This window comes from Bidens hawaiensis, unplaced genomic scaffold, assembly GCF_021521415.1.
Source record: "Bidens hawaiensis isolate Kalapana, Puna unplaced genomic scaffold, B.hawaiensis_p1.1 tig00004539_1, whole genome shotgun sequence".
NCBI classification, from domain to species: domain Eukaryota; kingdom Viridiplantae; phylum Streptophyta; class Magnoliopsida; order Asterales; family Asteraceae; genus Bidens; species Bidens hawaiensis.
In genome coordinates, this window is record NW_027491276.1 from 358,127 (window position 1) to 430,215 (window position 72,089).

General features: G+C 35.6%; 3 protein-coding genes and 2 pseudogenes across 7 annotated transcripts; 3 read left to right on the top strand and 2 right to left on the bottom strand.

The window, feature by feature from the left end:
* The first annotated feature begins 10,045 nt into the window (after positions 1–10,045).
* LOC143626929 (4-alpha-glucanotransferase, chloroplastic/amyloplastic-like) lies at positions 10,046–19,900 on the top strand. The gene is made up of 16 exons (XM_077096856.1): positions 10,046–10,419; positions 11,185–11,247; positions 11,988–12,076; positions 12,166–12,226; positions 12,519–12,597; positions 12,807–12,943; positions 13,017–13,175; positions 16,006–16,082; positions 16,253–16,392; positions 17,131–17,162; positions 17,244–17,318; positions 17,438–17,510; positions 17,605–17,693; positions 17,936–17,980; positions 18,946–19,098; positions 19,463–19,900. Exons 1-16 carry the CDS (start codon positions 10,072–10,074, stop codon positions 19,565–19,567), a joined length of 1,725 nt encoding a protein of 574 aa, XP_076952971.1. The 5' UTR covers positions 10,046–10,071; the 3' UTR covers positions 19,568–19,900.
* A 406-nt stretch (positions 19,901–20,306) lies between these two features.
* LOC143626911 (uncharacterized) lies at positions 20,307–23,943 on the bottom strand. The gene is made up of 10 exons (XM_077096843.1): positions 23,792–23,943; positions 23,601–23,696; positions 23,373–23,447; positions 23,173–23,241; positions 22,136–22,212; positions 21,646–21,734; positions 21,366–21,495; positions 20,897–20,987; positions 20,559–20,624; positions 20,307–20,462 (listed from the first exon to the last, which is right to left on the bottom strand). Exons 1-10 carry the CDS (start codon positions 23,930–23,932, stop codon positions 20,340–20,342), a joined length of 957 nt encoding a protein of 318 aa, XP_076952958.1. The 5' UTR covers positions 23,933–23,943; the 3' UTR covers positions 20,307–20,339.
* A 1,849-nt stretch (positions 23,944–25,792) lies between these two features.
* LOC143626919 (F-box/kelch-repeat protein SKIP6 pseudogene) lies at positions 25,793–29,192 on the top strand (annotated as a pseudogene). The gene is made up of 3 exons (XR_013152509.1): positions 25,793–25,824; positions 26,817–28,027; positions 29,114–29,192. The product of XR_013152509.1 is annotated as an F-box/kelch-repeat protein SKIP6 pseudogene (transcript).
* Positions 29,193–29,703: 511 nt separating this feature from the next.
* On the top strand, positions 29,704–33,182 carry LOC143626920 (developmentally-regulated G-protein 3-like; annotated as a pseudogene). The gene is made up of 10 exons (XR_013152510.1): positions 29,704–29,811; positions 30,466–30,519; positions 30,622–30,808; positions 30,866–30,937; positions 31,038–31,097; positions 31,233–31,342; positions 32,137–32,436; positions 32,506–32,697; positions 32,809–32,860; positions 32,964–33,182. The product of XR_013152510.1 is annotated as a developmentally-regulated G-protein 3-like (transcript).
* Positions 33,183–36,153: 2,971 nt separating this feature from the next.
* LOC143626930 (putative histone-lysine N-methyltransferase ASHH4) lies at positions 36,154–44,422 on the bottom strand. 3 transcript variants are annotated; one of them, XM_077096861.1, is made up of 16 exons: positions 44,386–44,422; positions 44,112–44,217; positions 43,923–44,028; positions 43,549–43,627; positions 43,294–43,465; positions 43,129–43,209; positions 41,940–42,117; positions 41,665–41,791; positions 41,408–41,531; positions 41,209–41,308; positions 40,839–40,917; positions 40,586–40,757; positions 40,424–40,504; positions 37,295–37,790; positions 36,429–36,477; positions 36,154–36,353 (listed from the first exon to the last, which is right to left on the bottom strand). In XM_077096861.1, exons 2-14 carry the CDS (start codon positions 44,198–44,200, stop codon positions 37,538–37,540), a joined length of 1,641 nt encoding a protein of 546 aa, XP_076952976.1. In that variant the 5' UTR covers positions 44,201–44,217; positions 44,386–44,422; the 3' UTR covers positions 36,154–36,353; positions 36,429–36,477; positions 37,295–37,537. The 3 variants fall into 3 exon arrangements, with proteins under 3 accessions (XP_076952976.1, XP_076952972.1, XP_076952973.1); XM_077096857.1 differs by having other exon boundaries at positions 41,940–42,126; XM_077096858.1 differs by having other exon boundaries at positions 40,424–40,501; positions 40,583–40,757; positions 41,940–42,126.
* Between the last annotated feature and the right edge of the window lie 27,667 nt (positions 44,423–72,089).

Here is a 72,089-nt window from a genome sequence, read left to right on the forward strand (position 1 = left end):
TATAATCAAATTAAATACCTATTATATAATTTATAAATAAATAAACGAAAATAAGATAAATTACCAGGTGCAACTTTACGATGTTGTCTCTTTTCAGCTTCTAAACAAAAAACCTTCCTGGTTAATCCACTGAACCAACTCAGCCATAATTAGATCTTGTTTCGCCTTGCTCGGGACAAGCATGCCGATGCAATCATGCAATCCAAGTGACACTTCTCTATCACTTTCAATATGCTCATTGTAGCAGTAAAATTCAGGATTCAAGTAGTAACCAACAACGTGTAAGGGATGGTGAAGCTGAGAGTTCCATCTTTTGTCAATTATTTCGGATACAAAAAAGTACTCATTAGTGACTTCTCCCAAACCTTTAGCAATTGCAGTTTTTGCTCTTTCAATGGCTTCATAAATATAAGCCATAAATGGTTTTTTCTAATTATCGACTATTCGAAGCGCTTTCACAATTGGGCCCATTATTTTGAGAGTCTCATGGACATTATTCCAGAATGTAGGAGTGAAAACGATATCATTTGCTCTTTTTCCCTTTCGACATGACGCAAATTTGTTGTTTGTCCACCATTCACTTATCAACATGTTTCTCAAAGCCGACTTGTGTTTTTCCAATCTTTGCAACGTGAGATATGTAGTTGCAAACCTTGTAATCCCACATCTTGCTAGTTCACCATTTTTTGTGCATTCCCTCAACTTACTTAGCACAACTGTATGATTGTAAATATACCCAACAAGAAAAACGCCCCTATAAATCATTTTGTTTTCACCTTTACAATCTTACCAATATGGCAATATCCTCTAGCATTAAATCCAGACAATGTGCCGCACAAGGCGTCCAAGACAGATTCTTTCTCTTATCCATCAACATTTTTCCTAAAATAATATGATAAAATATCAAGGTTCATTAAAGTTGTTGCCATTAACAGTAAAACTGCTATAAAAATATGGAAAACATATGAATAACTAACATGCTAGCTTGAAGATGTTGCCATTATCAGTAATAACTTACACAACATTCTGTTCACCAATTCTCTCCCCAAAACTATCTAGAAGTTCAAACACTTTTTCTCATGTCTTCATATAATATGAAGCATCAACTGATTCAATAAAAATTGTTCCCTTAGCATCATTGACAAGGAAATTAATCAGTGTTCTTTGTTTTCTATCAGTCCATCCATCAGACATGACAGAACAACCAAACTTTGACCACTCAGATTTATGTCCTTCAACCCACTCATCCACCTTTTGTGCCTCATTCTTTAAGAGAGGAACATGTCACACCCCGAACAAAAGCGGTGGAACATGTCGGGGTGCAACGGATTGCTCAAGAACACTATGACACTATTGAAGTGACAATATTTACTCAACTTGTTTATTCCATTCAATAATCATAAATACAACTTGTCCAAGATAAAATACCAACAATTTTATATAATCATAAATTCATTAAAGTATCCTAAAGGTATGATCTAAGTGACGAGTCTTTAATCTTCACGAGCAACCTAAGAGTAAACCTGTAACATGTGTAAAAATAGATTTGATCAGCACGAATGTTGGTGAGCAATACACTAGTTTTGACGTATGTATATAACGAGGCAAAAATCACAATTCACATGTGTAAATAGAATAATGCAACAACCATTGTAAATGTAAAGTAAATAATCGTGGCTCCTTCCTATTTGGTAACAACCAAGTTACTCGGAGAATGATGCCCTATTCTACTAGCAAAGGCTAAGGTAGTTAGGGGTGCGTATGATCATACTTATTGCATTCCAACAACAATATAAAAATAAACACTCATGCACATAATCAAATTGAGGCATAAACAAAGATCGAGCAAATATTCGTACAACACATAATGTTGAATTGTGGATTTGATAATGAGATCATAAAACAAGTAAGTTTGAATATGTTGCGCATGCCACCCCCAAAAGTATAAAGGCTTAAAAAGGGGGAGTGTGATTACTCACATGAAATAATTAACTTGAAGGATTAGTTTGCGATAAAACGGAAAGGTAAGTTCAACGAGCGAGACTTAGATTGAGAGGGTCTTGAGTTAGAAGATGGTATTAAAAGCTTTAAAGTAAAATAATATGACAAGTAAGATAAGTAATTAAAGTTTGAGGGTTAAAGTGTAAATACATAAGAAATTAAAGTAATGGTATTTGAAAAGTAAGTTTGCTCGAAATCGGGTCTCGGTATTTGATGTGCATTAAATTATACATCTTTTTAGCATCAAATAACCTCTAAAAACTGCAACTTCTATCAAATAATATAGCTCAGAAGGCTACTTATCATATTAAAATGCAATTTCAGGTAAAACCAAGCCTTATACGAAAAAACAAGTGAAAAGACGAAGAAAAACGAAAAAAAAACTCAAGAAAAAACTCAAGCACGGGGCCATGCCTCAAGCACCACGCCTCCATGCTTCTGAACCCAAGAAAAGACAAGATTCTACAAGAAAAGACAATACTGGAGAAAGAAGCACGGGGCCGGGCTTATGTCACCAAGGGGTCGTGGTTACCTTCTAGATAAGATAAAAAGAATGAGCACATGTAACTAAAAAGCACGGGGCCGTCCCTCAGGAAGCATGGGGCCGTGGTGAGTCATCATGTATGCTCTGACAGCATTTAATGCAACTGGACACATGGACATGGGGTCGTGCCTCTCACTCCAGACTGCCTATAAATAGAGGCTCATGTTACATTAAGCAAGTGTGCTTGAAGAAGATCTCTATACGGAGTTCTCTTATAAAAACACTCACATTACACTCATGTTGAAGATCTTGTGAAGAGTTTGAAGGCTTGGAGGTTACCATCATCATCCATCATCATCAACATCATCATAATCCATCGTCATCATTAAGGAGAGAGATTCATCCACATTTGGTTAGATTGTTCTAGTTTAATCATGTGTTTGTTATCATCATCTCTTTTAATGTTCATAACAATGCTCATTATGAGCTAAACTCCATTTACCATCTAAAATCTATGAAGAAGCTTTGTTTTACTTGATGATTATATTAAACATGTGATTTAGTTTAGTAAAGTACATGGTTATTTTGCAATTATCTTTTGATGAGAAATGTTTCATTATCTTAATTCAACAATTCAAAGTTGGTTGACAATCATATTGACAATCATTCATGATCGATTCATGTTCTTGAAAGAAAGAAATACTTTGATAATTTATCGAAACGTGGATCCTTATATTGTACTTAGAAATGATGAGATATAATCTATGATCTATTTCTCTAGTTTTGATAATTCTGAAATAGCATCGTTAACACGATTGCTTAGGTTATCATGCTAGTTAAAGAAATCATATGTTGACGGAATGTGTTATTATAACCTACTTAAATCAACCAAGTGGAGGTTGTGTGACTAAACTATAACCACCCAAAGTTGTTAGAATTGGTATTTGAGAAATCGAAGTCAATCCTAATCTTTCTACTTTACTAAACTACTTGCCAACTTAAATTGACATTCTCGTTGTAGCATGACATTAGGAAAGGGTTGACTTTAAAATGCGCATGCTACTTTCTTTTATGTCACAGGATATGCTCACTTAGAAATGAAGGGCTATTCTATCATATATTATTTCGATAAGTTTATCACATGTTTACTTTATAATCATCAAGGATAAATGGAGTGGATTCTTGATCTTAGATGGTAACCTTCATATAATTGAACTACTCGTTTAGAACTTCTCTTTTTGTCACCAATATATTATATATAAGCATTTATATTTTATAAAAAGTTTGAAAATCAACCCCAAAACATTTGTGTCCACGGGTCGATACTTGGTTCTTACCGATACTATCCTACATATACGATTGGTACACTTGCTTATTTTATGTGTGTTTAGTTTTAGTAGAAATCACTTTTATAAATTTAAAACACGAACTTGTGCAAAGATAAATTTCCAACTCATTAATAGTTTAATGCACCGTACGCAAACATCAGTATTCTATTCATTAGTTGTACTTAACATTTGTTAAGTAAATATATGGGGATTGGTTTAATGCAATAGTGCACGACCCCTTGTTAGATATACCAAACGGGATTTTAACGAGTGTTCGGTTAGTCGGTTCGGGTCTTGATAAATTGTCAAGTCCGAACCCGACATTCCAAAGTGATAAATATCATGAGATAAACTATTTAAAATAAAGACTTAACTAATGTTAGAAGTTCTATTAAGGATAAACTCCAAACGTATAGGGATAGAGTAAAGGTTTGTGGATAGTGTTTCTTTCAAGAGTTTACATGCAAATGGGTTGGTTAATTTGGTCAAACAAGGCATAAAACAACAAAAACGAGCTGGGAAACACTGCAGATAGGCCTAGGAGCTGCGCGACCACCCTGCTCCTTGGTGGCCGCACGGCGCGGCGCTCACTAGGGGTGGGGTTTGGTCTTCAACATTGATTATTTGTCAATTTAGGTCCCTGAAGTTCATTTTAAGTCGTTTTCGATCATAAAAGGGTGTTTAAGGCACCGAAAAGGAGGTTTCGCAATCCAAAAAGTGTGAAACGAATTTGTAACATAAAAACCAATATTTTTATTTATATCAAAGAATCCGAAAGATAAAACGGGCCGGGTTTACCGTACAAGAACAAATACGGTTAAACCGAAAATGACGAATATCACAGAACACGTAGCTCATGGTAACTATGAGGCTTTAGATGTGGCCCATAGTTTCCAACAACATCAATCATTTATTTGAAGTTGTCCATATTGGCTACATTAAACGCAATTCCAGCTCGATAGAAAAGGCAGCAATGGTCTGAAGAGTTCTGCCTCGCATCTCTTTGTCACGCAAATCATTAATGCATTTCTAAACCGGATTTCCTTTTTCTTTTTCTGCAAAGCGAACAATAATATCCAGATTTCCAAAAATTAAAAACTAAAACCTAATCACAAATTTTGAATATCATTTAGTAACTGAAGTCAAAGTTCTATATTATAATCAGATAATTAACATACCTCGTGTCGTATACTGATCCATTGGCCCCTTGAAATTTAGCTTTTTCCTCTTGTTTTGGAGAATGTATCTCCATTACCTCGTCATCATCACCCTCATTTTTAAGGTCACGAGTTCTTCGCCCACCCCGCCGATGTTGAGTGCTTCTTTTTTTAAGCAAGTGATGAAACCTTCGACACTTTCATTGTCCCGGCAGGTGACATTGAGAATATCCATTGGGTCACTAATGTGGCATCGTCGTTGGTTGAAGTGTTGGGTGTAGTTATTGGCTAAGTCATCCCAATCAGTAATTCGCCCTTCCGGTAGGCGTTCTAACCATGCTCGCGCAACGCCTACCAGTGTTAGTGTAAACATGTGACACTAGAATGGCATCATCCATCTCGAAACCATGCCCGCAACGATGTAGGTTTGTAGATGGTTGTCCGAGTCGGATAAACCATCATACATTCCTACTGTCGACAGGATCTTTGGGTTTGCGGGTAGTCCTGCTTCCACCACCTTTTTGACGAACTTCGACTTTCCTGCCAAGGTGGCCGGTCTATATGGCTTGGAAAAGTCAACGTTGGCGTCAGGGTGATACTCAATAAGTTTCTTGGTGGGCGTACCCTGAGGGTCCGCCCTCTCTTGGCTATCTTCGTAGTCGGGATCGTCTTTTAACGAAGAGGCTGTAACATCTTGAAAATTTCGAGTTCAAAACGTCAAGTTTCCAAAGTTAAAGGACCTAAAATGCCAAAATCCAAACCATAGGGTTTAAAATGAAATTTTTGTTTCCCTGACCCATCGCGATACGCGATGGATCAGAAGGGAAACCCATCGCGAACCAGTGGGCACGTGGCATAACCTCCGCCATGTGTCACCACGTGGCAGCACGTCCGCCACGTGTCGCCACATGGCGCAACGCCTGCCACGTGTCGCCACGTGGCAGGTCTAGTTGGTGACTGGCCGAGCCTACATCGTGATATGCGATGGGCTTAGCCAGAGGGCCATCTCGTATCGCGATGGGGCCCTGTTTTTGCCTATAAATAGAAGGCCACGGGTTCTTCACAACTCACACCTCAAATTCAGTTCTCTCTCACTTTAAAACATCTCTCTAAACCTTGGGAAGCGTGCCCTCGATCCACCTCGAAATCCTTGTCCCGATTGTCTTGTTTTTCGTGTCGTTTCCTCGTTGTTCGTACCATCTTCCACCGACGTATCAACCAAGAAGGCGTTTGCTATTCCCAACATCATGAAGGCTGGATTAGTGAAGCGTGCTGACAAGTGGTGAAGTATTGGTGTTTATCATTTGGCATGCTAAGGAAAGAGTGACGATGGGCACGTGTCGTGCCACGTGTCAACACGTAGCATAACCTCCGCCACGTATCACCACGTGTCACCACATGGCGCAACGCCTGCCACGTGTCGCCACGTGGCAGGTCTAGTTGGTGACTGGCCAAGCCTACATCGCGATACGCGATGGGCTTAGATAGAGGGCCATCGCGTATCGCGATGGGGCCCTGTTTTTTCCTATAAATAGAAGGCCACGGGTTCTTCACAACTCACACCTCAAATTCAGTTCTCTCTCACTCTAAAACATCTTTCTAAACCTTGGGAAGCGTGCCCTCGATCCACCTCGAAATCCTTGTCCCGATTGTCTCGTTTTTCGTGTCGTTTCCTCGTTGTTCGTACCATCTTCCACCGACGTATCAACCAAGAAGGCGTTTGCTATTCCCGACATCATGACGGCTGGATTAGTGAAGCGTGCTGACAAGTGGTGAAGTATTGGTGTTTATCATTTGGCCTGCTAAGGAAAGAGTGACGAGAAAAGAAGTTTGATCAAGAAGATAGAGAAGGTGAAACGCTGTTAAGGTGCTGCTCGAATAATTAGGGTTTGTAAGCCGAGAAAAGGTAGGTATAAAGCCCGAACAAAATAATAATAAAATATTATAAAAGGCTTAAACCTAAAACCGAGGTTATACTCGATACCTCGATAAAGTAAAAGAAAATATAACAAGGAAGGAATAAAAGATAGAATTATGAATATTTATAAATATGTATATATGTGTGTAAGTATAGATATATTCTTTGTTATGAAAATATTATTTAAGTAATAATAACTATTATTAAATAATAAAGAAAAGAAAAGAATACGTTTCTTAGAGAAGAAGAAACGTAGGGTTTTATAAATAAACTAAAGGTTTATAATATTACTTTTTAACTAAAGGTTTTAAAGTAAAAGAGATTTTGAACTAAAGGTTCATCGAGGTAAAGTTTATAAAATAAGACTAAAGGTCTTAAGCCGGATTGTATATCCGACTAACAAATGGTTATACTCGTACTATAGGTGCGAGATAGCAACGGGAAAGACCCTCGGACGGTGTTTGAACCCGATCCAAATTGAAAAGGTGAATACGCCCCAACTTTTACAAACATGTTTTCAAACGAGTCAAACGTGTTATATGAAAAACTTTACATGAGACTACGTGTCTCTAAAACATTTATAAACAAGGGTATAAACACTGGCCTCAGGCTATCGTGTACGTTTGTCTGGATCCTTATATATGTGATGGGCACATCACACCTGGTCACAATTACGCTCGCCTGCGGGGAGTATGACCTTGTGTATACCCATAGGCACTCAACTAGTCGAACGTTGCAGTGTTTGCTGGGGGGACCAAGTGTAGAGACTTAAGTTTATAAATTGTATTGTTTTAACTTGATTATTCCTAAGCCACGTTGGGCCGAGACCTACGTAGTCTCGAGGGGTGATTAAGTAAAGAAAATATTTTTAGCGTCAGCATATTCACCGGCATTTGTTGCTGACGTATTTTCTTACATTTTGCAGGTGATCAAGGTTAGCGCTTGGAATGACGAAGTGTATCCGATGGCTCGGATCTTTTGTTTAAACTTAATATAATGTTAATGGTGGTTTTGTAAAGTAAAACAAGTAATCCTTAAACATCAAACGGAAAACTTTTTAATCCCGTCTTTTGTATATGTAAATATTACATTTTAAATCCACAAGTTTTCAAGACTTTCGTTATTAAAACGTAACTCTGATTTAATTACAATCGTGGTACCAACATATGTGTCATACACCTAGGCCGTGTTTTGGGGTGTGACAGAGGCCGTATGGTAGGATGGATGTGGCTGCTGACTGCCTAGCTGGCTTCCGCCTTGACTGTCCCACTGAGTACGAGTAGTACGAGGATCCGTGATACAACACCTTCAAGGAGCCTATTCATGTTCATCTTCTTCCTCATCACGTTCGTATCACTCGTTGCTGCTTGCCGCTCTGCCAAACAGAGTTATGGGTTGGACTCCCTACGATAATTTTTCTTGCCTTTAAGTAATCAACTTTTCTTGTTCCGCTTCCCACTATTCCATGACATTCGGTGGTAGCAGGGTTTGTAATTGCTGACTTGGGCGGAACCTGATGCTAGCTGTTATTGTGAAATTGGGCGGATGGTTGAGCGCGTTAATGACGTCCTTCGGGTTTGTTGTAACGGTGTCTAGCACGAGGTTCACCCTTTGTTGGGCGGCTGACGCTTGTCCGGGCGCGAGGGTAGGTGTTTTTACACTCATTTTAACCGAGAAAATGTACGGAGTTTTAAACAAAGCTAGTTCTAGCAAAATGTACGGATGACACCAATGAAGAAACACTAAATCACCCTTTGGTATAATTACTTAGTCTGTGGGTTAAGATCGAGTATTTCCCATGGGTCTAGATGTAATCCGGCTAGAACGAGCAGAAGCACCTACAAAACAAAACACTGTGAGCTCTGTACGAGAAGGAAATGAGGAGGGGGGGCTTCTTGTAACCACCCTCCGGCGTGAGAATCAGTATGATCGGATGCTAGTAAATATAGAGTTTCGCGGAACACTTAGGAGTATTTTGTCGCGAGAGTTCAGATCCTTTTTACCATTGGAGAGAGAGAGAGAGAGAGAGAGAGAGAGAGAGAGAGAGAGAGAGAGAGTGTGACCATTTGCCATGTCAAGAAATCCACTAACCCGGGAGCTTGCACGTGCATCAGGGAAATTTGTGGGTAAAGTGGTTGGTTTATGGTGATGTTTGTACTCAGTGGCGGACCCAGGATTTTTTGCCAATGGGGTCCCATATTTTCGGTGTTCAAATTTTTCGGGTCGGTCGTTGTTCAGGTCGGGTCGAGGAGAAGAACATAATAAAAAACAATTTCATAATAAAACTTTCTTTTCAATCATCACTACCTGAACGGGTCAAAATGGTCGGGTTGACACATAAACACTTTGTTTTCCCTTTCTTAAACATTTTTGAGATAGAACCTAGATCCACCTTTTCATAAGGATGTGTTGAAAACCATTAACTTAAACTAGTGAAAAATAAAACTGATATTTTAAAGTGTTTGAATGTTTCTAAAGAAAACCATGCATAAAGTTGAAAACAATGATATGTATTTTAGAGGTGTTTGAATGTTTCCAAAGTTATCATTGCAACATTAGCAATCAAATGATTGATTAACACTAAAAATTAACACAAAAAACCAAAAACTGAGCCTTGTAAGACTTGAACCCATGACCTTTCAAAGATAAAACAAGGGACTTTCCACCAGACCACATCAACATTAATAGTATGGGTTCCAAGTATTAAATCTTATGGGGTCCTCAAAAAATTTAATATACCGCTTCTAATAAATTTTTAAAAAACATTGGTGTCCCGAGACCCCGATCCACACTATGTGGGTCCGCCCCTGTTTGTACTAGATAGTATTAATGGTCATGCGATGTCAACTCCTTATTAACCTTTTCAATAAGATAATTCAATTTCATACCATATCTAGGAATATCTTTGACGCCACGTTTTCTGAGGAATCAAGGAACGTTTGACGCTTGGTCGGATGTTAGTCAGCACCTAAAAGACGTGCATTGACACTTAGGCGGGTTTGGTGCCCTACGTCTTAACATCCCTACCCATGTGTGTCGTAATATTTTAAAAATATAGTTAGTCGTCCATCATCGTTACCTTTGCGGTTGATTCAATTTAGGCTGAATCTCACTCACGTGATCTCCACGTACTCCCTATACATATAACCCACTCACTCAAAACCTGCATCTGAAACAGCAACAATGGCGGTTCACTCTCTCTCATTACTGCCTCTACTTCCAACTCATCCGAAACAACTAACCAATTCTGTTACCACCAACTCCTTATCTCCAATTCGTCGTAAATCACTCGCAATTACGCGCATTCGCACTCACGCCGTAACCGCCACTACCGCGTACGCAGTCGGTGAGGATTTGCCGGTGGACTACGCGGACTGGCTTCCGAAAGGTGATCCGCGTGACACGAGAAGAAGAGCCGGAGTGCTGCTTCATCCGACGTCGTTTACCGGACCTTACGGCATTGGAGATCTCGGTGATCAGGCGTTTCGGTTCGTTGATTGGCTTCATCGAGCTGGTTGTTCCGTCTGGCAGGTTAATAGCTTGGTGAATTGAGTTGTGTGTTTTAAATTGGGATTGATTGTTGTTTAGTTTTAGTTTTGGAACCCTAGAATTGGAGATAGTGTAATGTAGGTTAGTTTATGGCATTGATTGTTGCTGAATTTTGATCTAGAGGGAGTGTGTGCACGAGTAGATTAAATTAAAAGCGGAACAGATGGTTTACCGAAGGTACAAAACTATTGCGGCAGTGTAACTGTGTAATATTTCTTGTATGGAATGTTTTATTGTATATATAACCTCAATCAAATATGCAAGACTAGACCTCCATTTATAATGGAGTCTCAAGGAAAAATAGATACAACTAATCTCTAACAAACTCCTATCAATATAGAAACTGGAATTACATAAATGTCCCCCCTGCTGCATATATGTCAAGTTTTGCATTATTGTTTAGAATGTAACACAGAAGTGTTCTATAGAAGTGTTTATTATTATTATTATTATTATTATTATTATTATTAGTATTATTATTATTATTATTATTATTATTATTTTATTATTTTTTTTAAACTGAACGCTTGTCTCAGTTCTTTGAAGTTGATAAATCTTGTACGGTGTTCTACAAGGAAGTTTTTTAGTTCCAGAATTCTATTGGTTTTTTCTTTATTGCACATCTGAAATTGTGTTTGCTCTATGATTTTTGTTCAAGTAGCAGTTTTATTTTCAAACTACTGTGTCGCTCTCATTGAATCTGTTAAGGTGTATGTGATTCTAAACTGTTTCTTTGTGTTTATGCAGGTACTCCCACTTGTTCTACCAGGTAGGAAGGCTAATGAGGAAGGATCTCCATATTCTGGACAGGTATTAATGGATGGAACTTTCATCAAGAAATGAGAGATAACAGCCTAACAAAAATTAGTAATGTGAACTTTTAAGCATATTTAGTGCTGTAAGTGACTGACTGCAGCCGGTGCTTGAAGAGTCGTGCTAACAGAGTTCATCCTTAGAAGTAGTTATCAAAACTTAATAGTATTGGAGTATTATAAGCGTCATATAACTAGATTGTCCCATTTCTTTAAAGGAATATACAGAGGAGCTGAAAGGAAATAGAGGAAAATTTATAAAATCAGACTGATGACATTAAGTTTAACAAAGTACCATTTTCTTTTCTTTGAGTTCCATGATGCCGATCACACTTTTTACCATAATTCTTCATAAAGATTGATCAGATTAAGATTCTATTAGTATTAGGATGCCTTAAATTCTCTGTTAGGAAGAAAGTTGTTAAGTCGTTTTACATTTTTTTTATCATTCTTCAGTATTTACCGTGTTAGTTACTGCTTAATTAGTTACCACAGTTTTGCTCAGCATATCTTTGCTAAGTTTGGCACACCAAGAATGACACGTTATAACAAGTGAAGCTTGCTTTATATAAGTTGAAGTCATTCTTAGGCCTAAATTTGTGTTCAAATAAAATGTTTAGCATCAAAACTGAGGCCTAACTATTTTTCATTGGTTATGTCTGATCTCTGATGTGCACATTGCTCCTAATTTTATGTGCTTCTCTTTTGAAGTAAAATATTCCAAATGTTTATTTGCAGGATGCAAATTGTGGCAACACTCTTTTGATATCCCTAGACGATCTTGTAAAAGATGGATTACTGATGCAAGAAGAGCTTCCTGAACCACAGTAAGAATCATTGATTACTTGAAGTGAACACTATTATTACTTTTTACCATCTTGATGTATATTCCTTTATCAAGGTAGCGTTTGTGCAGGGACACAGGTCGTGTAAATTATGACATTGTTGCTAAAATAAAGGATCCACTGATAGCAAAGGTAAACTATGAAGAAAAGGGTAGTTGTTTCTTACATTTAGTTTGAACTTGCTGAAAGTTCATAGATTTGGGGTAAACTATTAAGCAAAGGGTATTTTTTGCTTAAGATCTTTTTTCAAAAGAACGTGTTTGAAGCGTAATAACTGGTAAGAATCAAGGGTATTATAAACCAAGATTAAAACACACCCAGATGTATGCTATCAAATATGACCAATTTGGGTCTGATCATTGTTCAGAGATGGAGATCTTTTTAGCTGAACTAAATTTTATGTTCAACCTCTGTTTTGACAAAGGCTGCAAAGAGGCTCATTTCAAGTAACGGGGATCTCAAATGTCAACTCGAAGATTTTCGCAAAGATCCTGATGTTGCAAGTAATATATTCTTTCTTTAATCTGTTATGGTAATTGTTGTTGAGCTGAAAATGTATAAATCTGAATTTTATTGTTTCAGAAGTATCAACATTACACACCTTTTGTTTTCCGAAATTAGAGAAGTCCATCATATTTTGTGGCTCACATTACAAAACATTGTTATAGTTTTAGTAAACTTACTTTAGTGTGTTCTTTTCATATTTACATAGGTTGGCTTGACGATGCAGCATATTTTGCTGCTATTGATGACAGTTATGATACATACAACTGGTATGATTGGCCTGAGCCTTTAAAGAATCGACACCTTGCTGCATTACAAGATATTTACCAAAGTAAAAGGGGATTTGTAAGATATATGCCCTTTGACTTGATTTTGCCAGATTACATGTTTTCTGACCATTTTGCCCTTCCATACCCAGATCGACATTTTTGTTGCGCAGCAGTTCTTATTTCAAAGACAGTGGAAAAAACTTCGACATTATGCACAGTCAAAGGGGATAAGCATTATGGGAGACATGCCCATTTATGTTGGTTATCACAGTGCAGATGTTTGGGCAAACAAGAAATACTTTCTACTGGTGAGTAAAAAATATCTATGAGTGAATATTTTGTTAGGAACAAAGCGGCGCGCGGAAGCGAAACAGCACACACATGCACAACGATAAACACGCATAAACGAAAATATAAACGACACAAGAATTTAACGTGGTTCGGTCCCCGCGAGGGGACCTACGTCCACGGGCTGCAACTAGGTTTTCTTATTAGCTCAGAACCAAGATTACAATTACATGATGGGATATATATAATAAACAAGATTAGGGTTAAACATAATTAGGAGCCAAAACCGGGCCTTCTAATAAAACCGGCCCAAAGGCCTTCATAACCCAACAATCTCCCACTTGAAGGCCTTGCGATAAATTCCAGCCTGCCATCCAAGTAAACCTAGTAATCTTCAGTAATAGAAATCAACCAAGCCTCCAGTTCCAAGAACAAGCTAAAACTTCAACAAAAGAAGTTCTCCAAGCCTCCAGTTCTCTAGGAACAAACTAAGATTTCTACCAATCCACACCAGTTGCAGCGCCCCTTCCCATCAGTTACCTGAAAGGCCCATTGAAGCTCCCGAGAGCTCCAATCCGGTCATCACAGACCCAGCCATGACAAAACCCGCCAATGGCTCATCCTCAATCTTAACCGGCCCTCACTTACTCACACTACCGGCTCCAAAGACTTCCAGAGGATAATCACTCTCCAAAAATCAGCAGACTATACCAGGAGAGATTTTCACATTCGGATTTCCCAGTCTTCCAAACTCAACGTCCCTTTGGAAACAAACCTAGAACACACCGCGTGCTCCCACTGTTACCAAAACCCCGAACATGTTCAGACCTCCGAATACGCTCAAGCTAACATCACTGTGGCTCCAGGCTTCATGTCTGCAAACTGAAACCCCTTAGCTCTACCCGATTCAGCGAGCCAAGACCTTATAACTCGGAAGTTGGTTCACTTCTTCCGACGATACAGAGACCGTATCTTCCAAAAGTCTTTAACTAAAAGATTCAACAAATGCTTCATTGAAGTGAGTAACAAGAAATAAAGCAAACTAGAATCTTGAACCCAAGAGTCTTCACCGCCTTCACTGAGTCTCAATGCATCAACCCCAGATACATTCTCAAAAGCAGAATTCCAAACCTTTCGACATCGACTCTTAAAATGTCTCACCTCTACGCAACCTACCAAGTCGACTATGCCCAGCTCCCACTGTTCCTGTTATCCCAACCCATGCCACACCAACACTCCATGAGATGAACCCCACTCGTACTATCCCGGCAAATAACTTTACCCAACACGAGATTATGAACCTCTCAAATGGTGTACCACTGATCACCACCAAACAAGATATAACTTCACAATTCCAAACGAACAAGAAGTAATAATCACAGTTTCGAACCAGCTAACAGGCAAACAGCTATAACAACAGTAGAACTTTCATGAAATCAAGCGGTACCAAGGGTTCTATGACCGTACACACGATCAGTTAACTCAAACCCTAACCGAAAGATCATCCAAACGAGCAATAGTTAACATGACTTGCCACTAACCTCATTTTTTTTTTTCACTTATGCCGTCACCAGCACACCCGCTGGTTCCATTTTCTCCAAGTTTATCCATCACCAGTACTATATCCAAGTTCACATGACAAACCAATCAACCAAAATCCAAACCGTCAAACATTCCGATCATAACCACCTCGTCTTCAGTTATAACAATAACAAACGAGAACAAATCGAAAACAGTGAACAGACACAACAAGGGCACGGGCCTAAACTTGACGATTGTTCAACAGAACACTGCCAAATAAACCGATTTGCTCTTGCAATAACCGATAAATCAACTAACTGTAAATAAACTATATAAAGTTACCTCAGACTAATCTCTTGCAAACAAATCTGAACCCGAACCTAAATGGTCTTCACAAAACCCGGTTCCCTGAAGCCGAGCAACCTCCAAAGAAAAACCCTAAAACCCGAAACACCCGACCCGGTGCTTCACCTGCAACGCCCGAGTGAAACCTGCAACTCCAAGAAGTCCAAAACAGGAATTCTAATTGCAAAATCACCCGGAAAACCGTCCCAAACAGCCCTGAAAAACAGCCCCGAACAGCCCTGTTAACCAGAAAAACGAAGATCTCTGACAATACTGTTCACCGCCGGAATCACTGTTCACGGCCGGAAACACTGTTCATGCCGGATACTGTTCACCGCGGCACTGTAGCGGCGGCACTGTAGCAGCCCTTCTCAAACCAGCCTCTTCTACCTTTTTTTTTTTTTCGATCGATACCCGTGCAAAACCGTGTGTAAACAACGAGCCAAAGCTCTGATACCACTTGTTAGGAACAAAGCGGCGCGCGGAAGCGAAACAGCACACACATGCACAACGATAAACACGCATAAACGAAAATATAAACGACACAAGAATTTAACGTGGTTCGGTCCCCGCGAGGGGACCTACGTCCACGGGCTGCAACTAGGTTTTCTTATTAGCTCAGAACCAAGATTACAATTACATGATGGGATATATATAATAAACAAGATTAGGGTTAAACATAATTAGGAGCCAAAACCGGGCCTTCTAATAAAACCGGCCCAAAGGCCTTCATAACCCAACATATTTTAGACCCATTTACTGATGAACGGGTCGATTTTGGTTGTGTTTTTTCATCTCAAACACATCAGATGGGTCACATTATGCGTTGTAAGATAAAATAGATGCGCGTTGAAAGTTGCCCAATTCTATTTTTAGTGCATATAACCTCCTAAATCCTTTAATTCAAAGATTTAATTATTGTGGTTATGATATTGTTTATTTAATCATAGTTCATACATTAAAGAAACAATATTTGTCTTGTAGAACAGGAAAGGGTTTCCACTTTTGGTTAGTGGTGTTCCCCCTGATGCATTTAGTGAAACTGGTCAACTATGGGACAGGTGAATTACCATAAGTTTCTGTAAATAGTTTTCATTTTGAAGAAAATTGTTTATTTCTGGCTTTTACAGAATACATTAAAAACTTTGTTTGCTGCTGTAAGACATTCAAACTTCCTGATTTATATGGATTTGTATGAGTGGTTAATGATGAAAAATATATTCACATGAAGCCCACTGTATGACTGGAAAGCAATGGAAGAAGATAAATTTTCATGGTGGGTCCGCCGGCTAAGACGTGCACAGGATCTATTTGATGAGTTCAGGATAGATCATTTCAGGGGATTTTCTGGCTTTTGGGCTGTTCCTTCTGGTGAGTTCTAAACAAACCAAACCGAACGAGGCCTTGTCCATGTTCGTTCGTGAAGCCTTTATTGGACAAACGCAAAGTTCACGAACACATACCAAACGGAATTTCTTGTTCGTGTTCGTTCATTAAGAAAATGATTTTGTTCCTGTTCGTTTGTGCCCATTCGTTAATATCATAAATGGATACAGACGAACACAAACCAACATATATTAATTAGATAAATTAAATAAACATTCTTAAACTCAAGTAATAGACATAATCACCCAAAATTAATATAAATTTGCGTACTAGGATTTCTGGTATAAAAATTAAGAGAATAAACTAATAAAATAGAAAAAGTTAAATGCTAGGATACTAAATTAAAAATTAAAAAAATATATATAAAAACCTTTAGTGCCCAAATATAAACGAACGAACATAAGAGGACACATACGGAACGTTCACGAACACACTCGAACGACGTTCATTTAATTAACCGAATGGAATTCTTTGTTCATGTTCGTTCGTGTATTAACGAGCCTAAAAGAATTTCCCGCCGAAGGGTTCACGAACAGTTCATTGAATATTCGGTTTGTTTACAACTCTAAATATTCATATCGACTTGGGTTACGTCACAAATATCATTTTAAGGGACAAATATATATCATCAACTATTTATCTCTAAACCCTAATTATAGACATGCACCTTGCTTAAGTATATCCATGCTATAATAGTATAATACTGAATTTCTTATTTTGCAGAAGCAAAAATTGCAACTTTAGGTAGATGGAAGGTCAGATATGTTCTTTAGATATACTATTATTATACCAAACTTATTATTTCCTATGCTCTCTAAGCTTTTGTTTGATAGTAGGTGGGACCCGGAGTTTCTTTATTTGATGCCATCTTTAGAGCTGTTGGGAACATCAATATCATAGCAGAAGACTTGGTATGATTTACAAATTGATTTAATTTTATGCAGAGCTTATCAATGATAGTGATATAATTTTATACAAATTATATTAACAATATTGTAACTATAAGTTGTGAACTTGTGACGTGTTACAGGGAGTTATAACTGAAGATGTGGTCCAACTTAGGAAATCTATTGGGGCACCTGGAATGGCTGTTCTCCAATTTGGTAACAGACTTATGTTATTATCATTTGAGTATAATCAGGTAGGCTAAAGTTCAATAGTTTCATAAACTGATTCTTTTGATAATTGTATGAACAGGTTTTGGAAGTGATGCAGAAAACCCTCATTTGCCTCATAATCATGAGAAGAATCAAGTTGTGTATACTGGAACTCATGATAATGACACGGTGAGTTATCCCGGTTGATTTATAAGACATAATATATACAGAAGAAAAGATAAACTAATTACTAAACCTGAGTTCAAGGAACTAATACAAAATTGATAATTAATACTTAATAGTCACACCATATTGCAACTGTACTTCAAAACTCACAGGTTTTCCTCTATTTGCATGTTATGCTTATATTGTACATGTGAGTTATCAGAAATCAACGATCATTTAATAGTTTTCGTATTTTTTTGTCGTAGATACGAGGTTGGTGGGATGTGCTTCCAGAAGAAGAAAAACGCAATGTGAGTGTTTTATTTCCACTGCAATATGTTCAAATATATTTGCTAGTGTTATTAACTAGTATTCACTTCCTGCGCGGCTGCGCGTTCCAGCGTGTCAGTTTTGAAAAAAAATTATATCAAAACGTAGGTGGAGATAAGCACGTTGCAACAGTATTTTCAGAATTTGAAAAAACATTACTTATTATGGTAAAAAATTAAAATATATTATAATTTGACCCGGTTCAGTTTTGAATAAAGTTTATACCGAAACGTAGATTAATAAAAGGTGATTCTATTTTAAAAGCTATAACTAAAAACGAATGATGTCCAAAAGTAATTAAAATATGAAAATAATAGTATCTTTGAGAAGTTGTGCTTGGATAGCTTGTACCCGGGTCAGTTTTGAAAAAAAGAAGTATATCGAAACGTAGATAAAAATAAGAGCGTCACAATGGTGCATTTGGAATTTTGTAAAACATTAGAGAAAAAAAAAGTTCCAAATGTAATAATAATATTAAAATCATAGTAGCTTTGAGGAGTTGTGGCTTGTGCTTTTTAAGCTTGTAAGTGAATAGTTGTACCTTATGCTTTCCAAGCTTGTAAATCACTATTCATTAGCATTGCTAATTTTATGTGTCTGTGTGTGTAATTTGCTAGTCCTTTGTATATATTTGAATCTAATTATAGTATTTATGGATAAATATCAGTTGGTAGAGTTAAGTATTGGTAATTACTTTTTATGTGAAAATAAATTTCTAATTATATTTGGTAATTACTTTTTACGAAAATAAATTTCTATAAATAGGGAATATGACTAGTATACTATTATGCTTTTTATAAACATCAAAGAGAACCGAATGAAAAGTAAACTGTTGTATAAAAGAGTTAGGCTTGTCTCTCAAATACAAGCCGTTAACTTGTTTGTGATCATCATTCTTATTTACAAATTAATTTTCTTATAATTGTTATCATCTTGTTTTTCTTAGGTCCTTAACTATCTATCAATTTCTGAGGATGATGATATCTCATGGGCTCTAATTCAAGCCGCCCTTGCTTCAGTAGCCCAAACTTCAATCATACCTATGCAGGATATTCTCGGGTTGGGCAGTTCTGCTAGAATGAATATTCCAGCAACACAAGTAATAATCTTTTAACTCATTTTTGGGTTGGGGTGTTTATGGGTTGTGTCAATCAGAGAATTAGAAGATAGGTTCTAAACTATAGATTATATGTTTGACCCTAAAAACCATTTTATAAGTAGCTAGTGTCAAGTTAAATTTTAAAATATATTATCTAAGCTTTATTATAACTTTTGAATAATATGATTTAGGAGGTGTTATGCGTTACAAATACACTTTTTGCAACTTTTGACATGTTCCTTGCAACTTAGCGTTTCGAATACCGAAAACTTTTTTGATATGCATCCTTTGTTTTTTTTCTAACAAGTTTTGCTGTAATCTTATCAATTTTAATTAATTAATTAATTTTTTTCTGTGAATATAGGCTGGAAATTGGGGTTGGAGGATACCAGATTCTATGAGCTTTTCAAGCATGGATGCCCAAGCAAAGAAGCTAAGAGATATGCTTTCTATGTACGGTCGACTATGATTGCGTTTGTAAGTTTTATATCACTTTCATCCTTGTTGGAGACCTGTGAATGGTCTTATTGAGATTGAAGACTCCATAATATTGTAATGTAAGTTGAGGAAAAATAAAACGGTATTTATTTGCATAAATGTAGAATGAAACATGATTGGTTTATAACCAATTTCATGTCTTGTATTGTGTAATGTTTTACCAACTTGCAATGGGTTTTCTGGGACAATAATGTCTTTTCATCAATATATATTCTGAGTTTTTTGTGTTAATACGTAAAATCCTACTTAACTTTTCGTTTCATATGAAAAATCCCTGGATCCAGTTAGGCATATTAAAGTTTGTAAACTTGTTTAAGATACATGTATACATGAAATAAGTGATAAAAATCGGTTACTTTCTAAAATGGAACAAACATTGTTTGAATGTCTACAATTTTAAATACAAATGTATGTTTTTGTATTATCCATGTTAACATCTTTGCACAATTGCACTTAAAACATTATTTCGTTGTGTTAACTAGTTTCGGTACTTTAGTATACTAAGCTTGGGTTGAGGGACTTTTTTGTTATTATTATCTTTTTAAAGTAGGTTTATGATGTTAACCTTTTTATATTTTATGGTTCTGGCTATTCACATTTCACCTCTTTCAGCCAATGTACAACTAAACAAACCTGTCTCAAAAGTATATATGATATTCAACTTTAACCAAACATATACAACAACATTATTTTCAAATTCAATGAAATACCAATTTATATAATCAGTGCTGCTAGTTGTGGGATCACGCAGCCGCGCTTTCAATTGCTTCAATACATTCTACCACGCTCGCCTTCTTTGACATTGCAGATATTACTGCTTCGTGAAGTTTTTGATTGTTTTTCAACAACGAGCCGGCAAACAAAACCTGCCCATTTTTTTCAAAGATAAACATTTTTCAGCGCGTATAAAGATAAAAATTAATATTAACTTTTGGTATACACTTAATAAATGGATGACTTACTGCCCATCTGGTTAAATTTTGCTGCTCCTGTGACTTAATTGGAGGTTTACTTCTGTTAATAAATCTCTGAGATTATGAAAATAATTAACATGAGATTGTGGATATGGAACGCCTTCTAAACGGGTCAGGTCAAAAAACGCTTCTGAACAAAAATCAGTACAGATGATATCGTTTTATTAACAATCTAATATTTGAATAAAATAATTTAGAAGGTTATATGCATTAAAATACATGTTGAGTGAGCTTTTATGTGTTTGTCCCGCTTCTTTTAAGCTATTTTTTATTTGACCTGTTAGAGGAAAAACATTGGGTGAATCGGCCTGTTCATAAGGAAATACCTGTAGAGTAAATAAGTCAGCGGATTGGCCAATCACTTTATCATATTTTAGACCTTCTGCTGCTAGTCCCGCCATTGCTACAACTGCCAACCTGAGAATTCATGAAGTTTAATAGTTGTTAAGGTTACATAGATATATGAAACATGTTAACATCAACATTCAAGTATATATTCATCAAATTCGTTTTCTAAGAAATACAATAAAAATCAGACAAAATTACAGAAAAAGTCCTTTACGTTTATATAAAATTGCAGGTTACACAATTTATCTTCATGAATCACGCTGAACATCCTTTATAAAATATTCTAAAATTAATTAATTATCCAATTTTTTTTTTTTTGTAAAATATCATTTTCAATATAACGAACTACTCAACTATGACTATAATTTTTGGTATTCTACCTTAAGCGATAATTAGTTAACTAACAATAAGAGCATAGCTGAATTAATTAGCAGAAGTCAAATGTACCTGTCAAGTTCCTTTGAATCCAGTTGTCCACTGTACAAGAGCTTTTCCAGCTTTTCATCGATCAGATTAACATTCTCTTTCCCGATATCCAGAGAATACCCGAGAATCGGGAGGCCTAGTAAGTAGGCAACTGCCATTCAAAGAATAGTGAGTTATTGTCATTTGTTAGATATTTAATACACTGGTATAGCTACAGAGCAATATATTAATAAATGTAATAGTATAACTTTATAAATAAATTTGATTTAAAACATGGTTAGTTGCTCAGAGAAGAAATTACCCAGAAAATGAGCAGCTTCATGTCTGGCAATTCTGTCCTGATAATCAGGGAAGAAGGTTGAGAATCCACCGATTGCAGCCTGAAGAAGCCTAAATCGTATGCAAGCTAATTAAGATAAATTCAAAACCGTTTGATTTAGAGCTGTCAAAACGGGCGAGGCGTGTCATGGGTCAAAATGGCTACAGACCGAAACAAGTTTCTTTGGTACAGATATCCAAAATTCTTAAAGTTGAATATGCTTTCTTAATAAAATGATTTAGGATGTTCTATGCATTCAATTATGCTTTAGTCGACTTTCCACTTGTTTGACATGTTGAACCCATTTCTTTATACCAGTTTGACCCGTTAGAGATGAAAATATAAGTCAAATCGACCCATTCATAAGTACATGGGTTGAAATGCCACCTCTATTGTTCATTAGTGTCACTCTACTGCGCGTATTCACCATGCAAAACTTGATATTAAATATTTACATACATGTTAAACTTACCCAGGTGAAATACTTCCTACAGCCAGAACTACCAAAGAAATGCTCCCAATCAAGTATGGTACAAAGAAGCCCCAATCCTACAAAATTTTAACCACAGTCACATAGTCAACACCTATCATCAATCGTCTTGCAACAAATAACTGCAGCCAAATCACAACCCTAAACTGAGATAACAAGTTCTATTATGGATGACGTGTCTCGGTGAGTCAGTAGTGTATGAGTGTATGCCTAATTTACAAACACAATCCAAAGTATGCAAGCATGACAAAACGGGCAGGGTCAAGTCGCGTTTCAAAAACGTACCAAAATGGTTCATCTCAGAATGGGCTATGTATCATAAGTTTATCACTACGTCGAATACTTTTTTGTAAATATATTGATAAGATTTTGGGTTGAAATGGGTCATTTAAAAATAAACCAAAAATGCTTAAATATGTTACAAGGTCTAACAACTTAATGAAAATATACGAGGTCTAATTCATTACATCCTTGTACTATATTAAAGCATTTTGGAGTTATGTTTTGACCCAACTCTATAATAGTGACACGTTGGCCCATTTATTGAAGAATGGGCCATGATTGCGAGATGCGAAGATGAGATAAATAAGCACAAAAGTAAGGTTTTTGAATTACTAAAAATGTTACACACTTAACTACATATACCCAATATCAAGAATCATTTCTCAGTGCAGTCCTTGAGGAGAAGGTTTTTTTCGAAGTTAAAACCGTTCACTTTATATTTTGGCATTTCTGTATTATAGAAATAGATAAGAAAAACCAGTAACATCAAAAATAATTTCTTATCAAAAATAGATAAGAAATAGATAAGGAGGAACCCCCCCTTCTCAGTGACGAGCTCACGGTGTCTGTTTTGCAGGTCAAGAAGAATAACCATCTTTGCCGGACCTAACCCTCGTGGGAAACATCTACTTAACCCTAAGATTATCCGTAATCTGCCGGGGTCACATAGTGTTTCTTCATGTATTATAGAAATAGATAAGAAAAACCAATAACATCAAAAATAATTTTGCGCTCACCCCAGGAAGCTGACCAGCAAGAACTCCCAAGAACCCTGTAGTTCCCACCACAGTGAAAAGAAAAGCTGCCTGCATCACTGTCATGAAATTAATTTCATGAAACATATAAAAATAACTCTAGGACAAGGAATAAAAAGATCAGTAAAACTGGAACCAATGCAGCAAACAACTATTAGTACGTGCTTATGACATGAACTTACATCATTCCGAACACTAGGTATTGCAAGGTTCTCTGCATTTTTCAGTCCAAGAGTTGTCAACTCGCGAAGAGATGTCTGTTGAAAAACTCAGTTGGTTAGACTTAGAATAAAATAACCCTACCAGTTTTTCTGATATTTTTAATAAGCTAATAGTTGAATGTCCAAAATAAATAAATAAATTGTAAGAATCAACTTATGACTTATGAGGCTGTGTTTAAAAGAACGAACCGTGCGTCGGGAAACATAGGGCTGAGAACTCCAGTTTTTGGCCCAGCCAGATTGAGAGAGCTGATTAAGGGCTTCTTTAACAGCATCACTATCCTTCTGCAGAATGCAACTACAATTATTATTAATTTATTATTCAGAAATTGCATGAAAATGAATTCAAATCGGAAGTTGAAGAATGGAGAAACAAATGCCTTGGCAATGGCGGATTCGAGAGAGGTGAAGTCGACGTTGGGAGGTGCGGCTGAAGAAGAAGAAGATCTGATTCGCCAGGCGGTGTGTGTGGTGGATCGAGCGAAGATCGAAAGAGAAATGGAACAAGAAGAAGAAGACATTGTGTGTGTGTGTGTGTTGGTTGATAGTTAAGTTAGTTAGTTGGTTAATAGATAACATAACAAGATAAGGTTTGGCGGGAGGGGAGGCCTTCAAAGGAACACCGAGCCTAACCTTATTACTCCACTTTTTACTAGCCTCATGGTGTTTGGCTTTTCTGTTATTTTTTACCGACCCCGTGTATTATACGGGATGGGTCAGTCTTTAAATTACAATTTGATAATATGATTCGAATAAAAAACACAATTAAACGTAAACAATAAGTACATAACTATGCGTAAAAATGTACTTACATATATACTACATCTATAAATTTAAAAATAAAATCTCTTCGTATACAACATTTGAAATTTTATCGAAAGTTTTCTCATCTTTATCTAATAATATCAATTTTAAGCCGCATTTGCTCGTTACTCAATATAATGCAACATATAGTTGTTCACTGGAAAAAACTGGACGACCAAACCAACCATATAAAGAGATTGTCACTTGCTCATATTCATCATCATTGCAAAGCATATGACAATTGAAAATTTTCTCAATTGAAATTTAAGAGGAATTTTTTATCAAAAAGAGTCAAAGTAACTATATGTATCAGAAAGAGTTAACCTGTCTCATTTGGAATTTGAAAGTATTTTTTTTATCGGGAAAAGTCAAAGTAACTATATGTATATGTTAAATACAAGTATCTACCTTACTTAAAATAGAGGAAATGGAATCAAGACCATTAAGTCTTGACTTACAAAATAAACCATTATTGTTATCCAACGATATTTCCCCTAAGTAAAGTATAGGATATATATAAACGAAATCTTCTTACATTCTCTCAAGTCATCAGATTGTTTTATTTGTGAATGAAGGTTTCTCATGCATTTGACCCGAATTCACGGGTATGGGCTTCACCAAACCCAAATTATTATTTCAAGTAAAAGTGTATACAGCCATCCTTTCACGAGAACGACAAATTTTAGTAGATTTTATAATATAATTGATGTTAAAGAAAATTGTATAAAAAAGTACAAAATACAAGAAGAATACTTTGATGGAAAGAAGTTCTTTCATGTTTATTAATAGATACATGTTTAAATGAAAACTATAAAAATTGTAAAATTTGATGGAAAAAAGTTCTCTCATGTAAACATATTAATAGATACATGTGTTAATGAAACTATATAAATTGTAAAGTTCGTAAGAATTTTGCCCACCATAGGTAAAAATCAAAATCTTTACTAAAATAACTCAGTATAAAAAATAAAAAACGCCAAAACAATTCACAAAAGTTACACACATAATTTTTACTAATAAATTTTTTGGGTTGTAAAAACAGTTCAGATTGTCAAATCTGTATTAATATATATTAATTTTAATGTTTAGTCAAATCTTAATTCTAATGAATGTAAATTAAAAAAAAAACAAACAAACAAAGCACATAGCACATATATATTAATTATAAATGTTTAAGATGCTTGATCAAAACACATCTTGTATTTACCAATAAAAGTCTACGGCATGTAAATACAGTTATTGTGTATTAACATACACATATATACGTTTTATTATTATTTAAATTTTAGTTATTATCCAGAAAATATGTTTAAAATGAAATATTTTTTCTTGGAAGGAAAGTAAATCAGTTTATATTATAAATATAGAAAGGTTGACCACATAACATGCATATAATTATACTCCATATTAGTTTTCAATAGTAAAAGACAATTATATGACGTGACTTTTTTTGATAACCCAAATAACAAATTGTTTTAACCCATGAATATATATATATATAGAATCAAGGAGATTAAAAGATTAAAGATTAAGAATATTAAAGGAAAAACATGATCAAGAATTAATATGGGACTGACATGCGTCGCCAGGATTTTCTTTTATTAGTAATGTAAGATAGAAATACTAATTGTTTTTGAAACTCTTCACGATATTGTATTCGGTTTCTGTTGTACTGTACAACAATTGGTAATCGCCGTCAAATGTTAGGGTTAAAAAGTAAATGTAATTTAGAGTAAATAAGTTTGAGAGAACAAGACCATGTGTAGAAATATAGAAGTTACATGCTCTACCATATCTGATACCATTACATGCATATATTAATGGCTTCTTTCATCAAGATTCACACCTAAGTTTTCTCACATTATCGCTATTTGCTACATTTGCCTCTTCTTTATGCATCTCAATCAAAACAAACCCAAAGGCTTAAAAACCTAACAAAAATACACGTATTTTCTTTTCAATGTTACACACAATTAGCTACAAAAGCCACCCGATCAACAAAATTCACATATTGTTGTTTTTGAAACTAGAAAAGTTAAACGTTAACTAAATAAAATAAAACACACTTGAAAAAAAGAATAATTTCTTCTCCTTTATTTCAATAATGATATACGTTTTGTGTTAATTTTATTAAGTGTAATTTTACATCGTAAAATTACGCTAGAATAATTGTATTTAATCCATCACTTGTGGTTTAGTGATAGGAGGTTTGGGTTCTCTAGTAAAGATTTAATTTTAATCCTCACTTTTGTCACTTTTCATGGATTATAGTAACGAAGGATTTCCGCTATGGTTGTCAGTTTAAATCCCGAGATCACCCGAGTTTTTGTCCCACGCCAGAGAGTTTTACTCTATTTGCAGCACTATAATTGTCAAGTGACAGCCGACGGTATAATTATTAAGCCAGTCTCTTAACCCAGCGAGTCCCAATTAAAAAAGTCATCAATATCATGATCAGGGGTGTTTGAGATTTTTTATTTTACCTCCTTATAACTTTTTATTAAATTAATAAATTATAAAAATGTAACCGAAACTTTTCAATCACACGATATAATTAATCCCAAATACCTTATTTATAAGTTATTCCCTTCTATTCATCAGATTATTATCACTTATTAGCCACTGTACTCTGTTGTTGAGCTTCAACACCAATGGCGGACCAAACCACCACCACCTCCAACCAGCCACCACCACCACCACCGACCATTCACCGCAAACTGCACTAATCCCAACCTACCAGACGACATCTCAATCCAATGTCTGGCGAGAGTCCCACGCCACCACCACCCCACCTTATCCCTTGTCTCTACTCTCTGGCGCCACACCTTACGCTCCCAACACCTCTTCCACACCAGATCACTCCTCCACTCCACCCAACACTCTCTCTACCTCAACATCCGCCTCAATTCCACCTTCAATTGGTACTTTCACCCCAACCCTAACCCTAATAATAATAACAACAACAACAATAATAATAATAATTATATTAAACTATCCTTATTCCCACACCCACCCGTCCCTATCCAACCCGCTTACGCCGTCCTCGGTTCCAAAATTTACTTAATTGGCGGTTCCGTTAACGATATCGCCTTAAATTCAGTTTGGGTTTTGGACTCTACGCTTAACCGTTGGGAAATGGGACCCAAGATGAAGGTCGGGAGGGAGTTCGCGGCTGCCGCGGTTGTGGATGGAAAGATTTACTTGATGGGCGGGTGTGTGGTGGATAATCGCTTGAAGTCGCTTAACTGGGCGGAGGTTTTTGATCCTGCGGTCGGCGAGTGGGGTCCCGTGGAGAGCGGGTCGGTGGACGGGAACGGGAAGGATAAGTGGATGCACGCGTGTGCGGTTATCGGAGGGAGGATTTACGCGATGGCTGATCGGGGTGGGGTGGTTTACGATGTGGTGGGGAGGGAGTGGGGGCGGGTGCCGAAACAGTTGGATTTGGGGTGGCGTGGGCGGGCGGTGGTGATTGACGGGGTGTTGTATTGTTATGATTATTTGGGGAAGATTAGAGGGTATGATGTGGACAAGGATGCGTGGAAGGAGCTGAGAGGGGTGGAGAAAGGGTTGCCCAAGTTTTTGTGTGGGGCGACGATGGTGGATTTGGATGGCCGATTGTGTGTCGTGTGGGAGCGCAAGGAGGGCGGCGGTGGTGGTGGGAAAGGGATGGATGTTATGTGTGTGGTGATTGAGGTTTGTAAGGATGAAGATGGGGGGTTAAGTGGAAAGGTTTTGTGGGTTGATGTGGTTTTATCGGTTCCTGTTGGTTCTTCGATTCTGCAATGTTTGCCGGTTGCTTTGTGACTCGCAGAGTACGCTTTCTATCCTTGTAGTTGATAGTTTGATATAAAATATAGTTAAGGCACATTGCACAACTTGATGGTTCTAATTTACTGATTTTAGTGTAGTGAATCTCTGTGATCTAAGTTGAAAGATATATGTTTGAAACCATATAAAACGTTTTAAGGATCTAGTCGGAAAAGAATAAGGTTTTTGAGAATGAGTTCTTATGTCTTTCTGTTTAATAGTTGATTAAGCCTATAAAGTCACAGTTTCAAAGACTATTTATATAATCACTATTAATGTGTTTGGTATGAAGTGATGATGCTAGGTTAGGGGTGTGCATAGGTCGGTTATGGGCTCAATTTGAACCAAAAACTGGAAATTTGGTTTTGTGTGTTTGAAACTGTATGGTTTCGGTATTCACAATGGGTTCGACTGAGTTTTACCATTTGTGCCTGAAACTGAAATGTTTTGGCTGAAAAAAATACCCTGAAACTTTGGGTCTGCACTTTTTAGTTATTGATTATTATACATTTGGATCTAATTTTTGAACTACACCATTTATTCGGTTTTGGTTGAAAGCAAAACCGAAACCGAATCGAACTATTGGTTCTATGGAAGACATGAATTAAGCCGTCGCCTTTTTTGATCGGGTTCTGTTTTATCGGTTATTTGCCGGTTATGGTTTGGTTATTCTGGCTTCGTGCACACCGCTATCTTAAGTCAAACAAAGTTGAAATAGAGACATATAGTTGCCTGGTGTTTTTTTGCACAATCATATCAACATATGGACTTCAAATTAGTCAAAACAATTATATACTGATGACTTCATCAAATATCGTAAATTGATTTGTCAGTTGTTTGGAATTTGATGTTTGCGCAACAACTATGTGAGTATAAGTGGTATAACAACATAATTGGCTTGTCACTTTGTCAAAAGTTTGAAATCATAATTTTTTGAAGTTTGAATTTCTTTTATCGTTCATACACAGATTGATATAGAGATGAGGATATTGTGAACAAGATCATGTGTTTGTTTATATATGAGTTTGGAGAAAGCGCTGTTTATATATTTTTTGTATGAAACCAATGATCCTACTTTTTGCTTTTCGCAGGATCTTGAATAATTCTCCTTAAAAACTAAATGATGTGTATGATCCTCGTTCTCAAGCATACAAATCTTATGGGGAATTTAGAGTCTGTTTGTATTGTATCATAGTGGCTTTGTTTGGAAATAAAAAAGCTTTCTGTTGGCATGTTGCAAAAGCTCCTGTGCTGTATTTGGTTTGTATATATTGTCAACTACTTGAAAGGTTAATCAGCCAAGCTCAATTCATTCTTCTGTTGCTTTTATCCATTATTTAGCATTGCCTTGCAGTATTTAAGTTGGTATGGATGATAGTTGTTAATAATGAGCTTTGCAGATTTTGCTATTAATCAAAACTTCTTGAAGAAAAACGTAGTTTATTCTAATCTATAAGCCCTACGAAGTGATCCATGGAGTGATTGGAAATGTAAAAGTGATTTTGGCTTCGAGGCTCTATTTTTATTGGTCTCGAGTTTAATCCCCTGCTCCAATAGTATATGCAGTGCTGGTCTTGACATGAATCTTGACTTTATGCGCCTATTAATATAAGCCACATATTAAGTTTTTGGACTAAAATGTGTGATACTGTGGTAGAATGCCTTTTGTAAATGATTGAATATGGTTTTAAAATCCGAATACAGCGTTACTGCATTCATGTTAAGACAGGTTCAGTATTACAACGTGTGGTATTTAACATGGATCAGCATAAATTATAGGATGGAGGAAGTACATCTTGGCAGTTTATATAAATTGCTTTATTCAACTTCAGAGTTCAGATTCAGAATTATCTATGCAATTAGACTTAACTTCTACTTAAATTGTTTAGAAACTGCACGCAGTTTCAAAATCCTTGTAATTAGTTCAGGACGAGTTAATTTCATACTTTTGGTTTTGCTATTGTAGAATACATGTATTGAGTAGAACTGAATGATATTTATGAACTTATTTATTGCAATTCTGCCAGTAGTTATTGGATCTAATTAGACTGTTAGCCACTTAGCCTCCCAGTGCATTGGTGTGGTAGCTATAAATGATTCAAATCCCTTGTATTTCACTATCTGTGTTGTTTTGTAAAATCAGGTCCAACTATCAAAAAGGATTATAAGAACAATAATTTGTATAAGAGTTGATAGACAACTATTTGGTACTGCTTAGGACATTTGCTTGGGTGATAATATATTGTTAACTTGTTAACATCTATCGTGTTGGCTACTATAAATTGCTCTAAAGTGTTTTTTAATTATTTTCTTTCCCTTTTTTATATGAATCGAAGCTTGACCAAATTTGATATGATTTGGAGCTTTGGACTTTAGATATTAGCCTATTTTATGTATGTTGAATGTGAAAAAAATAATGAATATTATCATTTTGTTGTTTTAGATGGCAAAGACCCAAAAGAATAAAGCAACCGCACATCACTTGGGGTTACTTAAGGTACATTTAACTTACTTCCTTCAAGTAGACTGCTTTTTGTGCACATTTAACTCATTAACCAGAACTGAATATTTCATTGGATATGTAATTTTACTATTTTAGGCTAAACTTGCAAAACTGAGAAGTATCATCAAAGGGTGGTGGAGGTGCCGGTGAAGGTTTTGATGTTACAAAAAGTGGTGATGCAAGGGTTGGTCTTGTGGGTTTCCCTTCTGTTGGGAAATCAACACTTTTAAATAAGTTAACTGGCACATTTTCAGAATTATCAATTTCATTAATATGTTGGAAAGTCAGTCAACACTTCTAAACAAGTTGACTTACTTTAGTGTCTGGTTCTTGCTACCAGGTTGCTTCATACGAGTTTACCACTCTCACCTGCATCCCAGGTGTTATCACATATCGAGGAGCTAAGATTCAGGTACTATTGTATATCTGTTTTACTTTATATTTCAAGTGTATATGTCTGCAAACATCAACCATAGATAACCTTGGCTATATGTTCATATTGTTATGGGCAGCTGCTGGATCTTCCTGGTATTATTGAGGGGGCTAGGGATGGAAAGGGTAGAGGAAGACAGGTAATCTGTGAATCCAATTCTTTCACTTTCTTGCAATTTTTTTTAAAATTAAAACTGTATAGATACCTAAGCATAAACCTTGTTGCTCAGTGATTGTATTATTATTTCTGAAAAAGGATTGTTCTTGATCTTTAGGTTATCAGCACTGCCAGGGCATGCAACTGTATCCTGATTGTGCTGGATGCAATAAAGCCAATAACACACAAACTTTTGATTGAAAAGGAGCTTGAAGGGTTTGGTATCAGGTAAGTTTTGAGAAATGTGTTCGGTTACTCGTTTCTTTTAGGGATGTTCACGGCCCGGTTCGGGCCGGTTTTGATGGGATTTCTTGGTTAACCCGGTAACTACGGATTTTAGAAAAACTAAACCAAACTGGCCAGGTTGCTGTGGTTTGGCCAAAAAGGTTCAGTTTTGACGGTTTGGTTCGTTTAATTCAACATTGAAATTGTACCGTTAGGTATCCGAAAGTTCAGTAAAATGGTAGCTTTAGAAAAGACCAAACATTTTGTTTTATTTGCCTTTATAAAATATTCAAGGGTTTACAAAAAAAAGTGCGAAAAGTGAAACAAAACGTGAATCAGTTAAATTAATAATCTATATGCATTATAATTAAAGATCTTATACATATTATAATTGTTAGATCCACATACGTGGCAATTATTTTTCTATTATAATTATATAATAAAAGTACTTATAGTTGTTAGATTCATATTCGTTTTGTAACTTCCATTATACCTTTTTACATTAATATCTTGGTCAGCTCCAAACCGTAAACCTAATCGTGAAACCTGTTTTTTTCAAAATTCAAACTGTAAACTGAATCATATTACTCCTAATTTGGCCAATTTAGTTCGGTTTTAGCTCAACTTTAGTTATGCGTTGAAACATCCCAATGGTTTTGAACATCCCTAGTTGCTTTCCACTTGGTATCCTAATTTTGAGAAATTAAAAATAGATCAACGTTTGGCATCTTGTATGGTAGAATAATAACCTTTTTTTTCTATCAAGCTTGTTCTGTATTTTGTTTTTATGGTTGCAGGTTAAATAAGGAGCCCCCAAATCTAACATTTAGGAAAAAAGAAAAGGGAGGGATCAATTTCACATCAACAGTTGCTAATACACATCTGGATCTCGAAACAGTGAAGGCCATATGCAGTGAATACAAAATACATAATGCTGATGTCACCCTTAGGTTTGATGCAACCGCTGACGACCTCATCGTTGTCATCGAAGGCAGCAGGATATACACCCCTTGCATATATGCTGTCAACAAAATAGATCAGATAACACTTGAAGAGCTTGAAATATTAGATAAACTTCCTCACTACTGCCCTGTTAGGTACCCTATTATTCTTTTTAAATATTGTTATTATAGTGGCATTGTTGTAATTTCTGTAATGCGTTACAGTGCTCACTTGGAATGGAACCTTGATGGTCTGCTAGAAATGATATGGGAATATTTAAATTTGACCCGTATATACACAAAACCGAAGGGGATGAATCCGGATTATGAAGACCCTGTAATTCTTTCGTCTAAAAAGAAAACCGTTGAGGATTTCTGCTTTAGAATCCATAAGGACATGCTTAAGCAGTTTAAGTAGTAACTGATTTTTCTGAAGTAATATTTGTAAAACTAGAAAAAAATAATTGTTGGTGATAAAAATATGAGATTTTGTTTTTAAGAATTTGTCGCTGGTTCACTTTAATGCAGTGCACTGGTCTGGGGTTCTAGTGCAAAACACAAGCCGCAAAGAGTTGGTAAGGTACACTGTCCTTTTTATATTTTTATCGATAGTTAGCATGTCAACAGGGTCCTTGGGATTATATTACTAATGATTCTTATATATATTTTTTTATAAATGATAGGAACATGAGCTTGAAGATGAAGATGTTGTGCAGTTATCAAGAAAGTTTAGAACTCAAATCCGTCAAATCGTTTACTCATCTTATTATTTGGAAGGGAGTATAGAAAAGCCTATTCATGGCACCGCCCTATCGAGTTGGGTAAGTTGCATGTTAGGCTTATCAAATGCATTGGGTGGTTTCTTGAGCTTGTTTTGTGCACTGCATGATGATGTGTCTTAAACATTATGACAAAGAAATCATAAATTAAGCAGATTAGTGTATTGTGATTGTTCCAGTATAATCATTTAGAATTCCTTAAACTTTTGTTTATGCTTTTTGAACTAAATTTTCAAGTAATGTTTGTGGTATCAAAAATACAAGTGATCATATGCGTATGCTGTTGTCTTAGCTCTTCCTAATTTAGTCAATGAGAAATCAAGTTCTTAAATTGTTGTCGAACGTTTAGTTTTGTGGAGGATGGGTCTCAATTATGTGAGTATCCGATGCCTCTAACTCAACTTGGTTATCTCAGCACAATGTTTACAAAAATTATGATAGTACTTCTGTGTTAGTAAATTTGCTTAACTGTGCCAATTGTACTAGAGAAGTGTTTTAAGCAATATAGAAAAGTGGTGTATTGACTGCATAGTTGCTAAACTTGTATCTTATCATCTAAATTACCCGTAACATGTAGATTGTGTGTTTTACTTCGATCCAGAGGCTCGTCATGGGTGCCTTATTCAGAGAACATATGGTTTAAAGTCATCAGCAATAGCTAAGTGAGAATATACCATTAAACACGTTTTTATACTCGAAACCTTGTTTATAATAGTCAAAAACACCATGACATTCAACGTTGAGGTGTCGTTACCAACTCCGCCTCTATCTAGCGCTAACCCAACGTTGGCTAGGCATTTTACAGCAGCATTACTCAATTTCACATACAACTCGAATCCTCCCAACTATGTTTTGATCCCAACACTACCCAGTTTATGTTCAAATTTCACTTTATACTGATTCATCCCCAAAAGTATATTGTGATTCAACAAGTTTATATACACGTTAAAACTTCTTTTCAAACTCTGGTGAAGTTCCCCAACTTCAAATGCACGCAAATCTTGTCTCGCTTGGAATCAGTGAAATGTGGTCGCTTGATTAGTTGATGTTGGTACTCAATCGTCTAAACAAGTGGTCATTGTATTGAATATACCAAGGATATCTTATAATTGTGATATGATTCTAGTATAACTTCTGTCCATATGTAATTGTATTTGTATTCACCATTTGAATTATAACATGGTATCACGGCCTTTAATTAAACCCTTAAATAACGTTTGGTATGCGTGAATGACATGAGGAATTAGTTTATCTCCTTTTTGTTCAAGCGACACAACCAGCCGCCCCCTCCTCTTCATCGACCATGGTCAATCAAAGAAAACCCGACAACAGTGAAGACTCGGTGGAATCCAAGACCACCGGTCTATTCGGTTTCTTATATCCTAACCAAAATCCGCACCATGTACACTTTGGTGGACTAAACTCTTCAATTTACATGATATGGCTTACAAGGTGCTCGATCACATCGACGCAGAGCACCACCTGCTGAAACAGATATTGGTTACGGTTGATGGAAGCAGATTTGATGCTTTAAAAAAAGAAACACACACTGGCGGATCTTGAATACATAATATAAGTGGGCCGAAGGTTCTTGAACAATAATTTAGATGGGCCGGACTCGATGCATATAATATATATATATATATATATATATATATATATATATATTTGGAAAAATTAGACTACTTAACGAAAAAGTTAGGTGGGCCACGTCCTACCCGATGCATTCTTTGTTCAAGCCCACACAAAGATCAGCACCATGAGTGGAGCACTAGAGCGCTACTACAAGGTGGGCCTGGAAATGACCTAGAAATCCTAACATTATACCATATATATATGAAAAGAAACCTAATGCTACAGTAAACGTATAGAGGTCCTGTTTTTTTTTTAATATTTCGAAATCTGTTTTTGTATTTATTGATTTGATACTAACAATAGTAACAAAAATGGAAGTTGTTGTGACGGTATTGTTGTGTTGTAAGTTGTAGGACACGAGTTCAAATCTCTATTTAGCCGATTTTTAGTGTTTTTTTTAAATAGAAATAGATTTTTGTATGTATGATGATTTCATACCAACTCAAGCAATAGAAAAGTAAGATGGTGTTATGGTAAAGTTATTGTAATGTATTATGTTTTTTTGTGTTTAAACCTTAAAAAAGGTCTAAAATAAAAGACCGAGATGATGGGAAAACAAATTATTAATACAATACTCATGATTCTATCGGATCGACGTAAAAAACAGATAATTTAGGTTCGGGTCAAAGCAAGCCAATTTAGAAAATGTGTTTATCTGGTTCTCTTCTCCCAGGAGCAAAATCAAACTGCAAATAGGTCTCAATCTTTTATTCAGATTCTATTTTGTTTCAAATTTATAAACGTCAAAGATTATAATCACTAATCTACTAAAAAGAAAACGGGTCAAATTGGTCAAGAGCCGGTGTCTTTCTAATGCACAAAGCTCTAGATCAGTTGTTATTAATATTTATATAAAAATTTTGATAACCGTTTTTGACAAATTGATTACTTGTAGAAAATAAAATGATCCAGAGCTTTATGCATTAAAAAGACATCGAATCTCGAGCAAATTGACATTCGACCAAGAAGACCCGTTTTCATTTAAGTTGTTTATAATGATTATAAATTTATACATGAGCTTCTTAAATCTGAAACACAATAGAAACTCAATGAAAGATTTGTACCTTTTTGCAGTTTGAGCTGATTTATGCAAGAAAAGAACCTCACGAATGCATTTTAAACCGCCCGTTCTAACCCAAACCAAAATATGCATTTTTAAAAATGGCCCGTTCTGATTCAAACCAAAGTAGTCATTTTTAAATCGGCTCATTCTTACCTCAACTCATTACAACCCATTACCCAGCCCCACCGGCTTTGCAAGGTATACAAACACCCAGTCATTTTATATGCATAATCAACACATTCAGCGGTTTATAAACGAGCAGATTGAATGGGTAAAACGGATCATGTTGGTTGACCTAAACTTTGTCCACGTTTTTATATATAGTTTATTTTAATACGATAATACTCTATAACTTTTAATAAAGAAATTAACTGAGCGATTTTAGAGTTTCCTCCATTTAACCGGTTCTCATTTTAGCTAAATTTTTCATTTTACACCTTTGATCCTCAACAGGTTCATAAAACATAACCCAAGTCAGCGAGTTCATAAAGCATTACCCAAATCAAATGTCTTACCATCACATGCTAAAAGTTACATAGCTCCCAATCAACTTGTGTCAAATCAAGAAGCTCAACGCCACCACCTTCGAACAGGATCTATGTGAAAACAGAACTTCGTCAATGGTCAAACAATCATAAGCAATATGCAAACCGATACAGAACTATACTTACCAAGTGTTTTCTCGTGCTGATGTCAAATCGCTTGATGATACCAAACAATCTAGATAACACACACATGAACAGAATAGCTTTTTTAACACACATGATATGTGACAGTGTTTCGCAACAAGAGGTGGCAATCTCGACTCGAAACAAAGAACTGACCATTTGATATTATGTTATCGTAAAAAACAAACTTTCAATTCGGTTTCAAACAGAGTTTAAGGATTTTCATTTTCAATTTGAATGTTTTAAGTAATTTATAAGAACTAATAAACAGTGTATCCCAAATACTTTAGACCCAATTTATAATAATCAATTAATCATTATATAATGTATATAATGTATATATACATTATATATGTGTGAACCCTCGGGTGGGCAAAAGTAAAGTTGCCTGGCGGAAGGTTAATCAGGCATCATGTGGTGGCGTTGATAGCCGAAAGACAAGGGTACATGCACCAATCGGCCGGTGTCCTGATGGTTGATGTTATGTGTCTTATGTCCAAGGCTTGACGCAAAACTACTATCGAGCCGGGGGTCTCGCCGGAGGCAGCCTCTCTATTCCTATGGGGTAGAGGTAAGGCTGTCTACATCTTACCCTCCTCAGACCCTACCATAGCTTTGCTATTGGTGGGATATACTGGGTACGATGATGATGATGATGATGATGATGAATTAATCATTATATAACAAAAGATATAGACCCAAGCGCACCCCTACCGAACCAGTTTTGACCCACTACCCGACCCACCTACTTTGCCACCTCTAATCCCAGTTTGTCAACAGGATCAAAACACTTGATGTCGCATTATTAGTTACAAGTTAATGATTAGGGAATTCAGTAATATGTATAGTCAACCATGTTGAAGTGATACCTGTATGACTCGGGCTTACGAATCACTAGAACTTGCCCAACGCAATCATGCGGTATGTTTGTGTGATCAGTGACACTACTTGAACATCCTATGAACAGGAAAATAGGATCTTAACTTGCACTTTAAAAATCTTTTTAACTCATACACATCAATCTTAATATTAAATAAGTAATACCTGCTTGTTGAACGCAATTCTTGTAAGCCTATATAAGAAGCAATACACGGATCAGTCATGATTACATATTACCACCATAATGCATATTGTTCAGTTATTATGAGAAACATCATACATACATCTTTTCTACCAGAAGGAAGTGCCTTTGTTTTTAGGGTTATAGCCGCCTGGCATGCAACCATTTTTTTTGCAACATCTAAAGCAGACAATTTTGATTTTTTAGGCCTCGGGAAATTTGATTTATTAGGTCTCACTCCCAGTTTCGTTCGACAGCCCAAAGAACCACAGTGACAATCTTGGTCTGCACCAAACTGTACAAATCTGCTAATTCTATTAGAGAGCAGTACAGGCGCAAACAAGCCGAGCTAAAGTTCCAAATGCTAAAAGCTCGAACCGAGCCGCCTGAGCTCAAGCCGAAATGTAAACTCGATTTTTTAATGAAACCAGGCTTCATATATGAGCTCACCTAGGCTCGCGAGCCTGTTTAGCTTTATTATTTATTTCAACATAATAATTTTAATAAGTATCTATTACATAAGACAGAATTACAGAAATTGTCCTTTATGTTTATATCAGATTTCACTCATTGTCCTTTATCTTTAAAATTAACGTGTTTTGTACTTTATGTTTCCAAATGTTACAACGTTTGTTCTTTAGCCCTAACCTAGTTAGTTTTTCTCGTTAAGTTTGGATATGTTCCTTGTACATGAGGGCAAATTGGTCTTTTTAACTATTTAACTAAAAATATTTTAATAAACAAAAATGTATTAAAAAACTCAAAACTATATTATATATATAAATATTTAATAAATAATAATAATAATAATTTCCAATATAAATTAATAATTCCAAAATAAAAAAAATATGCTCATAAACACCACCACAGGTCACCCACCCTGCCGGAAGGCCAACCACCACCTGTCACCCACCCAGCCGGTAGACCACAACCAGTTACCACTCTGATAGGGTTCGATAGATTATAGATTGAATTTAGAGAAGATAATAAGGATAAATCGAAGAACGGTTATATTATTGAAAACGTAAAGGTTACAAGTTTCCGGGCCGAGCCCTCTCTCACCGCATACGCAAGAGCCATGGCAATGCCATATTCAACATAAACATACCCTCCTCTCCCTATTGGCTATTAATACGTATTTATAGAAATATAATTACACTTAACCCCCTCCCAAACTAGACAAATGACAATTAAGACTAAAACTAGAATATGATTCCTATCACACTCCATCGGAATGCCATCATCTGCCGCTACATCACCGACGGGAGATCACAAACGTCGGTCGATTTTTGCTTTAAATTGGCTTCGACCATCGGCTAATTATCCACGAGTTGCAGGTTTCCGGTAGTCGATGTCCACGCCAAAAACGGGTATGTATAATACGATCTGCCACTGCCGCCAACAACCCTCACCGTCTTTCGTTTTTCCGGCGATAGATGATGACGAAAATCCAGATCTGACCTCCATGAACACCGACGATGTTGCAGGTTTTCCTTTTTCCCCTCTTTTTGATTTTAAGGTTTAAGTTTAAGTTGCTTGGTGTCGAAGAGGATGGATTTCCGGCGGTGGTTTAGGGTTTCAGGGATTTGAAGATGGGGTGAGCTAGTTGCGCTGGTGAGCTAGCTGTAGTGGTGACTTTCAGTTGCAGTGGTGGTGGCTCACCGGACGGTGGTGGCGGCTCGCCGGAGATGAACGTGTAGTGGCGGCGAAGGAACATGAACAACTGGGAGAGGGAAGGTAAGGTTTGGATAAAGAATATTTATAAATAATTTAATTATATTGTTTTTAATAATTGAAAGAATTAGTTTTTAAATAAATTATGAAATGACTAACTTGCCCTCATGTGCAAGGCATGTGAACTGATTTAACGAGAAAAATTAACTGGGTTAGGGTCAAAGGACAAACGGTGTAACATTTGAAAACATAAAGTACAAAACACGTTAATTTTAAAGATAAAGGACAGTGAGTGAAATTTGATACAAACATAAAGGACAATTTCTGTAATTCTGTCATTACATAATAAATATAATTTTACATAAAGTTAGATTAAAAATAAGAACACATATCATAAGAAACCAACATACTTACTATTTATTCTCTCTCCCAAAAGGCCACGGTTTTTTGCACATTAAAGTCCCACTACAGATTAATTTGAACTAAATTGTGAAAAACGTTTTTTCCAAAACAACTTGGAACTAATACATCAGCTTGTTTTGCTTATGTGTCCTTACCTTATGGTGGCTTATATTTGTTTTATCCAAGTTCTTTTTTAAACAAATTGGATGTACCCGTTACAAGTTGTTCTAAACAAATTGGATGTAGAGGGACTTTAACATGCAAAAAAACTGTTTAGTGCCTTCCGAAAGAATAATATAGAAAATGTGTTGCTTTATATGATATTTGCCCTACAAAACAACTCAATAAATATATTATATTATGTATATGTATATAATTAAAACTATAAATAAGACAAAAATATTTATATATGTATATAAATAAGATAATTAAATAATAACAAATTATAATAATCAGGCTGACCTCGAGCTTGAAAATTTCTCACGAACCAAGTTCGAGCATGAAAGTTTTCTCACAAACTGAGCTCGGGCTTTAAATATACAGTTCGAAACGAGCCAAGCTCGGCTCGTTTACACCCCTTGATAATTAAATAATAACAAATTATAATAATCAGGCTGACCTCGAGCTTGAAAATTTCTCACGAACCAAGTTCGAGCATGAAAGTTTTCCCACAAACTGAGCTCGGGCTTTAAATATACAGTTCGAAACGAGCCAAGCTCGGCTCGTTTACACCCCTAGATACCAGTAGAGGTGGCAAAATAACAGATGTTTGGTATCTGAATCACTTTTAGCCCCAAAAAAATTTAACTCATATATAAAAAAGAAGTGACTGATATATTTACACCAAGGAATGTGCACCTACCGGTAATCATAGTTCAGGCTCTCACCCTTCTTTATATCCCGGGTTGCAAATATGGCGATTCTCGTTTCACCATCAATCCTCCTGAGCAGATGAACAATATTAGACAACTGTGTTTGTTATAATGTTATGAAAACATATTTAAAATAAAAAGATAAGAACAACCATTTCTGCATCTCAGTATTTGGAGAACAACTATGATTTATATATCTTGATATATTTCCTTTGTGTGTAGCATCAATCACCATGTCGTGTTTAACCTCACACAAGTAAAAGTTTGTTTCCCCCTTATCCTTCATTTTCCAAAGCCTTTCTTCACACGTTTTGTCATCAATAACTGCATCGGGGGTAAAACAGGAAAATCAGATATCATTCTTACTTCTGAGAGATAATATACTTAATAACTTAAAGATGCTACCTTCTCCCAGATATTCAATTATGAATTCCCCTTGCATGATATCCTCATCAGCAACAACCCCCGAGCCGCATTTTTCAGTCTAAGAAAGTAAGTTAGTTTAATATGATGCAAAACGATAACAGTGACATTACATACATGTTGCAAGTATCACCCATTTTTCAAGAAATGGGTTGATTCAGGTATAAAAAAATGCTCTTACAGGTTCCACTTGGATCTAACAAAATTATACCACAGGTCCATTTATGTCTCCTCAAATTATACAATGGGTCATAAAAATAAACTTTGCTACCTAAAACCGACCCAAGAGTGTGTGCGTCACCCACCACCTACTGGCAAAACTTGATATTAATCACACTTACTTATGTAGTACCTGCACTAGCTTCAGTTTCTTCAGAGGCCTTTGATCGAATGGTATATTAGGGCATGATTCATCACATTTGCAGTTAGACGAACAGGTGGAAAATAGCATCCTGCAACATGAATTTATCTTGTCAGTCTGTAATTAATTCAAAAATCAAAACTCAGCAGCCTAGTTCTTTCTCAAATATCAAGTAGTTGTTAGTTCTTACCCACAGTGGCAATCTTTACCACAAATACCAGAAGAACCTAGTGTTGAGCTGCAGGAGCAAAATATTCCATCATCCTCCACTCGAACTCGTTTCTTAACCTTCTTTGTTGGAATTGGATATATATCTTAGGTATATGTTAATCTCAACAAAAATCAGATGGATGCATGTAGAATATAAACACACACTGACGAAGATGGTCAAACAACATATTATCCAAGTGAGGCACACATCAAGATCTAAACAATTACAATGGATACTGCGGCTTATGTAGGTAAAGTTAGGTTTCGATTTATGTAACTGGTCAGGAAGTCCAATCTCAGCAGGCTTTCCAAACTCCTTGGGCAAACTTTCAAGCATCTGCCCCATTTCACCGTGTTCAATCTTCTGTATTAACAAAATCAACATAAACAAAACATTATATGGCGTTGATCGGTGATTCATGTGTAAGGATATTAACTAAGTGATGGATATTGATTACAAATTATCGTCGTAATAAATATTGTTCAATTATTATGAGAAACAGCATACATACATCTTTTTTACCAGAAAGAAGTGCTTTTGCTTCTAGAGTATTTATAGCCACCTGGCATGCAACCATCTTTATTGCAGCATCTGTAGAGACATTTGATTTTTTAGGCCTCGCTCCCAGTTTCGTTCGACAGCCCAAAGAACCGCAGTAGCAATCTTGGTCTGCACCAAACCGCATAAACCTGCTAATTCTATTAGAGACCACTCAGACCAGTAGGTGTAAACAAGCCGAGCTCAAGATTGGCTCACTAAATAATCGAACCAAGGAGCCTGAGCTCAAGCCTAAAAATAAATCGTTTAATAAACGAACCCGAGCTTCATATACGAGCTCAACTAGGCTCAGGAGCCTATCGAGCTTTTTTATTTATATATACAAAATAACTTTCAGTCAGTATCTATTACATAACAATGATTAAAGATAATTATATGTATAGTTAGAACAAAAATAAGAAAAAATATCATAAAAACCAACATGCTATTTTTTTCTCACAAAAGTCCCTTAACATTTTTTTGCACATTAAAGTGCCTCTACATGTTAACTTTGAACTAAAATGTGAAACTATTTTTCCAAAACAACTTCGAAAGGGTACATCCAGTTGTGTTTTGCTTACATCTCCTTTCTTTCTACATGGCTTTTATTTTTTTTTTCTTTATCCGAGATGCTGTTTAAACAATTTGGATCACCGGCTACAAGATTTATAAAAAATTCACATGATTGTTCAAATTTAACATGTGGTTGAACTTTGATGTGCAAAAAATTGTTGAGGGACTTCTGTGAGATATAATAAAAAATATGTTGGTTTGTATGGTATAATCTCTAAAAACAACTATATAAAATATATTATATTATATATTTAATTAGAATGATAGATAATATAAAATATTTTTATCCGTATGTGTGTGTATAAGATATAAAGATAACCAACAAACTATTATAAACAAGCCAAGCTCGAATTTATAAATTTCTCACTAGCCAAATTTGAGCTTAAAAGTTTTCTCACAAACTAAGCTCGAGCTTTGAATATATAGTACGAAACTAGCAGAGCTCAGCTCGTTTACAGCCCCAGATACCAATAAAGGTGGCAAAATGACAGGTGATTTTGATATATAAATCACTTTTTGCCACAAAAAAATTAACCGTTCTATAAAAATTAGCGTGTCAAATATAATTAAATAATGAAATGTGCACATACTTGTAATCATAGGTCAGATGCTCACCCTTCTTTATATCCCGGCTAGCAAATATGACCATTCTCGTTTCACCATCAACGGTCCTGAACAGATGAACTACATTTAGACAACTGTATTTGTTATAATGTTATGATGACTTATTTTAGATAAAAAGATAAGAACAAAACCATTTCTGCATCTCAGCATTTGGAGAACAACTATGATTCATATATCTTGACATATTTCCTTTGTGTGTAGCATCAATCACCGTTTGTCGGTTAACTTCGCAGAAGTAAAAGTTTGTTTCCCCCTGAGACTTCAGCCTCCAAAGCCTTTCTTCACATGTTTTGTAATCAATAACTGCATCAACGAAAAAAAAAAAAAGAATATTAGATATCATTCTTACTTCTGAGAGAGTATATTTGATAACCTAAAGATGTTACCTTCTCCCACATATTCAATTATAAACTCCCCTTGCATGATATCTTCTTCAGAAACAACCCCAAGGCCACATTTTTCAGTCTAAGAAAGCAAGTTAGTTTAATATTGATGTAAAACAAAATGAATGGCATTACACACATCTTATGCCCATTAGTCAAGAAATGGGTTGATTTAGGTTAAAAAAAAAGATGTTCTCTTATAGGTTCATTTGGGTCTAGAAAAATTATACAACACATCAATTTAAGTCTGCTGAAATTATACAATGGGCCAAAACAAGCCACTATGACATGTACAAGCTTTAATGGGTCTAGTGAGCATCACCCACCACCTATTGGCAAAATTTGGTATTATGTACACAAAGTTACTAACATAGCACCTGCACTAGCTTCATTTTCTTCACAGGCCTTTGATCAAATGGTATGCAAACATCAAGGCATGAATCATCACATTCAGGGTTAGGCGAATAGCTAAACATTAGAATCCTGCAGCATGAAGTTATATTGTGAGTGTACAAATGGCTACTGGTGTCTAAGGTTAATTAAAAACCCTGCAGCTTAGTTGTTACCCAGAGCGGCAATCTCTACCACAAACAGCAGAAGAACCTGGTGTTGAGCTGCAGGAACAGGGCACTCCATAATCCCATGGAACGCCCATCTTTGTAGGATATATATCTTAGGTATGTGTTAATCTCAACAAATATCAGACGTATGCACATAAATATGGCCAGACAACATTAATATTATACAAGTGAATTGTGTGTTAAATAGCTGTTATAATTGTCCATGATATTAAAATTAGCATTATCCCAGCGAAAAATGAAAAGTAAGTAGCATGGATACTGCGGCTTATGAAGGTAAAGTGAGGTTTGTTATTATTTAAAGGAAGTCGAAACTCAAGCAGCGGTGGTTCTCGAATCTCCTTTGGCAGCATCTGCCCCATTTCAGTCATCTCATCTGTATTATTATTATTATTAAAAATTAGTAATTAAACCTAAGCAGAGCGGAGAGAATGAAGTTAAGTTAACGATGAATGACAAGAGCAAATGAAATGAAAGCGGTGAATAATTGAAGAAAGAGTTGAATCATCAATTTTGAAAATCAAATGAAACCCTAGCGATTGAGTAAATGTGCATCATATTAACAGGAAGTGGAGATGACGAATAATAATAATAATAATAATATAACATACCGGCGGTGTCAAGTGAAGGGAATCAGGGTTGAGTTTTAACCGGCGAAAATGATGGATTGATGGATGGATTATAATTACATTTTGTTGCCGTCGGGATTTACGGTAAATAGCGTCCACCGCTTTTCTTTTCTTTTCTTTTCTTTTCTTTTCTTTTTCTACTCACGTTTTAATTAATTTTGAGTGTCCGGATGGATGGATCCATGTCATATTCACATTATATTCTTTGTGTTTGACGGTTTCTAAAGGGGTTTGCTAGAGATAAACCCACTTAGCTTATTTACACACCATTCCCCCATCTAATCATAGGCCTCATACGCAACGTATGCTGGCATACACAACGTTTAGAATAATAACTTAAGTTAGTCAATCCATGTCATATTCACATTATATTCTTTGTGTTTGACGGTTTCTAAAGGGGTTTGCTAGAGATAAACCCACTTAGCTTATTTACACACCATTCCCCCATCTAATCATAGGCCTCATACGCAACGTATGCTAGCATACACAACGTTTAGAATAATAACTTAAGTTAGTCAAATCAAGGAAGCCATACGAGTCATATGCTTCAGAAACTATACGAGTCATATGCTTTTGTATACAGTTCGTATTATATGGAAGACGAGACGTATAAGGCGTGAAACGTATTTAATCCATCAATCTCTCACATATATTTAGGCCTCATTGATTCTTTGACCATATTGTAAGACTGTAAGACAAATATTAGGAATAAAATGAATCTCTCAACCATATAAATTGTGTGATCTCATAGGGTTTTTTACTTACTTACTTCTTTGAACGATATACATCTAACAATGAAGTTTGTGTGTATTTTACTCACTTCTTTCTCCCCCTTCATCCCTTCCAAATGTTGTTAAAAATATTATTAACCTAAATTTATTTTTCCAGCCACATTGATAAATTTCATTGATGAAATGCATAAATTTGAAGAATGTTTTGTGGAATCCGATGAATACTTCGCCACCGTTTTTTTGGAATCTGGTCATTTTTTCACAACCGAACAGGTATAGGTTTTCTATTCATGTTTGTACATACGAAGCGTTTATTAATTTTACTTAAAAGTTGTTCATATGAATCGTATGCTTTTCATATTATTCGTATTGTTTATACAAAAGCCATATGAACCGTATAACATTACATACAAATCGTATGATATCTGAAAAAGTATTACAGCATACGCAATGTATGCTGAGCATACGAAACGTATGCTGAATGGTGTGCAAATATGTCTACTTAATAGGTGTAGATGGTGTACCTTTAGAATTTGCCTTTCTAAAATATTAACTATACTGTTTATAGTGTTACTCATGTAATCGGTAATCTCATACCCATACGCGTTTGTAAAACCGTGTCTCGTACCCTGCTCATTACCCGTCCGGGTATCGGGTATATATGTTGGGACTTTCAAGTGCATTTTTTTAATCATTATAGTTATTTATACCTTTTATTCATACAACAATTATTACAAATTTAAATATAATGCATTCCATATATAGAAGTATGACAATAAATAAATAATATCATTATAATTTTTATATAGTTTTATATATATATAATATGTTTATTAAATTTGTTTCACAACCTATAAAATACAAAGAATTTTTCGGGTACATGGTTCGGGTAAACGGGTATGTGTTTTCGGGTAATCGGGCCGGGTATCATCTAATCCCATATCCGGACCGTACCGGTGAAAATTTTTAAATCCTAATCCCATACTCGACCATACCCATCGGGTTTCGGGTATACCCGTCCCATTTGTTTCGGGTTTCGAATATACTCGACCGGCTCGGGCTTTTTTGCCATCCCTACATGTGAAGTAGTGGAATGAAAAAAGGGAGTGAAATGCATCATTATTAGTTCTTTGTATTGTTTGATTAACCGTTAACATATGAAAATAGAATGAATTATTACTTTAGGTTGTTAAGTAGAAAAAAAAAACCCGCATAAATGACATATACACATACCTAAAAATAAATATAATTAAAAAACAAAACAATGGCAATGGTGACGATAGTGGTGGTGGCGTCGACGGTCAGGTGGTGGTGGTTGTGATGGTGGGTGGTCAGGCAATGGGGGTGGCGGCGGTGATTGTCAAAAAATATTTTATATATTTAACAATTAATATTTATTTCTTTTAGGTTTTTTTGTTAATGGGAGAGAGAAAAATAATTATAAAAAAATGATTTAAAAGTGGATTCGATTGTGAAAGGCCCCGTTACCGGTGTCATACACTGGACGTTGGATTTACTCATTAACATAGTTCTAAATATCAGAGTTAATTAAAACTTTACGCGAAATATAAAAACTTCAACCGATATATTACATAACCATAATTCTTGTCTTAATGAGCATTCAAATCATTTAAACATAAAACATTGTCTTTTAAATAACATAGCATTTCCTTAAGATGCAAGTGTCTTCAATTCCATGCCATGTGTTTCTTCTCAAGCGAGCTGCCTCATTCTACTCACCTGCGTGCATACTAAATGTCAGCTATGCTGAGTGAGTTCTAGATAATCATACAACATACAATCAGTTCACATACTTGCACACATGCCCGAAGGTGTGTACATCATTCATACTTTACTTTACATGAATAACTCTCCATACTATTTAAAGAGCCTTCCGCCCACCTCACAGATATTATAAGGGTCTGGTCCCTATCCTCACAGATATTATAAGGGTCTGGTCCCTATCCTCACAGATATTATTAGGGTCTGGTCCCTTTGTTTCGTGTAATTGTACTATACATGTCTTTACATACTTTCCTTAATAATACGTGCAATATCCGAAGATCGTTCACGTACTATCAACATAACATACATACATCATTCATACATCATATATATATATATATATATATATATATCAATCATATCTTTAACTACCTCCTGGCGGTACATGCAATATCCGAAGATCGTTCACGCACCGTCAAACAATCGTCATACATGAATCCTACAAAGCATACACTTACCACTTAAGGTAAGTGTATTAACTATTACATCGAGTATGCACACAGCCTCGAAAATATAACAAGGAAATGGGGCTATGTAACATTCGTTACTTTTCAAACCCGAAAATCCGACCCGTTTTAAATTTTTGGTTTTTATTTATAAATATATGTATAAAAACATATTATAATATCCAACTCCATAATAATATATACGTTCAACATTTCTAATCCCCAATGTGACACCCGACATTTTCAGGTTAACTCCCGTTAACAAACCCAGTTAAGTCATGTTGACCGTGTCAGTAAACCCAATTAGTTTTGTTAACTATGTTAATGAACTCTCATGCATGAAGTGTCATGTATGCATACATTTGAGTTAGTCGTATCGTTGGTGACCTAAACAAAAGTAACTTGTTACACATGTTATAATAATAATATGTTACATGTACCTTATACGATAGGTATAATGCATTATATGATCAATATGTTACATGACTAGTTGATATATACTTGTGTGATTTATAAGAAAGATGGATGATTAAACTTGTTACATTATATGATATGTCACATGTTATATTGCCTAGCTAGACCAATAAACCTTAGACAATATAATACTTAGAAATGGTTTAAAAAGTTGTATCATGTCACATATTTTAATATAAAAGTTACTTAAGGTTGAATTTTATTAAAGTAAGATTAAAAGTTTGTTAGTAATTCAACAAGGAGTTAAAAACTCTTGGTAATCAAACCCTTCCCTTTCCTTTTTGTACCTCTTGGCCGAAATTTATCACTTATACACACACAAAACACTTTTGCAAAAAAACTCTCTCAAATTATCCTCATACACAAGTATTGTTTTGGTGATTCTTGAAAGCAAGAGGATTGAATCTTTGGATTAAGCAACTAGGTAATCATATTTAACATATATTTGCTTATTGTTTTTGTTTATGTTTTTATCTTAGAAACATGATATTGGTATCCAAATGATTTGGATTATAGAGATAAATAAAGAATGATCAAAGTTTGATTTGGTTAAAAGTGTTTGTTGTGTCTTGGTATAAAAGTTTGAATCTTTTATATATATATATATATATATATATATTTATATATATTTGTTCTTTATGGATTTAGATTAATAATGGAAAAACATGATTTTTGATTTCATAAAATGATTTATTGATGATTTAGGATCATATAGATATGAAAATCATGATTGTTGTTCACATAGATTTAGATATGCTTGCTGACAGATTCTGTAATCTAGGTTGTTAATTGTATAACCTGTTGATATGTTAGTGTTTTTGGTTGATTTTGGATTCTAAGGTCAAGTACTTTGAGTCTAGTTTTCAAAAAGTTAAAAATCATAATTTTTGGACTTTGTTTGATTAGGTTTTATAAATTTACAAAATCGGGTTTCAATTCTGATTGAAAAAGTAATTTTTGGATTCATTTTGTAAATTGTGTAACTTGTAATTGAAAATGGAAAATTATGTGATTCCACTTCTGTAATGTTATAAATTGAATTAGGAATCCAATCCAATTAGTCTTGAATCAATTGGACATATATGGAATTTTTAGAAAATATTTACATTCTGTTGTGCTGATAAGGTAGCTGAAAATAGGTCGCTGTAGTGTATGAATTTTCATAATGTTTGTGAGTGTTGAAAAATTACAAGAAAATTTTGTGATGTTCCTAATATTTGAAAGAATATATGAGAATTATTTGGTAAATTATTTTCATGTTTTGGCTGCTTGGAAAAATAGGTTTTGGTGACTTAAAATCTGCCCAAATTTGTCCAGCATGCTGTTTGGTAAAAATAGTTGTAGTTTGTACAAAGATTGTTGTGGTATTTTGGAATTTGACTTTATTGGTCAACTTGAAATTATTTAATAAAATTCTTGGTCTTACTTATGAGAATTGAAATTGGTAAATGTGTGACTTAGTCATAGGGTTGCATGAAAATTGATTAAGTGCAAATTACATGATCGATTGTTAGGTTGCGACTATGAATATCTTATGACTATTTTAAGTCTAGATAATTGGTCAAAAGTCACCAACGGGTTGTCTGTCAATGTAACGATTCCGGCAAAATCAGGTATACCCTAACCGGTATATACTATTTATGTGTTATTTAATAATGAATATATGAATTATAATGCGTTTATACGAGTATGTATGATTCACAGTACGGATTATACTCGATTATACAGTTAATCGTATTGGAAATACGATTAACCGATTAACGGTTATTGAAGCCCGAACGAATCGAGGATTACATTATAGACTAGATATATGATATTTAGTGATGTTTACGAAGTATTAAAGCTTCGGGATAAGTGAATTAAAGCACAGAAAAAGAATTTTCGATTTAATGGTACGTCGGTACGTTAAACGAAACCTTTAATACCAAACCGAGCAAGAGACGATCGATCAAGCCGAAAAAGATGCGCAATTATTAATAATATGATGTTTTAAGTTAATAAATGTCATGGTTTAAGTTTTTAAATCGGTTTTATATAAATTTCATTTTTAAGCCGAAAACGACCGTTTTAGCCTCGTTTTAAGCTGAATTAAACATTTAACCGAAAAACGAACTGAACCAGATTATCCAAAACATTATCCGGATTTCCAAAATACAAATGAGTGGCTAGAAATGGAAAGGTGGGTCCCACCCCACCTCCCCTCCCTTGTTCCGATCGGCTTGGGGTATAAACCCCTTGCCTTTGTTATTTTTTTTTAAACAAGCATTCGACATTCTTCTTCTTCTCTACACATTATGGACTAAAAACCTAGATTTGTAGCAAGAAAAGCAAGGTAAAGATCGAGTTATTTACGTTTCCATCTTCTTTTCTTGAGTTTATTTGCAAGAAAATGAGGTTTCAAGTGAAAAAGGGTGAAAACCCGAGATGAAAACCGATTCTTGCATGATCAAGTGATGTATACGGGTTATACAAGGGATCTTGGTCCAAGAAAGGAGTTAAACGAACCAAAAACGAATTTTTACGGTTTAAATCTTTGTTTTTAAATCATAACCGAACCCATGAAAGAAATGGCTTGATTGTGGATGTAACTTGCTTGGTGTGGTGTTATTGTGCTTGTAGGTGTTGTATCTAGTTGTTAACAAAGGCTAGAAAGCAAGATCCTTGCGATTTGAAGCTAAAAACACAAGGTAGTTCGGTTTTTGTATGGTGTTTGTGTTTTGGACAGATTGTGGTACATTTAGAGTTAGGCTACGAAATTTCACAGAGATGATCTACACATGAAAATATGAGATCTGTGAAAATTTGGTAATTTTTGGACAAAGGATGAATATTTGGTGAATTTAATGCTCGGTTTTGGCTAAAAATGGTGAAAAATATTTAAATATCATGATAAATTCTGGAAAATTCCAGATAAGCTTTTTATAACATGTAAAAGTCACACACAAAATTTTAGGTCAGTTGGAGAAGTCTAAGTAGGATTTTCGGTTAAACGAGTTCTAGGGTTTTCTAGCTCGGTTTTAGTAAAAATGGCATGTAAGAAGAGATTTTGGTTCTGGAAAAATTACAGGGGACTATGTGGATGGCAGGGGTCATCCAAAAAAAATTTGGGATTTTTCTAAGGTCGTTTGGTATTTACGACATATTTAGTGTTTAAATGGTGTTTAAAAATAGATAAATAAATTTTAAATATAAAAATTAATTCTGGAAATATTTTTATAAAATTCCCCACTGTCAAAAAGTGATTTGTGAAAAATTTCAAGATCCGAGATAAAACGGATAATTATTTGTGCAAAACAAACTTTTAAAGTTTAAAACGCGTAAACCGGTAAAGTTCGCCTAAACGAGCTGACTGGTGTATAAAAACCCTAAAAACGAACTGTTTTCATATAACTGAGTTATACAGGTAAAAATAAATCATCCGGAAATAATTCGGATGATTTGAGTAATTTTATCCGATTTAACAGTTTCCGGTACACTAAAGACGGAAACGGGTCCCGCGGCCAAACGGGGCGTCTAAACCGAGCTCTAATTTCACAACTTTAATTTAATTATCAGTCAACAACTATTTTCGGGTCGTGTGTGACCAAACTCATTTTTGAAACGTAAAAACGGATAACCGTGCTAGGCACGCAAAACGGGGAAAACGAACTAATAGTAGTTTTAACTATTGAACTCTAAATGATATCACAATCTGAGTCCGGAGAAGTGTTTCTGGGTTAACATTGCCCCCGGAACGGGTACAGTACTGGGTTAACAGTGTCCCCAGATGTACCGGTTAACACGGTTAAAGTTATATTAATAGTGATTGTATAGTAACGAACTTAGGGATCGTATTACAGATGCGGATTAGTAGCTGCGTACTGTGTTACCTACTTGCTTGCGAAAGGTGAGTTTCACGAGCCCCTTTTTCTGAGTTGTTTTTAAATATTTTCTCGGGGCGGGAAGCATGTTACTATTTAAATGTTTAAGTACATACTGAACGCATGGATTTGCGTGTATTTATATATATTTTATTGTACAGGAATCGTACGGAAATGTACTAAAATGGTAATTGTCTGAGTTGCTAACATTGTAAGGCCCCGTAACACGAGTGATTAGCTAAAAGCCGGTAGAGTGTGAATAGTACTATTGGTCTGACAAACCCAACTGGTCCGGCATGGATTTGCTGATGTTTCCCAGCCAGTTGCACATGTCTATTTTGTTGTTGTTATTTATTTTGCTATGTAATGTTAGGCATAGCGGTTTGGGGCAGGTTCGTGGGCGGAGTATGCCACGGGGTTGTATGTGGATAGTCAGAGGTTTCACTTGTGGGCTCAGCATAATTACATCGCTAATATATGATTATTATAATGATTTGTCACTGTTTATTTAAATTAGTGAAACTCACCAACTATTCGTAGTTGACCCGTTTTCTTTACATGCTTTCTAGGTACCCCCAAACTGGAATAATTGCTACATGCTTGACGATGCGTGCTTTTTGTGGAAGCTTAATGATCTTTTTGTATTAAATATGTTAATGTACTGTTGGTAAAACTTATGTGCTAACGCCTAGACGGTAACTAAACTCGGAACAATGTAATATGGTGTAAATTAATGTAGTGGTGTTTTCTTTATAAGCAATGCTGTTGATATCAGACGTGTCTGTTGCATCCCGTTTACATTTCCGCTGCGGTTACGGGGTGTTACAGTCAACATTTAGGGTCAACGTTCAATATTTTTAGTCAACGGTCAACAACTTGGACCTTTTGGTCAAAAGTTAACGAAAAGTCAAACTTTGGTCAAAGTCAACGGAAAGTCAAACTTTGGTCAAACTTTTAATAATCCTTGGGATTGTTTAGATACTAAGGATTATTGGCATCGCTTAGAAAATACTTATAGTGCTTGTATGAATATCTATTTTTATAAGTCGTTAGTTAATATTAATTTTTATGCTTTTAATTCTAGTTCGTGACGTTCAATTGCTTCGATTTCATTTACGTACTTTCGGTTTTATTTCAAATTTGTCTTCAACATCAAGGTGAGTTTCTCACACCCCCTTTTTACTCTTTTACTACTTTTGGGGGTAGCATATATATCCTATCCAAATTACAATTTAGTTTATTCATTATTTACAAACTACAATTCGCTACATGGACTTGTGTGTTTACTTGTTACTTGCTCAAAATTACTTGCACATGGATTACTTCAATATAGTATGATCATACGCCCCCCTTTGCGTTCAATACATTTGTTGTTATGAGTGGAAAAGGGCCTCATTATCCGAGTACGTTGGTGCACAATCCCAACTTGAAAGGACCTTACTTGCGCTTATCTGAGTACGCTGGTGCACAATCCCGGTTGGAAAGGACATTTGATGTGTTGTAAAACACACTTACTTTCCTTATCGTTTTATCATGATTTAATTGCTTTTTAGTTTAATTATTAAGAGGTTTAGCTTGTTTTTGCTTAATTTTACAAAGATGGGTGTTTACTTGTAGGTTATGAGTTTTAATGAATAAAAGTGGCAAGTTTGAAGACTCTAGGGGCTTATTTGAGCAACTTTGAAGACTACAACTCAAGGCCCGACCCAAGCCCACAAGTTAGAAGCCTTACATGCATAATATATTAATTAAACAAAAGAAAAAAGAACCCGAACAGCCCCTAAATCCCGAAATCAGCATCAACCAGCCATAAAACTTCTGTTTGGCAGCATGTAGGGTTTCAAAGAAAGTCGTTTTTGCATCTTGTGTGACCAAGTGAAGAAGAAGGAGGCTTAGGACAGCTTGGTACAGCAGCTAGGGACCATATTCATCAAGAAACTCAGCCATATATCTTATGTATTCATCTATAAACTTTATGTTCTTGTTCAAGATTCATAACTAGTTAATTTTGATCTTTAACTTGAATTGTTTTGCAAGTAACTTGAAGATTGACTTGTGCTTGATTGAGATTGATTCTTGAATGATTTTAATTATGTTTATGTTGAGTTATATGATGTTTACTTTGATGTATAGCTGCTGTCCAAATATCATGTTCGGCTAAACTTGTTAGTTCTACCTAGGTTAGATGAATATTGTTAGGTTTTAATGAGTAATATGGATTGTTGATTATCATGGCTTGAATTGTTAATGAAAAGTTTGGTTTAATATTGAATTAGGTTGTGTTTAGTGGCTGTGAATTTATTAATTACACTCATATATCTCTTGCTTTGATTAATTGAATACGTTTTGATTGATTGTTGCTTGTTAGAACTCTTTACTTGGTGTTTAGGGTTTGTTTGCGGGGTGATCAACCGTAGGGTTTAAGTGAGTGTTTTAATTGAATATAATCAGCGGGTGAACACCTTCTTAGAGACCGAGAGGTGATAGGAAGTAAGGTCGTCTCTTAGCTTTTACTTGTTAGGATTAAGATCGCGCGAGAGCGGGTTTGGTTCTTGTCAGGTTTAGGTTTTGAGCGATTAGTTGATCTAGTTTAAGTTAAACTAAATTGTTCCTCTATCCTTGGTTGCGTAGTATTCGTCTCCATTAGGGTAGTGTGTCGGTGAGACCGAGAGGAGAGTCGACATTAGAGCACTTTAACAATTCGTTTCTCGGTTTGTTCTTAAAATCAACTAAGTGTAAGTTAGAGTTTGTTAGTGAGACTGAGAGGTGATCTAGCTTTCTTGAGTGAACCTTAGTTGTGTCATCCTTAGGAATCGATGTCGTGAGAATCCTCAATCCATTATATTATTATACCTTCAATATGATTCTTACCTAGGTAGACGTTTTCTCTGATTGCAGTTAAGTTTCCAAGTTTTGTTAAGAGTTTAGTTAAGTTAAATTAAGTATTTTAAGTTAATTAAATTAAGTTAGGTTAAGTATTTAATAATATAAAAATCAATTTAAAATATATTATTCTTAGGTGAGTCTTATTTAGGGTTAAGTATTAGATACGGGTTCACGTGTCTTTGTGTTCGACACTCGGACTTCCTTAGTGCTATACTATTAGTGATCGGTATACTTGCCGGTTTTGTGTGACTTCTTTAGGAATTTCGTTTAATAAATTTAAAGCTTAGTTGTGAGAGCATCGTTAGACACACATCAACATTACTTGCTCATTTACACTTGTTCATGGAATTGTATGATTTTTATGTACGTATATCAAAACTTGTGTGAACTCACCAACTATTCATTTAGTTGACTTTATTTTATATATATGTTACAGGTACAATTATTAGACGATGAAATGGAGAAGACACTAGAACTTAGGTTATATTAATAAATGGACAAGTTGTTAATTGTTCTTGTATTTTCCTTTTATTTCTTGTTACAAACTTGTGTACTTGATGTTTAAATTAATTAATGATAATATTGTCACTTAATAGTGTCACATGTGTTTTGGGCAATCTGTACGTCACACTCAGGCGTATTCCGCTTTAGCCGGGGTGTTACAGACTAGAAACTCACTTGAACGCGATTACGTTCACCGTTTATGGTTATTCCTTTCTTGAGCTGTGCTGTAACATCCTAAAATTTATAATGTTGAATAAAGAAAGTTATGTTAGTGATTTCGCGTTTTAATTATTAATATCGAGTAGGAGCGGGTCATGGACTTGGATTAATTGAGATAGGATAAATGAGAATGGGATTTCAGGGATATAAATACCCCCAAAATCCCAAAATATCTCATTTCTCACCAAACTCCACACACACTCCACACTCCTCAAAACACACATACTAACCGATCAAGATTCGAAGCCGAAACCCGAGATTTTGTTGATAGATCTGAGTTGGTAAGGTAAGAACAATCCAACAAAGCTATTATTTCTGTAAATGGTTAGGATTGGATGGGTTAACCGGACCCGAAACCCAAACTGCCCAAATCGGACCCCTAAAACGTCGATTTTAGGCCGATTTGATGGTTGGGATTTGTAGGCGCCGATCATACGATTCCGTGGGTACCAAAATCGAGTTATTTGGCTAAGAAACGAAGGAGTTATGGGCAAACAGATCTGCAGCGCGATAACTTCGCCTGCAAGATTAAGTTCGCCTGATGAACTTCGCCTTCAAGCGTAACTTCGCCTTCAAGCGTAACTTCGCCTAAGGATAACTTCGCCTACGGCCAAGTTCGCCTAAGGATAACTTCGCCTGAAGCCAAGTTCGCCTAAGGATAACTTCGCCTGAAGCCAAGTTCGCCTAAGGATAACTTCGCCTGAAGCCAAGTTCGCCTAAGGTGTAACTTCGCCTGAAGCCAAGTTCGCCTAAGGTTTAACTTCGCCTGAAGCCAAGTTCGCCTAAGGATAACTTCGCCTGAAGCCAAGTTCGCCTAAGGTGTAACTTCGCCTGAAGCCAAGTTCGCCTAAGGTTTAACTTCGCCTGAAGCCAAGTTCGCCCGAGGTTTAACTTCGCCTGAAGTGAAGTTCGTTTAGAAAATAAATTAAAAACCTAATGGAAAATGTGTTAAGGCAGTCATCGAAAATAAAATTTTTCCAAGCTGACCTGGCAGCTTAACCCCAGCCAGGGGCTCTGCCCATTGGACCCCGCTAGGGGCTGCCGCCCCTAGAACCCCGCTGCCAGGGGCGCTGCCCCCGGACCCCCGTTCGTTGTGGGTCATATATAGATAGAAATACAAAACGAGTAGTAGTAGTTAATTGATATGTGTAAATATTATACAGTTAGCCGAGCCCAGTTAAAGAAAGGAATTACGATCAACGGCGAGCGTAACAGGATCCAGGTGAGTTTCTAGCCCCATTCCTTGTTATGTTTTCGGGGCTGTGTGCATACTTGATGTGTTGTTAATACATTTATCCTAAGTGATAAGTGTATGCCATATGTGATATATGTGATATGTATGAATGATTGCTTGATGGTACGTGAACGATCTTCGGATATTGCACGTACTGTCAGGTTGTAACGTTATAAATATGGTAAGTATGCTATGTATGAATGATTGCTTGATGGTACGTGAACGATCTTCGGATATTGCACGTACTGTCAGGTTGTAACGTTATAAATATGGTAAGTATGCTATGTATGAATAATTGCTTGATGGTACGTGAACGATCTTCGGATATTGCACGTACTGTCAGGTTGTAACGTTATAAATATGGTAAGTATGATATGTATGAATGATTGCTTGATGGTACGTGAACGATCTTCGGATATTGCACGTACTGTCAGGTTGTAACGTTATAAATATGGCAAGTATGATATGTATGTTTATGTGTATGAACGTAATAAAGTTAATAAAAGAAGGAAATGACGGTTGTATGGTTACGAAAAGGGTACCGAGCCCTAATAATACTCGAGGTATGATGTATGGTTGTATGGTAACGAAGAGGGAATCGAACCCTACTAATATTCGAAAACAAGGGACCAGACCCTAATAATATCTGTGATGTTAGGGACCAGACCCTAATAATATCTGTGATGTTAGGGACCAGACCCTCATAATATCTGTGATGTTAGGGACCAGACCCTTATAATATCTGTGATGTTAGGGACCAGACCCTTATAATATCTGTGATGTTAGGGACCAGACCCTTATAATATCTGTGAGGTTATAGGGCGAAAGGCTCTTTAAAACATATGATTATGAATGTAAAGAAAGTATGTAAGTAAGAAAGAAAGTATGTAAGTAAGAATGAAGGCATGAGTACTTATGTGTGTATGAAAGAAAGTTATGAGGTTAAGTACGTATGTATGTAATAAGGTATTGTATGGTATTGTATGATTAACTAGAACTCACTCAGCGTAGCTGACTTTTAGTATGCACGCAGGTGAGTAGGTTGAGACAGCTGGCTTGAGTGGTGGACACATGGCAGAAGACTAAAGCCTGGCATCTGAAGATCTGATATGTTTTATAAGTTATGTTTTGATTTTGAAAGACAAGAGGAATGTTTTAAGACGTGATTATGAATCGATATGTAATGTTTTATGAAAGTTTTATATTCCGCGTAAAGTTTTTAATTAACTCTGATATTTAGAACTGTGTTTATGAGTAAATCCAACACGAAAGTAGGGTTACCGGTAACGGGGCCTTACATGTGCACGACTAACTGTATAATCATTACATATATTAAATACAGTTCTAACTCTTCTTATTGTTTACTTAGTTAATCTAAAGCGTCTAAGCCGGTTTTACTTCATTGAACCTTTACCGGCTAGTTAATCGTAACTCATTAACCTTTAAAGGTATCTTTCATCAATTATCAAAGTCTAAGGACTATTATGTAATTATATCATTCTTTTTCTAAGTCCAGGGATTGTTCTGTCATTTATCAGACTTCTAGTTCGTTACTTGGTTATTAACGAATTGGGTTCATAACAAATGACCCATTCGTTACTTTATAATGAATTTTGAATATTATAATGAACTGGTCCTTTTAACGAATTGGATCTTATGACGAACTGGTCCTTTTAACGAATTGGACCTTATAACGAACTGGTCCTTTGACGAATTAAACTTCATAGCGAATGACCCCTCTGTAACGAATTGAACCTTCTAATTCGTTATCTCCTTTTAACGAATGATCATAACGAATTGGGGTTAATTCGTTATCTTTTCCTTAACGAATTTGGATACGAACTAAGGCTAGTTCGTTAAGCTGCCGTTAACGAGTCATCATGACGAATTACCTCTATTTCGTTAACTCTCCGTTAACGAATTAGGGTTAGGTCAGAGAATGTCAGAACATTCCTGACATCCTCGTATTCGTTTTTTCCAGCGCCGTCATCGCCGGAAAATCGGGATCTCGCCGGAAAAGCGAGATCTCGCTTATTTCACCACCGTTTCACCTTTTTTCGTCCCGTTCGATCCAGATCTGAGCTAGGGTGACCCCTAAACTCATCTTAGGTTCGGTTTATACCCGATTCCACCGGGATCTCGTGACTTTAACGGTTTAAAAGTGTCGGCTCGTCGTTTCGCGACTAAATCTAACAGGGTTGAGTTCATACAATATCATTCTATCATTACCTTGGATCGGGATCGATTTTCCTTCTTGGTTCGTCTAGAGAAAAGAGAGAAAATAGAGAGAGCTTAAGTGTGTGTTTTGGGTGGTGTATGGAATATATGTAAATTAATGAATTAATTAGTAATTAAGGTATATATATATTATGTATCATGGGCTTAAGCCCATGGTCTTTTCCTCTTTCATTCTTAATCCAAGTCCATAACCCATATCCATTTAACCCAACACTAGCCCGACGCATAATAACTCATGTTTTCATTTTATTAACCGAAACGAGAAAACAGGATTTTACAAGTCTTCCCTCCTTAAAGAGGTTTCGTCCCCGAAACCTAACTATTACTAAAACAAATCTGGATAAAACTTGCGCATCTCTTATTCAACTTCCCAAGTAGCATCTGATCCTTTGCGATGTTTCCATATCACTTTCATTAGGGGTATAACCTTGTTCGAAATCGATTTTCCTTGCGGTCAACAATCTGTATCGGTTGCTCAATGTAGCTCAACTTCTCATCAACCTCAATGTCCAATAATGGCACATGTGACGTATCATCGGCTAAACATTTCCTCAGATGAGAAACATGAAAGGTGGAATGAATTCCTTCCAACTCTTTTGGCAAGTCTAGCATGTAAGCTACTTCACCCACACGATCCATAATCTTAAACGGTCCAATGTTCCTCGGACTCAACTTTCCTCTCTTCCTGAAACGAATGATTCCTTTCCAAGGCGAGGCATTGGGCATCACATTGTCACAAACGTTAAACTCAGTCGGTGTCGCCGCTTATCAGCATACGACTTCTGTCAATGTGAAACCAAGTTCTTAAATTGTTGTCGAACGTTTAGTTTTGTGGAGGATGGGTCTCAATTATGTGAGTATCCAATGCCTCTAAATCAACTTGGTATATAATCTCAGCACAATGTTTACAAAAATTGTGATAGTACTTATGCGTTAGCAAGTTTATGTAACTGTGCCAAGTTGTACTAGAGAAATGTTTTATGCAATATAGAAAAGTGGTGTATTGACTGCATAGTTGCTAAGCTTGTCTCTTATCATCTTATTAACCCGTTTCATGTAGATTGTGTGTTTTACTTCGATCCAGAGGCTCTTCATGGGTGCCTTATTCAGAGAACATATGGTTTAAAGTCATCAGCAGTAGCTAAGTGAGAATATACCATTAAACACATGTTTTTATACTCAAAACCTTATTTATAATAGTCAAAAACACCATGACATTCAACGTTGAGGTGCCATTACCAACTCCACCTCTATGTGGCGCTAACCCAGCGTTGGTTAGGCGTTTTACAGCAGCATTACTCAGTTTCACATGCAGCTCGAATCCTCTCAACTTTGTTTTGTTTCGAACACTACCCAATTTATGTTCAAATTTCACTTTATACTGATTCATCCCCAAAAGTATATTGTGATTCAACAAGTTTATATACACATATTAAAACTTCTTTTCAAACTTTAGTAAATCTTGTCTCGCTCAGAATTAGTGAAATTCATTGATTCCATTCTTATATGGTCAAGTTCACAATCCAACTTTGTTCCTATACCTCTATTCTCAGTGAGTCTATTTGAAAATGAATAATATATAGTCAGTTAAATGTGGTAGCTTAATTAGTTGATGTTGGTACTCAATAGCCAAAACAAGTGGTCATTGTATTGAATACATATTACCTCTCTAGATTAGATTTACCTTATCACACAACCCAATAAGTATGGTTCATGTAAATTCAATGTGATAGATTCATTCTAAGTAAAACCTTGGTGGTAGCAATTAACTATTATATCTTATAATTGTGATATGATTCTAGTATAACTTCTGTCCATATGTAATTGTATTTGTATTCACCATTTGAATTATAACATGGTATCACGGCCTTTAATTAAACCTTATGTAGTGTTTGGTATGCATGAATGACATGGGGAATTAGTTTATCTTCTTTTTGTTCAAGCGACACTACCAGTCGCCCCCTTCTCTTCATCGACCATGGTCGATCAAACAAAACCCGACAACAGTTAGGTGGGCCGCGTCCTACCCGATGCATTCTTTGTTCAAGTCCACACAAAGATCAGCACCATGAGTGGAGCACTAGAGCGCTACTACAAGGTGGGCCTGGAAATGACCTAGAATTCCGAACATTATAGTATATATAAAAGGAAACATAATGCTACAGTAAATGCATATTGCTCCAGTTTTTTTTTTTATATTTCGAAATATGTTTTTGTATTTATTGATTTGAAACTAACAATAGTAACAAAAATGGAAGTTGCCGTGACGGTTTTTAGTGTTTTTTTTGGTTTTCTTTTTTAAATAAAAATAGATTTTGGTATGTATGATGATTTCATACTAAATCAAGCAATAGAAAAGTAAGGTGGTAAAGTTATTGTAATGTATTATGTTTTTTTGTGTTTGAATCTTTCAATCGGTGCCGCGGGCAACCTTTGGTAGATTTTTAATGGAAAGACATAGGTGAACTTGCAGCCATTTTAAACAACTGTAAGATCATTGACGAAGCAAATCGATGGTATTAGTGCTATGAGTTGAAAGTTAAATTTGTAGAGGACGACTTGAAAAGGGACGATTGGTGAAGGCCAGGTAAATTGGACATTTCCTTGGAATGATTCATGGTTAAGGTCAACTATTTTGTAGTTGTGGGTGGCATTCGTTTCTATATTTTATTATTATGCTGTAACTTTTGATGGTCCTGTTCTAATTTTAAGGGTCTGGTTTTGTTGTCAATAATAATACATTTGTCTTAAAAAAAGGTCTGAAATAACAGACCGAGATGATGAGAAAACAAATTATTAATATTCATGATTCTATCGGATCGATGTATAAAACAGATTATTTAGGTTTGGGTCAATGCAAGCCAATTTAGAAAATGTGTTTATCTGGTTCTCTTCTCCAAGGAGCAAAATCAAACTGCAAATAGGTATCAATCTTTTATTCATATTCTATTTTGCTTCAAATTTACAAACGTCAAAGCTTATAATCACTAATCTACTAAAAAGAAAACAGGTCAAATTGGTCAAGAGCTGGTGTCTTTCTAATGCACAAAGCTCTAGATCAGTTGTTATTAATATTCATATAAAAATTTTGATAACCGTTTTTTTGACAAATTGATTACTTGTAGAAAATAAAATGATCCAGAGCTTTATGCATTAAAAAGACATTGAATCTCGAGCAAATTGATATTCGACCAAGAAGACCCGTTTTCATTTAAGTTGTTTATAATGACTATAAATTTATACATGAGGTTCTTAAATCTGAAACACAATAGAAACTCAATGAAAGATTTGTACCTTTTTGCAGTTCCAGCTGATTTATGCAAGAAAAGAACCTGACGAATGCATTTTAAACCACCCGTTCTGACCCAAACCAAAATATGCATTTTTAAAATTGGCCCGTTCTGATTCAAACCAAAGTGGCCATTTTTAAATCGGCTCATTCTTACCTCAACTCATTACAACCCATTACCTAGCCCTACCGGCTTTGCAAGGTATACAAACACCCAGTCATTTTATATGCATAATCAACACATTCAGCGGTTTATAAACGAGCAGATTGAGTGAGTAAAACGGATCAGGTTGGTTGATCTAAACTTTGTCCACGTTTTTATATATAGTTTATTTTAATACGACAATACTCTATAACTTTTAATAAAGCAATTAAATGAGCGATTTTAGAGTTTCCTCCATTTAACCGGTTCTCATTTTAGCTAAATTTTTCATTTTACACTTTTGATCCTCAACAGGTTCACAAAACATAACCCAAATCAGGGAGTTCATAAAGCATTACCCAAATCAAATGTCTTACCATCACATGCTAAAAGTTGCATAGCTCCCAATCAACTAGTGTCAAATCAAGAAGCTCAACGCCACCACTTTCGAACAGGATCTATATGAAAACAGAACTTCGTCAATGGTCAAACAATCATAAACAATATGCAAACCGATACAGAACTATACTTACCAAGTGTTTTCTCGGACATCCTCGTATTCGTTTTTCCGGCGCCGTCATCGCCGGAAAATCGGCATCTCGCCAGAAAAGCGAGATTATTTCACCACCGTTTTCACTGTTTTTCGTCCCGTTAGATCCAGATATGAGCTAGGGTGACCCCTAAACTCATCTTAGGTTCGGTTTATACGCGATTCCACCCAGATCTCATGACTTTAAACGGTTTAAAGGTGTCGGCTCGTCATTTCACGACTAAATCTAACGGGTTTGAGTTCATACAATATCATTCTATCATTACCTTGGATCGGGATCGGTTTTCCTTCTTGGTTCGGATAGAGAAAAGAGAGAAACTAGAGAGAGCTTAAGTGTGTGTTTTGGGTGGTGTATGGAATATGTGTAAATGAATGAATTAATTAGTAATTAAGGTTTATATATATTATGTATCATGGGCTTAAGCCCATGGTCTTTTCCTCTTTCCTTCTTAATCCAAGTCCATAACCCATATCCATTTAACCCAACACTAGCCCAACACATAATAACTCATGTTTTCATTTTATTAACCGAAACGAGAAAACAGGATGTTACAAGTCTTCCCTCCTTAAAGAGGTTTCGTCCCTGAAACCTAACTATTACTAAAACAAATCTGGATAAAACTTGCGTATCTCTTCTTCAACTTTCCAAGTAGTATCCGATCCTTTGCGATGCTTCCATATCACTTTCACTAGGGGTATAACCTTGTTACGAAATCGACTTTCCTTGCGGTCAACAATCTGTATCGGTTGCTCAATGTAGTTCAACTTCTCATCAACCTCAATGTCCAATAATGGCACATGAGACGTATCATCGGCTAAACATTTCCTTAGATGAGAAACATGAAAGGTGGAATGAATTCCTTCCAACTCTTTTGGCAAGTCTAGCTTGTAAGCTACTTCACCCACACGATCCATAATCTTAAACGGTACAATGTACCTTGGACTCAACTTTCCTCTCTTCCTAAAACGAATGATTCCTTTCCAAGGCAAGACATTGAGCATCACATTGTCACCAATGTTAAACTCAATCGGTCGTCGCCGCTTATCAGCATACCACTTCTGTCGGTCTTGAGCAGCCTTCATCCTTGCTTTAATTTGATCAAACTTTGATGAGGTTTCTTGCACAACCTATAGACTTCCTAGTTCCTTCTGACCAATCTCCCCCAATATACGGGAGTTCTACAACGTCTTCCATGCAACATCTCGAATGGTGGCATACCAATACTTGAATGGTAGTTGTTGTTATAGGAGAACTCTGCCAGATGCAGATAATCATCCCAACTTTCTCCAAAGTCCAGAACACAAGCACGTAGCATATCCTCAAGGGTTTGGAGTGTCCTTTCAGACTGTCCATCTGTTTGAGGATGATACGCGATACTGATGTTCAATCTTGTTCCCATAGCTTCATGGAACTTCCTCCAAAATCTCAAAGTAAACCGAGTATCTCTATCGGACACGATCGATAACGGTACTCCATGCTTGGATACAACCTCTTTGATGAACAAACTGGCTAACGCTTCTGACGAGATGGCCTCTCGTATAGGCAGAAAGTGAGCAGTTATGGTCAAACGATCCACCGTCACCCAAATGGTATCATGATGTTTAGCTGTACGAGGTAGCTTAGCTATGAAATCCATGGTGATGTATTCCCATTTCCATTCTGGTATCTCCATAGGTTGCATCTGTCACACCCCGACCAAAGGTGGAACATGTCGGGGTGCAACGTATTGATTGGACAGTTGCTCAAAAGACACTAATTAAAGTGACAATAATTATTTAATTCATTAATAACAAAACAAGTACACAATTATAATAATAAGAAACAATTACATCATGCTTTTGCAAGTTGAATAATATCCTAAGGCAAAACTAAATTCTTCAATCTTGAACAACGTAAATTACTTGTACCTGTAGCATGTATAAAAATAAAGTTTGTCAACACGGATGTTGGTGAGAATACATAAGTTTTAGTTGATTTATATTTATAGATAAAAACCACAATTCATATGTTAATGTTGAGTATTACAATTCTTATGAAAACGCAAACAACTAAATATATGTGGACCCGTTCTTATTGATACGAAATCAAAGTACTTGGGTAAATGTATGATCATACTAGATGAGGATAGATGAGGATGAGATACCAACCACCAAACATAAAATAAACACTTAAGCACATAAAGCATAGTCATAGATATTGCTATCATCACACATAAACATATAACGAATTGTGTTTTGAAATAGATGTAGAAATAAAAAATAAATAAAATTAAATAAGGTAAACATGCTACCCCCAAAATATAAAAGATGAAAAAGGGGTATGTAAACTCACCTCAAAGACAGACAAAAGTGATTAAGATGACGATAAGACGGGAAAAGTCACACGCGAACGCTAAAGCCTAATGAGAAAATAAGAGCAAACGGATACACTAAGTAAAGTATGATATTTATTACGAAAATTAGTTAAATAATATAATAATATAAAAAAGGTTTTAAAAATAATTATTATGATTTAAGAAAACATAACTTAATAATTGTAGTTTTATAAATATATAAAATTAGTTTACTTGATTTTTTTATATTAAAAACATTATTATTTAAGTTATAATATACTTTATGTATATATATATATAGAGGGCGGTTAACGTACGTTAATTGCTTATCGTACAAACAGTACGCGACACAATCAAGCGTCCGATCAATTTTTTTAAAACACGCGCCTCTTTCTTCAAAAAGGGTAACATCGTCAATTATTATCCCTAAAATCACTCTCAATTAAGCGAGCAGTTACCATAAAATTAATCTCGGCGACGAAAGCGTACTAGTTCAATCAACTGCTCCGGCGACGAAACAACTGAAGCACACTACATTCAATCGAAAAATGAAGACGGATAAAACAAAGGAACGAAGATCAAAGTTTAAACAAGACAAACCTCAGATTATTAGTAAATCAGGTGTTTGTTTATTATTCCTGAAATCGTTTTAGGTTTTAGAAATTTTTTAACATTTGTTTTAATGAGCGTTTGACAACAAATCAGTAAACTGTAATCGTTTTAGGGTTTAAATTTATCTTAAATTGTATTAATTATTTTTTATTACGTTGTCAATTAACCTCTGTTGGCAAGCATTTGGCATGAGTTTGGGAGTCTTGTTTGTGATAACTGAATAACAGGTTCCTTAAATGGTCTTGTGCGTTTGGCAAGCGTTTGGGATTCTTGTTTGTGATAACTGAATAACAGGTTCCTTAACTGGTCTTGTGCGTTTGGCAAGCGTTTGGCAGTCTTGTTTGTGATGACTGAATAACAAGTTCCTTAATTGGTCTTGGCGTTTGGCAAGCGTTTGACAGTCTTGTTTGTGATGACGGAATAACAAGTTCCTTTATAAGTTCTTGTGCGTTTGGCAAGCGTTTGGCATGCGTTTGGTAGTCTTCTTTGATATGACTGAATAACAGGTTCTTTAACTGCTCTTGTGCATTTTATGAGCGTTTGGTAAGCTTGTTTGTTAACAGGTTCTTTAACAGGTTCCTTAACTGTTCTTTAACAACTGGTTTTGCATATAGTATTAGGCGTTTGATGAGCGTTTTAAAGTTATTTAACATTTGAGTTTTATGTGTGATCAGTTAAGCGAAAGGTTAAAACAAAACAAGTTGATGCCAGAGTCAAAAAGCTTAAGACAAAACATGTTGAAGTAAACTCTGATTCAGACTTTGTAGTTCCAATCAACGAATTTTTATCAAAGAAGAGGAAAGAGGTGGAAGAGAGTAGTTCGGACTCAGACTTCCAAAAACCAAGGAGGAAGGTTGTTAAAGAAAAGAAACCAGCTGAGAGGGTACAAAGAAAACCTTTTGTTGAATTTCTAGACAGAAAGTTGCAGCTCAAATGTGCACCATTTAACATTGTCGATGCAGTGAGTGCAACGAGCTCTGCCCAAAAAGATTGTTTGAAAGAAATGGGGTTTGGTTCAATATTAAACCTGCAAATTACCCAAACTCCATCAATGTTAGGGCATTGGTTGCTGATGAACTACGATCACCGGTTTAGTGAATTGAACATCGGCAGCGGTGTTATTAAGATAACAACAACAAAAGTTCATGAGGTGTTGGGTATACCAATGGGTAAAATACCCGTTTTAGACAGGAGTAGACCAAGGTTGGGGGATGATGCAACTACTGATATGTTCAAGAATCAATTCCCGACTCCAAGAATAACTTTTGAATCACACCTTTTAGCTGGCTTGTAACCTTCTTTACAACATGTGAAGTACTTGGTCTTCAGTACACCACCATGCACATAAGATCCACCTTTACGAGCCCCAAATCCAGCTTTTTTAGCATATTCACAACAAAAATCAAATGCTTGATCAATTGACGAAAACATCATTCCTTTGACAGGTCTGTAAAAAGAAGCAACTTCAGGAATGATATCAACCCCTTCACCTTCAACCAAAACACTTGATTCATCTACACAAAACATCAAAAAAAAAAATAAAATTATAATCCATAGACGCTAAACACACGCTCAAAATTATAATCAATCCAGTTTAACAATCCTAATAGTAACATGCTCATAAGACACTCATATTATAAAACGTTAATCAGATATAGTAACGCGCTCATGATACGTTCGTATTATGAAACATCAAAACACAGAGGCAGTCCTAATATGAAAACGCTCGTAAAACACTCACAAAATCAAACTAGACTAATCATGAGAACTAACATATAGAATTACTATTACGCTAATCCTAATCGTAACACGCTCATATTATAAAACGTTATAATCAGTTATATTAACACGCTCATTATACGTTCATATTACGAAACATTATAAAATCAAACTAGACTAAATCAATTATCTACAGTGACTTAATTCAAAAACAGAAAAAACTTACATTCGCGATCGTCTTCCATTTCAAATCCCTAAAATCACAAAATAGCTTGAAAAAACTGATTCGTGAACTCAATTGATAGTTTTTGGTAAAAAATTTGTTTCGTAAAATAAAAAATTGATTTTGATTAAGCTAAATATCAGGATCGTAACCGTTTATACATGAATTACCAAATTTAATTGAAGAATCAAAAAGACAATCGTACCCTTCTCGCTTAACAAAACACGGGATCTCCTCAACCGCTTTCAACTGAATCGTAAGTGTAGATGGACGCTTGTTGTTGTCGCGTACAGTTTTGTACGATAAGGATTTTCGTATTCCATCTTTTCTCTCTCTCTCTCTCTATATATATCATAATACCTACACGTATATATATGATCGGAAACGTGAGTTAAATGAGTATTACAAACTGGTTTTATTATTAAAATAATCTTTATTAGTTAATATAGTTGTTAAATGATTTAAAAAAAAAATAAAACTAGAAAATTCCCAAAAAATGTCGAGAGCAGGGGTCGAACCCGCGACCTCTGCCACACCATACACATGAATTAACCAGTTGGGCTACCAGTTACAAGTGATTAAGAACAATTTCCATAAATTATATACACTGTTAGTGCACAGTTTTGCGTCTAGAGTCTTTGTATTTATCATTAATGTTTATTTGATATTTAAATGTAATATTTAATGTTTATTTTAGACTAATTCGTTATGTTTAAGTCTAGTTCGCTAGGAATGTTAGCGAACTAGGACATTATAATGTATTCCCTTCTGATTCGTTAGGGGATGTTAACGAATCAGGGGGTGGTTCGTTAAGATAACTTATTTAACGAAGGGGATGCTGGTTCGCTAGGGGATGTTAGCGAATTAGATCGTCTTCTATATATAGTGAACAAATGTTCACTAGTAAAGTGTCGAAGTTTTGAGAGAAATAATATTATTAAGAAAAGTTTAAAGTATTTACTCTCCCTCAAGCTTCATGTTAAATTTATTGATAATATATACACATACGTAGAATACCGAATCAAGGTTGATTATGAGATAGATCTATAATATTATAACTGACAGATCTGAGATCTGTGTTAATCGTTATTGACTGTTGGTTATTGTTCAAGTTCGGGATCAAACAAGTGGTATCAGAGATTTCGGTGCTCTTTACGCTTGATTTGGTGTACGAATTGTTATTATTATTGAGTTTTTCTGTTTTTTTGAATTTGAATCAATTCATTGTTGATTTGGTTATGAATGAATTAGATTGAGTTTGTGATGGTTAAGGTATTGATAATGTTCAATTGAGTGGAATTGGATTGAGGATTGGAGTTGGTAAGGTTATTGTGTTTTCGGTTTGAGTCCATAAACAGGGGATTGGTTTTGGTTGAAATTGATTAGCGTATTAGGGTAATTGATTACGAGATGTGTTCGGCTAAATTCGCTTTGCGATTACGAGCATTTTGGTATATTACTTGTTAAGTTTGGTTAAGAATTGAGTGAGTATTACGAATCTGGAATCGATAAGTTTCTGGTTTTGATTTGGGTTGATCTTCATATATCTGGAAAATTGTTTTTGAATGTTTGAAGATTTGAAGATGAATGCAATTCGTTATAAGGTTTCAGGCGATTCACTATGTCATTTAATTTGATTCGCTATCAGTTCTTGCCATTCGCTAATCAGTTCGCTAACTGATTCATGTGAGTTAATCAATTCGTGTTATCTAGTTCGTTAAACTAGATTAACCGATTCGTGTGACACGTGTTTGTCTTGGAATTTGTGTCATAACAACCTTTGCCACGTGGCATAAGGTGTCAGAGTTTGTTACAAACGGTTGTAACAACCTGATTCGCTATAGTGTTGATTCGTTATCAACTGTAGCTGATTTGTTAAGCTTAATTCGCTAAGTTTATATAATTCGTTGAACTGATTCGTTATAATTTGTTCGATCAATTCGTTAAGTAGATTTGATCAATTCGTCCACTTGGCTTGGTCAATTCACTTGGTCAATTCGTTACTTTGACTGGTGATTCGTTATTTTTGATACACTAATATACTTACCTTATTCGTTAAGACTTGATTCGTTAAGACTTGATTCGTTAAGCCTCGATTCGCTACACTATTCACAGTTCGCTCAACCTTGTTCATTGATTCGTTAAACACAGTGTGTAGTTCGCTATAACTGTACACTTGTTTATTTTCAAATATGGCTGGTATGTATGCATTGGCGTCTCAGAACATGTTGATGCAACAAATGTTACAACTCGATACTGAAATAGGTTCACATTCCAAATGTCCTAGATTAATGAAATTCAGTGATTTTGCACAGTGGGAACCTCGATTTCGTGCTCACTTAGGATCAGTCCATCCTGATTGTTCTTACTGTTTAGATGAGGTTTACACTGTACCTATGATTGGAGATGAGACTACAGGTTTTACACCAAAGGCTATCTCACAATACTCTGTTGAAGAAAAGAAAGCATTAGAGATAGAAATAAAAGCTTATTCTACTCTAACCATGGCTTTGCCTGAAACTATCTTTCATCAAGTGGGTAGTATAAAAAGATGTGCTGCTTTATTTCAACATCTTCGCATGAGAAGTATGGGTAACACAGCAGAGAGTAAAAAGGTAATGCTTAAGTTTCAGTTTCGAAACTTTAATTTATTGAAAGGTGAGACGGTTGAAGAAATGACGACAAGATTCAATCACTTGATCACTGAGATGGACAAGATGCAGATTGAAGTTCCTGAAAGTGATAAAATTGATACTATCAAGAGTATACTTCCAAGTTCTTATTCCACATTCTTGATGGTTTTGAAGGAAAATAATTATTTTGCAAATGAAGATCTGACTGCTATTGAATTTATGCAAAAGATTGAAGCCAGAGAATATGATCTGAAATGTCAGAAGTCTTCAAAGGATAGTCATGATCCTTCATTCTATGGTGGAAGTATGCCTCTTAGCTCAACCATATCTCCATTAACCGCTTTTCTTACTCAAGCTGCTGCAAGTGAAAATACAAATGCTTCGTTAAAAGATCCACAAGCTTGTTTCTACACTGCTGGAAATATATCTGGTAATTCTGGTTCATCTGGCACATCGGGAAATTCATCTTCTACTAAACAATTTTCATTTCAACCTAATGTAAACGTAAAGAAGGCTGAACAGAATTTCGCATTCTTGTCTGCTTTTATGTCTTCCTATGAGAATCTGGTGAGTAGTAAGATTGCTACTAGTGATTTAACCGATGAAGATTATGATCAGATTGATTCCGATGATTTGGAACTCATGGATCTAAAGTGGAATATGGCGATGATTGTTAGAAAAGTGAAAAAGTTTATCCAAAGAACCGGCAAAGATCTTCCTTCATTAAGCAAGAAGCTTGGGTTTGATAAATTAAAGGTGAAATGCTACAATTGTCAAGAATTTGGGCACTTTGCAAAGGAATGTGATAAACCTAAGAAAGACTACAATGGTTCAAGAAATCAAGATCAAAATGATACTGAAAAGAAATCATCTTCTTCCGGATCACATGCTGTGTTAGCTGATGGAAGTGATTGGTCACAACGACTACTGTGCAATGATAATCAAGCTAATCTAGCTATGTTTGGTTTGTCTGAATACACACAAGATGTAAGTGGAAGTGAAGTTTCTTCTGATGCCGAAACTGAGTCTGAATCTGATATTCAAAGTGAAAAGCTTCCAACTAACTTTGCTTGTATGGCGAAGATCAGTGATTCTTCTTCAACTGCTTGCATGGTTAAACAAAGCGAGGTTAGTAATTCTAATTCTAACTCATCATGTGTTGATTGTGATTATAACAAGTCTAAAATTGATTCATTAAAACTTCAAATGACAACTTGCTGAAAGAGATTGTATCATTGAAAGATACGTACAGACAATCCTTGAATTCTCAAGTTAACTTAAGAGAAAAATTGAGGCTTTGACTATAAGTAATCATGATTTGAAAGCCGAATTATCTGTGAAAATGACAATAAATGACCAAAAGTTTCAAGAAATCTTGAAACATCGCTCTAAGATAACTGAACTTGAGAATGAGGTTCTTGAGTTGAAGAACAAGTTGGGTAAATTTCGAAATTCTTCA

What these genes read in the sequence shown, in the direction of transcription:
- LOC143626930 (XM_077096857.1), bottom strand. Translation starts at nt 44,200, where the DNA reads ATGGGCGTTCCATGGGATTATGGAGTGCCCTGTTCCTGCAGCTCAACA. An exon ending in CATCTGACCTATGATTACAA is followed by an intron (nt 42,127 to 43,128) that starts GTATGTGCACAT and finishes GGTCTCTAATAG; the next exon opens with AATTAGCAGGTTTATGCGGT. An exon ending in AGCCTGAACTATGATTACCG is followed by an intron (nt 37,791 to 40,423) that starts GTAGGTGCACAT and finishes TAGAATTAGCAG; the next exon opens with ATTTGTACAGTTTGGTGCAG.
- LOC143626911 (XM_077096843.1), bottom strand. Translation starts at nt 23,932, where the DNA reads ATGTCTTCTTCTTCTTGTTCCATTTCTCTTTCGATCTTCGCTCGATCC. An exon ending in CTGACTTATTTACTCTACAG is followed by an intron (nt 20,625 to 20,896) that starts GTATTTCCTTAT and finishes TCATAATCTCAG; the next exon opens with AGATTTATTAACAGAAGTAA. An exon ending in AAAATTTAACCAGATGGGCA is followed by an intron (nt 20,463 to 20,558) that starts GTAAGTCATCCA and finishes AAAAATGGGCAG; the next exon opens with GTTTTGTTTGCCGGCTCGTT.
- LOC143626929 (XM_077096856.1), top strand. Translation starts at nt 10,072, where the DNA reads ATGGCGGTTCACTCTCTCTCATTACTGCCTCTACTTCCAACTCATCCG. An exon ending in CTGGTTGTTCCGTCTGGCAG is followed by an intron (nt 10,420 to 11,184) that starts GTTAATAGCTTG and finishes GTGTTTATGCAG; the next exon opens with GTACTCCCACTTGTTCTACC. An exon ending in CAAAGATCCTGATGTTGCAA is followed by an intron (nt 12,598 to 12,806) that starts GTAATATATTCT and finishes ATATTTACATAG; the next exon opens with GTTGGCTTGACGATGCAGCA.